The following is a 60,948-nucleotide window of genomic DNA, read 5'->3' on the forward strand; positions in this document are numbered from 1 at the left end:
TTATTGTTAACTTTTATTTGGTCATTGGGCAAGACGTGTTGTAATAACTAGTAATGTACTACTCATTTTGTTGTTGACTTGTTGGCTTGTGTAGCTTGTTGCTTTGGCTACTTGCTTACTGTCAAGTGTCAAGTGTGAAAGTGGTATTTATGAATTGTCTTTCATGTGTGGATATGTGAGGATAAAACCATGAGATGGTTTGCTATTATGTAAGGATGCTGATAAAATCATGTTTTGTACTTCTGTATGTTTGTTGTTTAGTTGTTTCTAGGTTCTATACTTTTGTACATGTGTGAATGCATGGTTCATGGTTGATTTCATTATTTGGTGCATCTGCTACTTTATATACATCATTTTCATGGTTAGGTAACTAGTTCATGCTTCTGTACTTCAAAATGTACATGTTCTGTGACTACTGCATGTTCGGGTCCTCGCGGGTGCCCACGGGTCCCCGTCGGGTTTCGGATCCCCACGGGTCCCCGTCGGATTTCGGGTCCCCACGGGGTTCGGGGTCGGGTTCAATTTTGCACCCGCAATGTGGTTCGGGTTCGGGTCGGGTTTTTAAATTCGGGTTTCGGGTCGGGTTCGTTCTGGCTGAACCGGCCCCGACCCGACCCGTTGCCAGGCCTATATCTGGGTCACGTGACCCGATGGAATTTCGTGAATCCTATAAAAATATGTTGTTCCCCGTTGGTCATATGTGTAGTTGATCCTATCGTGCAAAGATGATGATTTTCTGGCTAGCTTCGCCCCTGGATACCAAGCATAGACCATTATTTGCACGACTACAATGAAAAAAAAAAAGCTTTATTTCCAAACTGAATTTTGATAGAAGGGCCAATAAGTTTTTGAAAGCTCTTGCCTTGTGGGCCTGTTCAAGCTTGTCAAATAGTTTAAATGCCTGCTCATCTGACGAACAAGGTAACGTAACAATGGATCAGCAAGACAAAAGAAAAACGTAACGATCAAGTTCAGCCATAGTACTTTTCTTGGGCACATCCTCCTCGAGGTAGTAGCAAGAGTCCATCCAGAACTCCTCAAATTTCACGCTGGACCTTGGCAGGCAGAGAAACTTTCACAATGCCATGTGGATTTAAAGCTTATCAAGATTGTTTATTTATATTGAAAGAATAGGTAAAAAATTATAAAATAAATGATATAATTAACGGATAGATAAATAATACTGTAAATAATAGACACGGTGCCGACCTAAGAGGAGGGGACGAGCGGGGTGGCTGTCCCGTTCCCCCAAAACCTGGGGGGCCCAAAACCAAGCCACTAGCGTGCGGATCAGCCACAGGATGCAGTTTCTTGGCGGCTCAGTGGATCATCGTCTCATGCGGTCGTGCGGATCTTCTCTTCTCATCTCGTGCGGATCATCGTCTGGCCTGGCAGTGGCGGCTCAACGGCTATCGTGTGCCGTAATCCACTCGCCCATCTGCGACTGCCGTCTGGCGGCAGTAGGCCAGCGCGCAGGCACAACAGCTGCAGAAGAAATTGGACAATTGGTAGCCATATACTCGCAATTTAATATTTCTCGCAATTCTCAAATCGGTGACCGTTGTGGCACCGTGCCGTTTGATTTCCTCTGCAAATTGCGATGCCATTGTTCAAACGGACACATCAATATCCCAAGCCCATGCCGAGATTGAGATTGAGAAGATGATGGTTGCCTGGGATATGATCCGCGCTCTAGTACGCATGTCAGTCGCTCTTATATATTGATCGTTCAAAGTATGGCACATTGAAGTGACTAGAGTTCCCAATTGCATCGCCACTTACTAAACGAATCTAGTAGTTTTTTTACAGCAAGGAAAGTTGCATCTGCTCACTACCATGCCTGATAAAGTGACTGCAGTTTTGTTTGGGCGATTTTGATATAGTTAGGATTTAGCTTCCCCCCCCCCCCCCCACCTGACTTGCATTGGCACTGTAAGCACTAAATCTGTGTAAGGTGCTATTTAAAGAGAGCTACATAATAAGGGTGATGATACGGAGTATATTTCAGTTGGTTGAAAACAAGACTTTTTCGGTTGATCAATCATAGCCATTGGATCAAATCAAACGTCTCCCCTTCTTTCTTCGTTCTCTGGTTGCCCGACGATTTCTTCTCCTATGTGCCTGCTGGCTGAATCCCTCCCCTGCCTCACTCATTTCCACCTATCTCCGGTGGCTCTTCTATAGCCGGATCCACCTCACCTTTCACCATCTCACTAAACAATCTATTTTTGTGCTCTCACTGTCAGCACCCGTGATTAGGAATTTTTGCGCTCCCTGTTGTCCTCCACCACCCGTGATCGATGGCATCCCCGCCACCTCACCACCCCATCCGTCTCCACGAGGCTTGCCTTCCTTCCGCAACCATCTCTTTAAGCCTTGCAACGGTGAAATCTCCCCTCGGCCCCTAAGAAAACTGCCACCACTAACCAATTCTGGTGAAGAAGAAGATTGTGGACTAAAAACTTCACCATTTTCACTCGACTAAAGTCTAGGAATTGTGACATAATAATGTATTGGGTGGTCATTGAGTATTTGTTGCGCAAAACTTGATGTAAGGGGTTCAACAAGTTATAACAAATTGGACGTGAACATAGTTCAAATTGTACATAGATATGCTCGATTTTCATATAACTGCACCATCGTAGAATAGTTATGCTCAAACAGCCTTTCAACAATGCGCGGGTGGAACACCTAGTTGTCTGTAAACAAGTCGGCGAGCAAATGCACCACGTGAAGCGGATTGTCGATTAAATGCACCAAGTGTATGCCAATCTTGAGACTAGCCTTGAGAACGCGGAAGGCCCCCCGGCTCCGGTGTGCACCCCTCGGCGGCTGCGGCTGGGGCTGGGGCTGGGGCTGCTGCCGCTGGGGCTGTGCAACCAGCGTCGTGCACCGCGGGTGCACGTCGAAGTTGCACGGCTCGCAGAGGTACATGTAGCGCCCTGCGAGAGAGGTCTCCTCGCAGAGGTCGCACCAGCGGTTGGCGCCCAGGCGGATGAGAGTGAGCGCGTGCCCCGGGTGCCCGTCGAAGTTGACGCGCTGCGGGAGGCTCAAGCACGCCTCGTGGATGTTGAAGTCGCACTCGCCGCAGCGGTAGCCGGTGCCCGTGACGACGCGCTCGCACGCGGCGCAGGGGTGGGTCGACGCCTCGCTGTAGTGGTAGGCCGCTAGCATGTGCTGTGGGTGGAAGAATGTGCTCCGGATAGTAGCATTAGCAGCTGCCATCTCTAGCTCCCTCCCACCTGGCCTGAATCTGCTTGTGGGCTGGCTGGCGGCCGCTACTCGTTGTTGACTTGTTTCTGCAGTTCTCGGCTAGCTCCTCCACAGTCGACATGTATATATAGGAAAAAAATTGCAGGACCCTGCTTTGACTATCACAGAGGCTCAGAGAGGTGAGGGCGGAATCATGTTTGACAGTAGATTCTGTAGTAATACTGCTGTCCTTTTCTCGTAACGTGCGCGGCCCAAACCAAGAGTCGTTTGGTCGTTGCTGACTTTTTCCTCCACAGTCGACTTGGTCGTTGCTGACTTGCTCCTCCACAGTCCTTTTCTCGTAACACGTGCGGCCCAAACTAATCATGTCTGATAGTTGATTTGGTCCCTCCACAGTCGACATGTATATATAGGAAAAAAATCACAGGACCTGCTTTGACTATCAAAAGACATAGGTCCGTCTGTTTGAATTTCTGTTTTTAGATTTTTTAAAAGTCGTTTTTTTATTTGTCTGAAAATCTGTTTTTTAAAATAGGCTAGTGACTTCTACAATAAAATTTTGGTTTCTCAGTACAAAGTTTCTCAGAAAAACGTATCTCAGCGAGCTTCTCAACTTTAATTTATTTTCCTTATAAGCAAGTTTCTGTTTTCTCTAGAAGCCACATCTCCAAAACCCTATTTGTTTTGACTTCTGTCTTCTAGCTTCTACCAGTAGTAGAAGCAGAACCAGAAACAGAAAACAAACAGGACCTCAGAGAAGTGAGGGTGGAATCATGTATGTATTGTGATTAGAATTTAATTTAATTTTTAAATAGATGTCCTTTTCTCGTAATCAGGTGGTGATGCCAGAGGCCGTGCGCAGAGAGCGGTGCCCTGCATGACCGTCACCGAGGGCGTTGCGCCGCGTGCCACCTCGGCACGGGATGACGAGGAGTCGGGAGAGGAGCGCGGCGGAGGCGGTGAGCGCGAGTCCTAGGTGGAGCTGCGCTCAGCAGGGGACCCACGGGACAATTACCTTTTGATCACCCTCCGAAATGGCACACTTTAAAACACCACCCTATCTTTGTTCTCCCCCATTTACCACTCGCGCACACATGAATACACGGATGATGTTATAAATAGTACTTGAGAGTTAAAAAATAGTAAAAAATGTGTCAATTTTTTACGTGCTCTATAATTTATACGCAACTCATTTTAACTAGATTCACTAAAAAATTCACAGGACCTGCTTTAACTATCACAAAGACTCAGAGAGGTGAGGGTGGAATCATGTCTGTACTGTGATTAGAATTTATTTATTTTTTAAATAGATGTCGTTTTAAATTTTTAAAGTGATATTTTACTAGGGTGTCTATATTAAAAGCTATTGAAAAAGTAAATTTTCAATTCAATAAGTGTGGTGGATTAGTGACTTATATACCACTCACTAAATATTAAAGAAATCGAGAGAAGTAAACATGTCATACATGAAAAAATTTATTGCAAATTTATTCTGTGTATTAAAGATTAAAATAATATCTAAAAGAGAAAGAAGTTAGTAGTTGATTCTGTAATAATAATACAATCTTTTCTCGTAACACGCGTGGCTCAAAATAAGACTGTTAGACATATTAATTAGCTTCAACTCTTTTAGCGTATATCACGCCTTATACAGTTCCCATCCCACCCGTCATATCTATCTATTACTCTATCTGATTACAAATATAGATCGTTTTAACCTCCTCAACTATTCTCTAAATATAAATCATTATCAAACTTCTATGCACTTTTTTCTCTTTCGTTCATTTCTTCAATAAATACTACCACTCTCACAAATAAATAAGTTATCTTTTCCAATACAGAATAAATAAAGGATAACAAGGTCATTTAATCTACTTTTTTAATCCTTATGCACAAGTCCAAAACGACCTATATTTGCAATCGGAGGGAGTATATTATTACTTTTATCTTAAAAGAAGTCATCATATTCGCTCTCAATGCTGCAAAATTTACGGAATTAAAATTTATGAAAAATTAGCAGTTTGATTTTCATATGGTTTGGAAAGCAAAATATTTAAATAAAGAGTAAAAATAAAATAAAATAAATAATAATTGAAATTGGGGATAGAATAGAAAAAGATCCATATCAAATATAGTCTTAGAAAAAAAATTAAATTATTATAAAATTCAAATACCTAAATAAAAGGGTCCATGTATAATACAATTAATTAATAGCTAAAATTCATAATAAAAAATAATAATTGTTTTTGATAAATTTACTAAGATAATAGATTAAGAAGTGCAGTGTAGTTCAAGTTTGTCGCATCAAACAGACCGCAGGTAAGACAAACATATTTTGATATTGATTAAATTGCCTACGCTTGACGTACGATTTTGACAGTTGATCAAAACGTGTACGATTTTGACAGTTGATCAAAACGTATATGAATTGAACCAATATATGAATATGATTTGGGTACATGTTTAAAACATAAATAATTTTCTCTTTCACTAACATAATTTCATCTCTTCTTTTAATTTTATATGTTTTGTAACTAAATGATACTAACCTTAAAAAAATACTAAAGAGGGTAATTTTTAATTAAATATTATCATAATAAAATATTATAACGATGTTAGTCACACTATTAGTATAAATCATGTTGCTAGTTTCTATAAACCGTGTTGGTTAATATAGTCAATACGTTGCATGATTATTCCGCTATCAAAGACTACAATTCTAAGTGGGAGGTCACGTCTGGATCTACGACGAAGCCACGTCCACCTCAGGAAAGAGACTGGTAAACCTCGTATGAACATGATGGAACTACAAATTCCTCTTGCTCTCCCGGTACCGACATCGATGGCTGAAACGTCCACCGACATCGATGGCTGAAATGTCCACCGACATCGGCCGTGTAATCCGCGGCGTCCGTGTAATCCGCGGCGTGTTCTTACCGACACCCGCCGTTCCGAACGGGGCGAATAGAGACGACCACGAGCGTTGATGTCTTGATGCATGAGTCGTTGCCGGCATGCCAGCCGTAAGTCCTGCCGGTAAGTCGCCGCAGTTGCTATTCTTCTCGATGCGCGGCCTTCCACGGCAATGGAGTTGGAGCCCAATGGTTACGGGCCTGAGTTCTCTGTTTGACGGCCGGCCGCAAGGGTCCGTGACCGTGAGGCGAACTAGCTAGAATGGAGTAGCAAGACATATCAAGAGAGGATGACGCGATATCGACCACAATCAGAAGCAGAGGGCATGTGGGTGGTGATGCCTGGGGCCGTGCGCAGAGAGCGGCGCCCTGCACGGCCGTCGCCGAGGGGCGCTGCGCCGCGTGCCACCTCGGCACGGGACGACGAGGAGTCCGGAGAGGAGCGCGGCGGAGGCGGCGAGCGCGAGTCAGCCCAGGTGGAGCTGCGCTCAGCAGGTGACCCACGGGACAATTACTTTTTAACCACCCTCCCAAATAGCACACTCTAAAACACCACCCTATCTATCTATGTTCTCCCCCATTTAACACTCGCGCTCGTATAAATACACAGTTAATGTTATAAATAGTACTTAAGAGTTAAAAAATATAAAAAAATATGTCGATTTTTGTACATGCCCTATAATTTATAAGCAACTCATTTTAACTAAAATCACCTAAAAAATCTTATGTAGAATTCAAACTAAAATTACTCAAATGGTGTTACTTTTGTAACTTCTAGCAATTTGTAGGGCTAACAAAAATTCCCAAAAAATATGAAAAAATTCACTAATATTCCTATAATGTGATGTACTAATTTATAAAATTATTTACCACCCTAGTTTATAAAGTAAAAAAATAAGTTCCTCTATAATGCCCATTTATCAAAAACTCCCGAGCTGAGCATATCCACAAATGAACCCATGAAAACAGCGGCACATGATAGCTTGATTAACGAAGGACTGAAACATCTATGCAGGCCAAAACTGAAACAAGAAATCTGCACAATTTAGGATGTCGAAATCACAAGGTCTGATAGCCATTGTTTACGGCCAAGATCATCGGTGGCGTCAATCCCATGGGTGCATAGATGGGCTCCATGGCTCAGATGCTGCAAGCCGGCCGCCACAACGAGCATAAGACACAGGTTGCCCCTTCCACCATAGCACCCTGACGCCGCTGACATCTCCCACCCGCTAAAGATGGCCAAATGGGCCGTGCTTACTGGGCCGGCCCGAGGCACGGAACTGTAGGTACGGCCCAGGCACGGCCCGGTCCGAGCCGAGATGGGCCGGGCCGGCACGGCACGAGGCCACGGGCCGTGCCTGGGCCGAGCGCGCGGCACGGCGGGCCGGCACGGCACGGCCCGGTCGAGTCGGGTCGGCACAGGCACGGCCCGGCCCACGGGCGGCACGGGCACGGCACGGCCCGGCTCAGGCACGGTTGGCCCAGGAGGCACGACCGGGCCGGGCCGGCACGGCACGCGGCGGCCCATCACGGCACGGCCCACCGTGCCGGCTCGGCACGCGGCGGCCCACGGCACGGCCGGGCCGGCACGGCACGGCACGGCCCACCGCGGGGGGCACGGCCCGGCCGGCACGTGGGGCACGATGGGCCGGCGGGGGCACGCGGAACGGCCCGTTTAACCCGATATTTTTGAATTTTATAGCCGTTTTGTGACCGTTTGAGCTCCAAAAAATTCGAAAAAAATTACAAAAATCACCATTTTTCACCTATAAATAGAGGAGCACCTTGCCCTTCCATTCCACACCAGCAACACTATTTTCTCTCTTGTTTCCTCCTCTCATTCTTGTCTCAAAGTTCGTGAGAATTAGCGATAATTTGGCAAAATTAGTTTGAATTGTTGCAAAAAAATCCGAGCAATTCCAAAATCATCATCCTGCTGATTTGCTATCTTGAAGTTGAAGAAATCTTGGTGATTATTTTGCATCGTTGTTGAGTCTTATTTTATTATTTGATTATTTTTAACTCTGAATATTTACAATTTTTGTAGTGTCATTCGACATTGATCATGGATGCCGGTGATCATGATACATCCATAGATCATGATTTTTTTCTCCAAGGACTCACAGGGGACTACGGCCCCTTTGATACTAGTGCTGCAGGTGATGATGGACCCGACGGTGAACCTTCGGTTGGTTCACATCCAGATCCAGGTGATGCAGCAGGAGTGCCATCGTCAGGCTCTACAAGTGCGCACACATTAGCAAGCAGCGGGTCTAAAAGATCAAGAGCCGGTACTTCCGAAGTTTGGCAAGACTTTGAAAGGATCTACAAAGAGGAAGATGGGGTAAGTGTCAGGTATGCTAAGTGTTATATTTGTAAAAATGAATTATCTGCAAAGCCCTCGGGTGGAACGGGGCACTTGAAGAGGCACGCCATAAGTTGCAAGCGAAAGAGTGGAGCAGCCATGAAGCAGACGGTGTTGCAGTACAACCCCGACGGCTCTGTTCATCATTGGGAGTACGACTCTGCCAATGCTCGAAAAGAGCTATGTCGCTTCATTGCAAGAGCGGATCTACCACTCAATATCGGTGAGTCTGCTGCATTTGAAGATTACATTAAGCAAGCTCATAATCCTAGGTTCACGTATGTTTCTAGACAAACAACTAGTAGGGATATGGTAAAATACTACAATACGTGTCGTAGCAAACTTAAAGAAATGTTGCAAACATGTACATTTTCAGTTGCTTTGACCTCGGACATATGGGCAGGTAGGGCTAGAGAGGATTATCTTAGTGTGGTTGCTCATTTTGTTAATAATGATTGGGAATTAGAAAAGAGAATAATAGGTTTTCGCTTGATTGACAACGCGCATACCGGTGAAAATATTGCTGAAAAAATATCTCAAGTAGTTGCAGACTTTGGCCTCACGAATAAAATATTTTCTATCACTTTAGATAATGCCGGTGCAAATTTTAGAGCAATGGATATTCTTACTCCGTTGTTTAGTACTTATGCTGAATCTTTCTTGTTACATCAACGTTGTGCTTGTCATATTATCAATCTTATAGTAAAATCCGGTTTGAAGAGGTTATCGCGATACTTAGAAGATTTTCGTACTGCAATATCTTTTGTGAACTCCTCTAACCAACGAATTGCAGCATATAAACAGTATTGTGTTGCAATGGGTGTGCGTCCACGTAAGTTTGCTCTGGACATGCCGGTGAGATGGAACTCTACTTTCTTGATGCTTAAAAATATTATACCATATAAGAGCACATTTGGTGTGTTTATTCATACACATTACCATCAGCATGGGGGTTAAACTTTACTCACGGAAGCGCATTGGTATGTTGCTGAAAGGATACTGGAGTTTCTTGAATTTTTTTATGATTCAACTGTGAGTTTATCAGGAGTTTATTATCCAACATCTTGTTTAGTAGTGCATAATATTGTTGAAATTGCTACTCATTTAAACAACTATGAAAATGACAATCTTTTAAGAGATTGTGTAGTTCCTATGAAATCTAAATTCTTAAAGTATTGGAAAGAAATTCCTTTGTTATACGCTTTTGTCTTTATTTTAGATCCTAGAGCTAAAATTGCAGCTTTCTGTAGAGTTCTCGCAATTCTAGGTGATGCTCTTGGCCATGATTATTCTAATTATTATACTAATGTTCGTTCTAAGTTATTCGAAGTTTATAGTAAATATGAAACAAAGTATGGCGGAGTTCGCCTGCAACGACCTCTACTAGCACCCACAACAAGTAAGAAGACGACAACGTGGGGGAAAATATTTGGTGCAGGTTCTTCATCAAGAAGTTCAGACTCTTCGTCACGATCGTCTACGGGCACCGGAATTCCAACATCCGGAGGGGAGCTAACTACCTTCATCGACAGTGACGTTATCAGCCACGAACAAGAAAACTTCAACATACTGCAATGGTGGCATGAGCACAAGACGAATTATCCAGTCCTTTCACTGTTAGCGCGAGATTTGTTAACGGTTCCTGTATCTACAGTTTCTTCTGAGGCTGCCTTCAGTCTTATAGGAAGGATAATCGAAGAGAGAAGAACAAATCTGTCAAGTGAGATGGTTGAAATACTCACCACAGTAAAGGATTGGGAACAAGCTGAAGCACGAATGCAACACACTGCAGAAAATACTGAGCTTGAAGAATCATTCCAAAATTTGTATCTAGATGCTGATGAGAACGTGTAATTTTAAATTTTCTGAGCTATGTTGTATTCTTTTTTCCTTTGCTAGAAAGGTTTTTAATGAGGCAACCTATCAATAAAGCTCATTTTTAGAATTAATCATGTGCCCCTATTATTTCTAAGTTTTTTTATTCATGTTTTTTTGTTTATTTTTTTAAAATACCCCCCGCGGCCCCACCCCCACCTACCTCTCCTCTCATCCCTATAAATACCATCTACTCCATCTCAAACTCCACCCTGCCCATCCATCTCTCTTTTCCTATTTGCTAGCCAAGTAGCCAGTATTCACTTCACATCAAGAAACTAATTCCATATTTCAATTCATAGATCAAGGCGTCGAGAACTCAGGTGCATGGTCCCAAGTGTGGCAACATTTTGAAAAGGTCTTCAAAGAAATTAACGGGGAACAGGTAAGATTTGCTAAGTGTAATATATGCAGTATAGAAATAGGTGCCAGATCTTCACATGGAACGGGACACTTGAGGAAGCATATGAAAAATTGCAAGCAAAATTCTGAGGTTTCTAATGAAACCATGTAATTTTCGGAGCATAATCATTGGTTGTACTCTTTTTTCCTTCTAGTAGAAAGGTTTTTAATGAGGCAACCAATCAATAAAGATGTTATGTATTTATTTTCCATATTTTTTATTGTTTTTTGGATTTTTTTAGCTATTATTTTTTATTTTTTCCTATTTTTTGAGTGCTGACGGGCCCAACGTGCCTCCACCGTGCCGGCCGGGCCCGTCGTGCCTTCCCGTGCCGGCCGGACCCGTCGTGCCTCCACCGTGCCGATCGGGCCCGTCGTGCCAAACGGGCCTATCGTGCCTCCATCGTGCCGAACGGGCCCATCGTGCCTACCGTGCCGTGGGCCGGCCCGGCACGGCACGGTGACAGTTGGGCCGTGCCGTGGGCCGACGGCTCGGCACGCGGGCCGGCACGGCACGGCCCGTAACAGTAAATGGGCCAATCAGGCCGTGCCGATTTCGGGCCGTGCCGAGATGGGCCCGTGCCGGGCCGGCCCGATTGGCCCATTTGGCCATCTTTACCACCCGCCATCTACTTCCTCAGAATGACTTCACTAACTCCACTGCCTCATCCTTGAACACCGCCTCATCGAACCCGTTCGACACCATGACTCCCTCCTCTCGCTGCCGCTTCCTCCGTGATGGATGTGCTAGCCTAGGCCTCTAATAGCCACCTCTCCTCCCCGTTCCTCCCCTTGAACACCGCAGATGTTGACTCCAGGAACCGACCAGCAACTCCAGCCTCGCCGTGAACTCGCCTGCCAAAGTGTCATCGTCCCTGGCCAGATTAGAGGCAGCGTAGTGGGGTGCTTCAAGGGCAACTGACAAGTCAGAGCAGGGAAACCGAACAGAGCAGACAAGGGGCGCTGGAAGGGTTAGAGCAGGATCGGTGTGGACCCATAGCAGGGGCGCGATGCGGTGGTGAGGCGAGGGAAGCTCTGTTTGAGGGTATCAGAGTGAATGGGTTCTAGGAAGCCTTTTTTTTTTCTTTGACCACAAGGGCAAATGGGATATTTCACATATTCATCCACCGTTAAATGGAGAGGAAAACGTCGAGTAGCCGAATGGAAGGTAACGTAATGCTAGATTTCAGAATGGTTCATTCTTTCGGTGGTATTTTATGGAGCCCTGATCTTTTAATGGTATTTTCTGAAAATGGCATTCTTTCAGTGCTGCGGAACAAAAAAATTTCCCTTTTCTTTAAAGCGTCCGCTAGTAAACAAACGATCATCATCTCATGTTGTGCTTCCCTGGCCTAATCCAGAAAGTCATGTTGTTGTCGCTGCAGAGCAGATGCCACACGATTAAACGCAGAGTCCTGTTGCATGTCAACCAAAAATGATCCTGCCGGATGCTAATACAGCCATCATGCACGGCTGAAAAAAAAAAAACTCCTGTTCTTTTTTTTTTTTCAAACAAAGGCAACAACAAACATTCGATTCTTTTCATATAAAAGGAAAGAAAAAACATGAGTGTACGGATACATTTTAGCCAGCACGTACGGCTGGGGCAATCAAGCAATCGTAACGTATACGATAGTAATAACTTGATGGTACGTACGTAGTGCATGTTCCGTTCAAAAGGGGGGGAAATACTTGACGGTAGTGCAGTAGTGATTGGATGTCGCGCCCATGCATGCCCATGGCTAACGGCTGTTCTACAAATTATCAACCGCCGCTTCAGCGGCGTCGATTGCCGACGACAGCAGAGGGACCCTTCCTGTCGCCAAATCCACCAATCTGATGCCAAAAAGGCCGACCTTGAGAGCGCTCACGGCCCAGCTCCGTCTCACAGTCGGCGGGTGCACGTCGAAGTTGCACGGCACGCAGCGGTACAGGTAGGCCCCCGCGTGGGAGGTCACCCTGCAGACGTCGCACCAGCGGCTGGCGCCCAGGCGAGTGAGAGTGAGCTCGTGGTCACTGTGCTCGGGGAAGGAGATGGACCACGGCAGGCTGAAGCACGCCTCGTGGATGTCGAAGTCACACTCGTCGCAGCTGTAGCCGGGGAGTCGGCCGTGTTGGCGTATCGCAAGTTTGGTTACAGTAGTCGTGTGGACCTTCGTATACACGTGGCTGGAAAATCGGTCAATTGTGCTGTGATTTTAGTGGTCTTTTTCTCGCAACTTACCTCTCTATTATTTCTATGTTCATTTCTCATAGATTACGTGCTATTGATGAAGAAAAAAAAAATCTTCTATGAACAAGTATGATAAGAGCCTCTTCTAAAAAGGAGAGACTAAAGTTTAGAGAAGTAGAGAGGAAGAAAAATCTATATATTTTTTATATTTATAAGAAAGATCTATTTTGGTTTGATGGCCTAGGGTTTATATTTATAGTGTCGTTAGGATGAAAATATACAAGTTTGCACTTACAGATATAGCGATACTAGTTATAGCTATACCATATAAACTTAAGGCTAGTTGAATCACACAGTCTGAATCTAGACAACTTACTGTTAAACCTACCTAGAAGATATTATTCACTATGGTAAATATAATTGTGTAAGTGATCTTAAGGACAATGTATTTAGACTGGCCGTCTATTACGATACCATACTATCTGAGAGTGTCAGGCCAACTACTGATGTCGTGATGTCCTCTACTTATATGGGTATTAAATACTAGTAAATTTTTTATAGACGAAGAACGTCTAACAGATTCTCTCTAGCTGATCTTTTACCAAAGCTTGATAGCTCACCCTCCAAACTCTTCAGAGAGCCCACCCAGATTTCAGAGGACAGAGGCCTAGAGAGCCCCAGAGCTGAGGGGCTTTCAAAAATCTATGATTCGAAGGCCATAGGCTGGCGAGGTCTGCTTAACGACAACTCGAGACCAAATCCACCGCACTGAAGCCAGACGAGAAAGATGCTAGCACCGTTCGCAATAGCGCGCAAGGTCCCACGGCGACGTCTTCTTTCACCCCGCGGCTGCTGGGGCTGATGAACAACCAGCGTCGTGGGTGCACGTCGTAGTTGCACGGCACGCAGCGGTACAGGTACCGCCCCGCGTGGGAGGTCTCCTTGCAAGCGCACCACCGGCTAGCGCCCAGGCGGGTGAGAGTGAGCGTGTGCCTGCGGCGCTCGCGGAAAGAGACGGACAGCGGGAGGCTCAGGCACTCCTCGTGGATGTCGAAGTCGCACTCGTCGCATCGGTAGGCGGTGCCGGTGAGTACGAGCTCGCACGCGGCGCAAGCGTAGATCGAACCCCCGGCCGGCGAACTGTTACCTTGCTAGCAAGTGTTGCGGGTGGCAGAAGCTGCTCCTTATCATAGTAGCATTATCAGCTGCCATCGTTTCTCAGGGCTAGCTCTGCGTGGGCACTGCCTGCAGCTAGGTAGCTCCTTCATGGGCCTGAATATATAGAGGATGTTTCAAGCCATGCCAATGTTTTTTTTACACAAATCCACAACAAAATCAGATGTTGAATAGCTAGCGGCGGCCGTTCCATGACACGCCACAGGAATACAGGATACGTTCCACACGCGGTATAGGATTGCAGGAGTTGCCCTCAGCGCCTCAGCGGTCAGCATTGCTACCTGTGTGCTGCACTACTACGCTCAAGCCTCAACACACACGCACATTTCTGATCGATTACATCTAAGATCCAATATATTGGATATTGTACATCAGATGATATCTTCTCATTTCAATTTGCACAATATATTTAATTTCAAAATATGTTAATATATGTTTAACCTTATCAATACGTAGGCTCGTACCGTAGTACCGAGTCTGCATAGGTCATCCATCTAAAATTGATACCTCATATGACATGTCATTGTTCGATAGTTCGACACACACCATATTATATACATTCAATAATGCATTCGTTGCACAAAACTTCGTGGTTTAGATAAACCTCAGAATATAGACTTGGTTAGCCCAAAGATTTGTAGCGTTTAGGATACAAGCTGAACAGTTGTGAGGGGGCATCAACCGTTCCACCGCGTTGACTGGATGTCGACATGGCACAAGAAACGACACCCAACAACAATCACAAGTAACAAAAAGTGCATTACTCCCAACAATCACAACTCACAAAGGTGCACTACTGCTCTCATTTGAGCAACAGAGCTAGCTCGCCGGCACTGGAGCCCCCGCGGGAGGGACAGCGATCCTCTGCAGTGGAGAAGCAAATGCATTTTGCTGCAGCAGATGGAACAGTAAAAGGTGAGTGCGTGAACAGTGACTTGCAGTTGTACTGTAGACAAAATACTGTAGCACCAGTAGTCCGTTATACTGTAGCGGTGGTTTCTACTGTTTATTGGTTACTGTAGCACCTGATCTGATCCGTTGATTTTGATCTGATGGCTGATAAGAGATCCTAATGTAATTTACTGTAGCCCTCTGCAGTTGCTAGTAGAAACTACAGAGGATCCCGATCGCCGTAGGAGGCTCACGGCTACATATCCATAACTCATACCCCGATAAAGCTGACAGGAAAACCAAAACACGAAGATACTACAGACGGTGCGAGACGCGCGAACACAGTTGGCTACAAACTGTCGATCAAACCACAGTATGTGCGCTTATTGAGGACAAGTACACGCTGGAAGAAGAAATTTACACAAGGCAAAGGACATGGCTGATACATACCGATCATCGAGACATCGACAGGACGCTCATACACACCGTGTAGCTCGGCAGCTGGCTGAGCATGGGTCGCAGGACGGTCGGATACCGGCTATGACGTGGTAATCAATTCATGGCCAATGCGAGGACTTGGAGCACCGGCGATGCCAAGCCGCCGGTTGCTACGTCGATCGCGAGATGGAAGCATGTCTTGAGAAGAAACTTGGCGACGCGATTACTGCGGCTCGGTCTCACGACAATGCTCTCGCCACTGCTGGTAATTTGGCCTGCAGCACTGATGCTCTGCGCGGCGCCAGTGGTGGTGCTACTTTGGCCGCTGATACTATTATTTTGGGCGCCAATGGTGGTGCTACTTTGGCCGCTGCTACTATTACTTTGGGCGCCACCGCTGGGCGTGCCGGAGACACACGCGATGTGTAGATTGAACAAACAAAAGCCACAACGGTAGTGCCACATGGGTAAAACTTCGTGACAGGCCTTGCAGGACCCATTTGACGGGACCATGTGGAGGTCGTGCTCTGGGTGGAGAGGGCTACGAATCGTCTGCGGCAGCATCGTGCAGAGAGGATGCACTTCGAAGCCACACTGGATGCAGCGGTACACCAAGCTTCCAGGGGGGCATCCCTCCGTGCAGAGGTCGCACGTCCATCCAACGCAGTCAACGGGCATGCGACTTAGCGTGAGGGTGTGCCACGGATGCGCGAAGAAGGAGATGGTCTCCTTGAAGTAATCGGCGCACGCCTCGTGGACACCGAAGTCGCAGGCGTTGCAGCGGTAGCCGATGAGGCCGGCGAGTTTCGATCGGCAGATGTCGCATATGTGGGTGGGTGTGTTGTTGTATGGCGTCTCCAAAAGCATATGTGGGTCGGCGAAGTGTCTTCGGTGATTAGACGACATGTCTTCGGTGAAACAAAGTTGTGTTCTGTATTGGAGAAACAAAGGGGGATTTCGAAGTTGAGTCTGGCTCTGGGACACTCCGGAGGAGCTAATTATATATACTACTAGGAACAAGGGACACCTTCTGACTTTCACCTTCCGCGCGGTATAGAACTGCACAGTTGGTCCTCAGCATTGCCACCTACCTACCCGTATGTGTGTTGTGCTACTCTTGTGGTCAAGCTTCCGAATACTCCATATATCTGTCATAAATACTTGCTGTTTTTGATTTTTTTTATGGTCTTCTACGTGCAACTTTCATCATTATTTTTTATTAAAAAATAATTAAAATGTTTAATAAAAAATATATTATTATGAAAGTATTTTTTAAGATAAATCTACGTGTGTAATTTTTATGTTTTTAAACTAAATGTTTTGAGACCATTAGCGGTAAAAGTTTTAAAAGTTTGATCCGATCTTAATTAAAACGATAAGTATTTATGATTGGAGGGAGTAGTTTATAACGTTTGATCTCTAATGTTGCAATCATTATTAGCGTATACCGTGTCTGTACAAGTCATTCATCTGTAGTTTATTCCCCATAGGGCAAATGATTTGTTGGTTGATGTATTGGGACATAGACTTGGTCGAGCCCTAAAGATTTTTAGCACTTTTTATTGTGCGAAAAAGCATTCAGAATACTGGCTACACAATTGTGAGTGGTAGCGGATGATTCCTAATCATAATTTCATATCTCGTTTATGCTATCTTAAAAATAGGATGTAAGTGCTCATAAGAAATGTAATGTATTCCTAATACATGTTTAATTACGGATAGAAAGATATATATATATATATATATATATATATATATATATATATATATTATGCCTCGTATATCTAAAGAATACATTAATATCCAAAAAATCATTTCAAATAGAAAAAAAACCAAAGTAGTTTCAAAACATGAAACTGCTGAGTTCAAGCTATAGTATTTTGATTTAAATTAAACTGCCATTTTTTGGGCAGTATGCTGGCTTGTGTACTCTCAAATTTCATACTTAGTACTGAACATGCATTTTCTAGTTTGAAGTCCATTGATACAACGTTGCATATAAAAAAGGAACATGTTTTTCTTGAGAATAGCTTCCTAATGTATCCATGGTTTACTTGTATTTAGGAAAAGTTCTTCCCCTTTTGAGCACTTTACTCTATTAGGTTGCTGTGATCAATATCTAATAGTTCCAAAATTATATATCCTACAGTGACTTTTCCATTAACTTTGCACCCGTATAATTTTTGACAAAAATCCGTGGAAAATTGGCCCAGTCCTTGACTTGAATCCAGGCCGGATTTTGCTGAAACCTCATGGGTTCTGTGGCTATTGCATGCAACAGTGCTCGAGCCGAGGCATCAATCGATGAATCCGGGACAGGTCATCGTGATAGGGTGCCAATACCTACCTGAGAGGGGCTAGAAGTGAAGTGAACGCTCTTCCCCTTGGCCTCTCCCGGAATCGTATCCTGGTCATATGGCACGCCTACGAATGTCAAGGTATGCGTACAATGCGGCCGTCTTCATCAAACCAACAAGAGATGATATTTCCGCTGTCACTCAAATCCTGCAGCCATTCAAGAATGTAACGGAGCTCATGACCAACCTCCAAAAGACCTTGGTAGTGCCCATCAGATGCTCGTAGGTCGATCTGGATGAGGTTCTTATGGACCTGCCGGCTAACTGCACGGGCTTCCCAATGAAGTACACGGGCCTTCCCCTTGCGCTAAAAAGATTGCATCGAGTAGACTTTCAACCTCTCACAAATAAGCAGGCTGGCTGCGTCACAACTTGGCAGGGGAAGAACATCCCGCAAGCTAGGCATGGGGCTTGTCAAGTCGGTGCTCTCCTCCTAACCAATATACTTCCTAATATCTCTCAAAGTTCCAAAAGATGTGTTTGAGAACCTAGACGAGATCAGAAAACACTTCCTCTGGATTGGACATGAGAACCTCACAGGGGAAAGTGCAAGGTCAACTGGCAGCGAGTTTGCTGCCTAGCGAACCTTGGTGGATTGGGAAGGCTTTGGCATGAGTGGAAATCTCCTGACAAAACATGGATCGGATAAAAAAAACCTTGTGATGAAACAGACTGAATCCTCTTTGCAGCTTGCACAACAATCACGATCAGTGATGGAACCAAGATGGTTTTCTAGCACGTCGCCGGGCTACATGGGCGAAGGCCACGAGTTATCGGACCAAATGTATTCCACATTTCGAGAGTCAAGAAAAGTTCTGTTAGTGAGGCCTTACATGTACAACAGGACATGGATACAATACCTCAACCTCTCAACCAACCTAACCAATCTCCTAGGGGAGTTTGTGTACCTCTCGAATGCGGTGCAACAAACACAATTGCAGCCCGGCGTACCAGATAACATCACCTAGAAACAAACCACTACTACAAAACTAGTCATAAGTGCTAGCTCATTAGTGTCGGTTCAGCGAAAACCGACACTGATAAGGTATCAGTACCGGTTCGTACCAAAATCAGACATCCGCGCGTTCATTCAGATAAAAATTGACACTGATAAGTAGCATCAGTGCAGGTTAGTATTAAAAACCAGCACTGGCATTGATGCCATGTTCGGGCCCGAAAACTTATTTCAATCGAGTTGTGGTTCATGTCTGGTTCACGTCCATCCTTATCTCTTCGCGTTAGACATCCGACTCTCTTCCCATTCTCTCTCTCGCACCGCCCACCGCCGACCTCCTCCCCTCCCCATCTCCTTCTCCCTCCCACCGCGCTATTGGAGGAGGCCGATGAGGTGCGTGGGTCGTACTACTACGCGGTGGATGGGCCGCTCGAGCTATTGTGCAACGCCGGCGCGTTCGCGCGCGTCGTGGAGGCTATCGAGCAAGAGATGGCCGAGGCAGCGCCGCCCAAGGTGGGTCACCCGCGTTTGGTTCCTTGTTCTTGGTTTGGATGCCGAGGGGTGAGGTGGTGATGTAGTTCTTGGTGCGTAATCTTGCAGGAATTGGGTGGGAGGGGTGCTTCCAGCGGCGGGGCTGCTGCGGAGGGGAGCGCGTCGCAGCCGAAGATAGGCCAGGCTTCGTGTGTACCAGGTGGGTTCTGTGGCGGCGGCTTTCGTGCCACCGCATTGGTGTATGTGTGTGTGCCACGGTTGCATCTGTGTATGTGTGTGTGCCGCCGCCCGGTGGCAACGGCGATCGGAGCGGCGGCGGGAGCAGCATCTGAGCCGGCTCGAATTCGAGCCAGCTCAGATGCCGCTCTCGCTGTCTCCAATTTTCTCTTTTTTTTATTCATTGAAAATAGCATCAATGTCGGGTGGGCAACCGGTACTGATACTGGGCAACTATCAGTACCGAGCAAATAGTGTCGGTTTTCAACCGGCACTCTTACGTCTTTTTGCACTAGTGAACCCAACATGAAGAATACACGGTTGCTTCTGCTTACCGGCCTAATTCTTTGGGTCCACAAAAACCATCTACCAAACCCTAATCCGGAAGGCCTGGGGGCACCTAAATGCAAGTTCTTCACCTGGCTTCAGATCGACTCATGGTGCGTGGGTGGCCGCATTGTCCGCTCGAACATTTATAGGACTTGGCAATCCAATCGTGTAGCAGCTGACGTTGTACTGATTTGAGCAGCTGACCTGTATTGATGATTACGTTCAATTGACCCTCATTTCCCCGAGTTCAAAGTTCAAACCATGTTCCCCAATCAAGAGCGAAGAAGTACTGACAGCAAACTAATACATTTTCTGACCAAATCGACAGCCAACTAGATCTGAAGGCTGACATAAACCACTTCCGTGGTTGTTGACATTTGAAGGGCTTGGTTGCAATGCTAAAGACAGAGAAACCCTAACCAAAAGGCTTTACGAAAAGGCCCAGTGGGTTAGATGTTTCTCGTTTACTTTAGAGAGGAGAGAATTGGTGCAGATGAAACACTTCTAAATTTCTCTTATCAGCATCTCCCTTATAAAGAAGTTTCACCAATCTTGGATCTCCAAAATAGGATCGCATGCACCATAATGCACTCCTCACACCCAAATCACAGGTTAGGGAAGATTCAGCTCAAAACTCCATTGACCTGAAGTAATATATGGCTGTCAGGCACTGTCACTTGCTACTGTTGCAAGCACTGAACTTCAGCGTCAATGCGACTTGTGCAGGAGTATCAGGAGGAGATCAAAGATTTACTCAGAGGACACATTGTAGAGGCCCGGAGCCCCAGAATCTGGAAGTCCAAGTGAGGCTCGGACTTTTGTTCTCAACTATTCCGATTCCAGCAAACGGAGGCCATTAGGTCAAAGCCGTTCCAAAAACTATCAAATCCTGATGCGACAACTGCGGGACGAGGGCTCTGCTCACTCTGCTTCACCGAAATCCTGAAATGTAACTCGACTAACCCAACTGTTCTTTGAAAAAAAAAATCTCATCTTTCCTCCGTATTTTATCGTTCAGATCTTTCTATCAAAAAGGCCGATGCTAAGAATCGTCTTCTGGTTGATGATTTCTATAAAGGAAAGCCCAGCATTGGAATTGTACGAGCTCCTGGTGGCCCAGCAGCACCAGAATTGGCAGGAGAGAAAAGGAGGCCCAAAAGTTCAAGGATGAGGAGGCGCAAATATCGGATTTTTTATTATTTATTTTTAAATAAAAATTATAAATATATGTGTCTATTTTAAAAATATTGTGTTTCAATATACTCAAAATTCAAAACATTATTAAAATTATCATGAACTCTTAAAAATCAAACAAAAATTGTCCTTTTTTTTTATTGCACAAGTAATTGTTTGAGTTAAAAAAAATTAGGGATGATAGTTAGATCCGTGAGTTTCGTTTTCCATGGATTCTACACCTGGTGGGTGCGGTGCGGTGCGGATTCTAAATCCCACCTACGGATCTGGCAGGTCAAGTACCGACATATAGCGGGTGCGAATTTAAATGACTCGTGGGCACCCGAATAGATATTCTCTAATAGTTAACGGACTGAACGACCAAGCCCAACATCCCAACTTGCGCCAGTCTTGACTCAAGGGCTCTGAGACATTGGGTGTCAGATGCAAGACCCAACGGTCCCTGCCGGGTTTAGGTGCGGGGAGGAGATATTTCAACCCGATTAGTAATTCAGGTGCGGTTCGGGTTTTGATTTTCGGGTTTCGTGGTGGGTGGGTTTTAGCTGAATCCGTACCCAACTCGATCTGTTGTCATCCCTAAAAAAATTTGGAGAGCTAGATGATAGTATTCTCTACACCACATAATTTTTTTAGAATTTTTATGACTATTTCGATAATGTTCTGAATTTTAAGAGCATTAAAATGTAATCTTTTTTATTTTTAAATCTGTAGGACCTGTTGTCTGTCATTTTAGCGACACGAGTCTAGATCTATAATTTTTCAAAATGGATGTAGATATTTGTATTTTTAAATTTAAAAATAATAAATAAATAATCAGCAAATATATGGAAACCTGGAACTGAGCATTTCAGTAGTAATTAGGCTCTAGTAAAAAGCTGGATTGTAATCAAAATTCAAAAGCTAAAATAAATAGTTGGATTATAAAAGTTGAATTATGATCATAATCCAAAAGCTGAAACAAACAATTGGTTAGAAAAAGCTAGATTGTTACAATCTAACACCCAGATTGTAACAATCCAACAATCCACCTTCTATCAGATTGTAATAATCCACAATCCAACTTTTACAATCCAGTTTTTTACAATCCACAATCTATAAACTACTTTTTACGATCTTTAATTGAAACAAACAGACTTTAGTGGTGCACGGTGCTTGGAGCAGGGGTAATTCCAATTAAGCGATGCAGGAATACTAAGCCACATGGCAGATGTGGCTACAGACCTGCAGTTGAAGTGGCACAGGGATTAGTAAGCAAGACTGCAAGAGTATCAGCGCTGGGAAAGGAAAGCCAGCAAACGTTGCTGATCTTCTTCATTAGCACGACTGTGAGGGAGAGTCGTTGTCGAGAGTGGCCATCATCATCGCGGCGGCTTGTGCCTTGGTCTTTGAAGGACTCGCTATCTGATGAATTTAGGTTCCGTTTGTTTGGATTTCTATTAGAAAAGCATATCTAGATTTGTTTCTGATTTCTCATATTTCTATAGTAGTAAAGATTAGTTTTGCTTCTAAGAAGCTACAACCAGAGCTAACAAAAGCATATTATTAGCTTCAGTTTCTAACTAGCAAAAGTCAACAGAAGCTCAAATAAACAAAGCATTACAGGCCATTACATGCAACGGATGTGTTTCTCTGGGCTTGGCTGCCTATTGATCTGGACAAGTATCTGATCACCTGGATTGGCAGGCAGGGGGCCCAGTATATGAACATAGGTTTATATATGTAGACCTAATATTTTTTGCAAAAAAACTATAAGTAGTAGGTATAATACATATATATATATATATATTTGTAACTAGACCAAATTATATATATTTGAGCACAAACTCACTAAATAGCTCAGCTCAGGTCATCCAATCAGGTCATACTCTACTCTCCACCCTTCCCTTGTTGGGTCGACCTGCTCTCTCTTGTGGTTGTTGGCCCAAGTGCACGACTCCGCACGTATGGAGCCATGACGTCGAAACATTCAACGCTCCAAGCCAAGCGAACAGAAACATCAAAGTGTTCTCATCTTATCTATATATTGCATGCACATATGTTTTAATAAAACTTAACCATATTTATAGAAGATAACATCACAGTCTATAAGCATTAAAAAGATATTGTTGGGGCCTACCAGGACCTGAGGCTAGCCATACAAAGGACTTGGGGGTAGCAATCAACAATGTCTCGAAGAGTCCCAAAGATCCGCATCAAGAAGGCTCCGAAGCCTTACGCCTTAGTGTCGAGGAGCCACCCCTGACATCTCGTCTTTGAATATCCTTGGAGGTCTGGACCTTGCAAGTCTCAAGAACTCACTTCTCGCAAAGCCCTCGAGACTTGAACCTTAAGAAGTCGAAGGTGTGCCCAGTGGACCCAGTACTATATAAGCAAATGTTCATGATATTTGTAACGGTTAGACCATCTTTTTTCAGATCCGGATGCTACAGTGATTTGCGGGGGGGTACTGTTCGCGTACTGTAGCAACTCCAGCAGAAGCAGTATCCGGTGCTACAGTACTACGGAGAGGGAAAACGAGTCTACAAATCTGCGGGTCTACTGTAGCACCTAACATTGTGGTAACATTGCTTACAGAGACTGACAGTGGACCCGGAGGCAGAAAAACGCGTCGGGTTACTGTAGTAGTACTGTAGCACCGCTGTTCATAGAGGCTGACAGCGGGTCCGGAGAGAGAAAAAGAGGAGTAAAAGGTAGGAAATAGGATAGCTGCTGGAGATGAAAAAAATAAGGGATACTGTAATAGTATTTTTGAGGATGAAAATTTAAGGTAGCTGCTGGAGATGGTCTTATACCGGACCATCTTTTTATTGGCCAACACCACTGACCTGAGAGGGCATGATCGTCATTTGTATAAGGCCATGCCGATGGCCTATAAATATACCCATGTACTACAGTATAACAAGGGCAATCCCTTGAGAGCACTTCAATATTAGAGACTCAGTAGGTTTGCCGACTGGATGTATGACGCATTACAGCTCCGAATCAGTATAAATCTCATATTTTACTTTGACTCTGGAACGAGAGACCCGTCAAATGGTCAACCGGCCCCCGCTTGTGTCTGCAACTTTGTGACATGTCTCACTCCTAGTCCTAGTCGTGTGGACGCTCCCACTCACCCATGCTTATTCACGACAACACATATCAACTTAGGTTGAGGTGGAACATTAGGATTTCGTTAACAAGTGTAAATGGCCAAATCACCGTCCACCACACTTGTTAAAAAAAACTAGGAAGCGATCGAGCCAAATCTCTGACTCGAGCTCACTTCTCACACTAGTAGCTGCATTATTACATTCTTTTGGGTACAAACAAATCCTATAAGAACTCAAAGAAAATGGTAGTCAGCTTTTAAACTCTCCAAAGATTGCATCCACTAGGGTTAAATCGTGACTCGAACTTGTCAACGTTTGTTGGAGGACTTGTGAGTCAGTCTTGAAGATTACTTCAATCATGCATTAGTTTCCTGTATTATGTGCAAAACAAATATCAATTTTGAAACATCTAAATTAATCTCGTCAAATCCAAACATATAGCCTTAGCTAAACTAAACAAACATATTGTACTTCAGAAAAAGCCAAACTCTGATAAAACCCACTATAAATTCTCTAATTCACACAATAGTGAAATAAAAAGCCAGTAGTGATCTCTTTCATAATTTTTAGGAAAAAAACTGCAATGCATGAAGTTATGTAAATGTTCATATTTTTAGGTGATGTTTATAGATAAAAGATATCTAAGCGAAAAAGAAATTGAAATCATAATATATGGCAATGATGCAATGATAGATATAGGTTATAAGTTTTGGATATGTCATTACGGGGTCCTAGCTAGTTGAGATGTTGGTCTAGCAGGAATGACTTTATAGTTTTTGTATGTCATGAATTTTTAGAAAAATAAAAGTTTGGAGCTAAAAAGATAGAATGTTTTATACACCCAACCTTATAATGTTGTGTCCACCATTGTTGGCAGGAGTACAAATCTAAAGAAGAGGATTTGTGGTGCATATTCCATGACCTTCATCAAAGAAGTAGTGTTATCAACATGGACAACACCGAGAAACCTCTCAACTACTCTTCCCTTTTTGTCAACATAGCGCAAACAAAGAGCCAACTGCTATTTTTGGTACACATAACTAGATTCATCGACAAGTATTGCAAAATGGTCAGTACTAAGGTCTTCCATGATAAGTTTAGTAGTTTCTTTGGCACAACTATTGATGATATCTCTTTGTATTTAAGGGGTAGTTAGTTTATAGTCTTTAGAGCATTCTTCAAAACTACCTTCAAAATTTCTGCTAGCCAATGTAGTAGTTCAAGGAAACGCCCTCTATTAAGTGAATTTTCACTTTCGTCATGTCCACGACAAACCAAACCTTGATGCAAAAGAAACTTCAAATATTTAAGTGAATAGATCAAATATGACATATATAGAACCTTCTCTTGTTTGGTGGTGGAAGCAAAGTTCTCAACAATTGTTGTTTTAGGTGTAAGGAAGGAATTATATTTCTCTTGAACTACATTGTGATAACTAGTCATATTACCACAATGTTTTGCAACCCTCTTTTTCTCATGTGCCAATTTCTAAATCCTCCTTTTACAAAAGCATCTCCACCACAGAAATTAGTTTTATGTTTGAACAAATAGCAATCAAAACATAATGCAACATCTAGTTCCACACTATATTCAAGCCACCTGAAGTCATCAAACCAAGTAGCAATGAAGCGTCGTGGTTTACCACTAATTTTCCTTACAGAAAAATCATGGTCTCGTGGTTGACATGGCCCCAATGCAATATATCCCCTTATCACTGAGTTTTGTTCATTCACAACATGGCCTTTGATGGAAATCCTCTTTCTAGGATCATAAGAAAGTCAAGATCATAAATAGCTTCATCACTTGATTCATACTCTAATTCATCACCATCTCTGATAGGGTACAAAGGGGAAGGTTGTGAAGGATCTGTCACTTCTGTGCTTGCTATCTTAGGTTCATTGCTAGCTATCTCGGGTTCAATTGGTTCGGGCACTTCTCTTGCTATCTTTGGTTGAACGGAAGGGATACTTTGATCTAGAGTTTGACTCTCAATAGCAATTGGCTGTTACATTGATGTGGAATCTACCTTCCGTATCTTTGCAGCTCCTTCCCACAAAGATTTCAAATCAGTTGATTTCTTCTTCATTTTTCAATTCAAAACTCTATTACGATCTACATGAAAATTGAAAACAAACACACCTCAAAACTAAATAATAGTACTATTTGTGCAAAAAAAAAATTAGGAACTAAGGGAAGGGGAATTGGGGATTCTCTCATTCTCAAATTCTCACCTGCTGTAGTGCCGCTCCTAACTGTTTTGCTGGAATGGTGGGCCTGGGTGCTGGGCACGTTGCGCACTCACGCTGGCCGCTAGCTCACCTACCGCCACCCTTGCTCCTGCACCCCTTGCCAGTTGCCCAGCTGTAGACCTCACTAGCTGCCACGCTGGTCTAGTGCCGGTGTGCCGCTCGCCACTAGTGCCCTGTGTGGTTGTGCCTAGGGTTTGGGTGATTTGGCCATTGGAGGAGATCGGAGACGAGAAAACGAGAATGCAAGGTAGGTAGGCAGAGGCAGCGAGTGCCGAATTGGCCAATTGGGGACTCAAATAGAGGAATGGGGACTAGGCTTCCGGCCTACTGGTTGGTTTGTTGGGAGACAGGGCAGGTAGAGTTGTTGGGCATTTAGGCTAAGGACTTAAGAAACGAAGGATATGACCCAACTAAAACTATACACATATATATACCTATTGTATACTCGTTTTTTTCCAAAAGAGTTGGGTATTCCTGAGAATACCCAGCCATCATACTGGATCCGCCAGTGACACTGGCGATGCCAAGCCATCTGTTGCTGCATGGATCACGGTGCGAAAGCTTGTCTTGAGAAGAAACAGGAGATGGCAGTACTGGAGCTATGGCTCGGACTGACGGCAGTGTTTTGATTGCTGCTGGTTAGTTTGGCGAGCAGCACAACCCTGCGCGGCGCCAGCGCTACTTTGGCCACCACCGGACGCGCTAGAGATACACGCGATGTGTAATCTCACATAACTGGGGCACACGTAGTGCCACACGGATGAAGGGAGCATTGTGCAGAGAGGGTGCACATCGAAGAGGCACCGAGTGCAGCTGTACATGAAGCTCCCGGGGGGCATCCCTCCGTGCAGAGGTCGCACGTCCATCCAATGTAGTCAACGGACATAAGACTTAGCGTGAGGGTGTGCCACAGATGTGCGAAGGAGATGGTTTGCTTGAAGTAGTCGGCGCACACCTCGTGGAAGTCCATGTCGTAGGCGTTGCAGCGGTAGCCCACTAGGCCGGCGAGCCTGGATTGGCATATGTCGCATGTGTGGGTGGAGTCATGGCCGTATAGAGTCCTGAGAAGTAGGTGCGGTGGGTCGGCGAAGTGTCTCCGTTGATCAGAGGCTATTCATGGATGTATATTTTAAACCCTATCTTTCGAATGAATGTGTGCTGGTTTCAGGCTTTGGTTGTGGCTTGCTTTGTGCTTTGGCGAAAAACGTGGACTTTGGAGTTGAGTCTGGCATTGCTCCGGGGGTCAAAGGAGCTAACCATATTGAGTGCCAACTTTACATAGGGCGGCTGGGCATGATTCTGTGGTGGTTTGTTTCGTATTGGGTTGTGCATCTGTTGGTTGCTTATCGATCCTCCTCGCCCCTTCCGTTCTCCCTTGCCTCTTCCGCCTCCTCACCATTATTGCTCATCCCATGTCATAGCCCGAGCCCTAGATCCTCCTTAATCGTGCCTCGACCCTTCATCTTGCGGTGTCCCAACTGGGCGGGGGAGTGCTCAACGTAGAAACGGGTATGGAGTATCAATGGATATTTATAGATCCACGCTGGTATAATCTAATTAACTAATTAGCTATTTTAATCTAATCAAAATAACTAGTTAGTTAATTAAATTAATCTAAAATAAATCCCCGGATCGCTGCACCACCTGCCTCCCTACGATCGCTGCACTGCCCCTCCCATTCTCCAGCGCTTGGAGTAGGGGTACTTTTTTTAAGCCAGTAGGGGTACTTTTTTTGAAGTCACAAGGAAAATGTAAGCTGAGCAGGACTACAGCATCGCTGCTGGGAAAAGGAAAGCCAGCAGCAGAAGGATCGACAGGGACAGAGGAAACAGATTGGGCCAGGAGGATGAAGACTGAACAGTAAGGACATGGCGAAAGAACGTGTAAAAGGAGACGGGCTAGAAGAACAGGATGATGACAAGGACGAGGATGAGGCAGAGGAGAAGGATGAAGTTGAAGAAAACGATAATAATGATGGGAGGATGAAGAGGAAGAACAACAGATGGAGCAAAAGAGCATGAAGTAGGAGCTGGCGTTGAAAAATGAAGAAGAAAAGGAAGGAGAAGGAGATGGCAATAACAATGAGATAGAAGGTGCATGACTGGAAAAGGATGACAGTGCGATATTAGTTTGTTGTGTCCTGAGTTGGATGTTGAGGATTTGTTTGGTTTCCTTCTTTTCGATAAATTTCATGTAAACTGGAAACACCGGTTCTTCTGTAATATTTTGATGGCTATATAAAGATGCTTGATGCCTGTTGTTCATAAATGACGATGGTGGCTCTTCCAAATAATATCCGTCGTGGACAAGTGAGTTACCCTCTCTTATCTGTACAAACATCCTTTTACCTTTATCTGTACAGCAAAATGGTTACCCTCTCTTACCACAGAGACAAAACAGAATTACATGTTACCATTTGATATGCAAAGTTTTAAATCACAAAACTGGTATCGGAAGTTTTTTATAGTGCTTCGATCATGATTTTTTACCTCACCTTTTTTTTTTTGCTATGCTTATATACAATAAGGCGGTTGATTTCCACTTTCTATCTGTGCACTGCAGATATCATATCTGACTACAAAAACCATGAAGTATTGTAAAGTTGGCAATAATAAGCGCGATTATCATCATTAAATATCTACATCCACTCCTGGATAACAAGATTGGTAGCATTAGTTTCTTTAATTTCTATTGGTAACTTTAGGTCAATTCATTATGTGCACAACACAATGGGTTTCTCTCCAAAAAGAATAACAAAATTGTGATATTATTCGTATTCTCCCATTATCCATTGTTCCAGGAAAGAACTGGCAAGTTCAATTGTAACAAACTTTAATGTTTCCAAATGGTGATTTACTTTTCATGAAACCATACATAGTGGACACTCGAATGAATGACATGGCAGAACATCATTTATAATCGAATGGGCAGAGTGTAATTATATCAGTAAGTACTACTTCACAAGAAAGAGGGATGAATATGCAATGTATATCACTGATTTCCTATTTCCTAGTGTCATGCAGTACTAAACACTGGAGCATGGGCATAGCAAAATTGGAAGCACATAGGCAGTAACCTGACAAGAATGCCATACTTTGATCCTTGCTTAAGGGAGCCCACCGTCATTCCCAATTTAACAAGTTGACAACCCACAATTGTGATGTGATCATGCCACTATCCATTATTCCTGGAGTACTACAGGACTGGGCAACAGGCAACTGTGACAGTAATGTAGCTTCAAGTTTTCAAATGGTGATTTACTTTTCAAGAAACCATGTATAGTAGATACTCAAATGAAATCACATGGTAGAACGTCATTTATAACTGGATGAGCAGAGTGTACTTGTACTAGTAAGCGGTAGTCCACAATAAAGGGGGATAAATGGGCACAGCAATGTATTTCAATGATTTCTTAGATCATTGTAGTAATCACCGGACGCATGGACACAGCAAAATTTGAAGCGCATAGGCAGTATCCTGGCAAGAGCTTGTTAGTTTGATCCTTAATTAAGGGAAGCAATCCTTATTCATCCCAATGTCATTCCCAATTTCACAAGTTGACAACCACAAGGAGTCCATTATTCCCAAATCAACAACACGCTCGACAGTCGAAACTGAGATGAAACCTGAAACTTTCAGAGGCTCGCCGCCGCCTGAGCCTCTCCAGCAGGCTCCACGACGAAGTCGAGCACCACCACCTCGTCCAGAAGCGGCCTAACCGCGGCCTTGGCCTCCTCGACCTTCCCGTCCCCCTCCACGGCGTCCAGCTCCTCCACGCTGTCGAACACCGCCACCATCCCGAACTGGTACCCCTTCGCCCGCGCGGGGGAGAAGTTCTCCCCGAAGCTCACCTTGGCGCCTTTCGCCTCCCCGGCCGCCTTCGTCGCCGCAGCCACCGTCTCCACGAGCTGCGCGACCTCCACCCCCTCCTTGACCTTGGCGAGCGTGAGCCGCACGGCGGCGCCGGGGCTCACGGGGGACGGGAGCGGCACGGCGTTGACCCAGTCGACGGCGGTGGTGTCGAGCGCGTTGGGGAGCACGTGCCCCTGCACGGCGGCGACGTGGGCCGGGTGCACCGCGTAGGACGCCAGGTCCTGCTTGGTGGCGTAGCGGGAGTGGAGGAGGTGGGTGGGGCCCAGCGCCTCCGCGGCGGGGGAGCGGAGCCGCAGCACGGGGCCCGCGTGGATGTAGGCCAGGCCCGGGACGAGCGTGGAGAGCGCCTGCAGCGAGGAGACCATCGCCGCGGCGGCGCCCGAGGCCGCGGCCTCCGGGCGGGCCTTGATGAGCACGATGTGCTCGACAGGGGCCGCGACGGCGGTGGAGGAGGAGGACATAGCGGCGGCGACGCGGTGGGCGGAGGCGGGGTTGAGGCGGCGGAGGGTTGGTAGGTGGACAGGGGATGAGAGGGCTTTGAGACAAATCATGGTTAGATTAGTCTGAGGCAGGGGAGGTTAAAAATTGAGTGCGCCAGTGAGACAGTGATCTGAAGATGCCCGCGGCAACTTGGATTTATAATGGTGAGCTCGAGCGGCACGGGGCGGCTGCGGTTACTGGTTTGGTGACCGCAGTGTGCTTTGTGCGCGAACCTGCATCATCCATTACGTTACGTTTAGAGGAGACCGAGCGATATAGCTCGGGTTGTTTGACGCCAGGTGGGCGTCAAAGCCCGCCCATGCGGTTTTTTCCAGTAGTGGTAGCACCTGGATTAGGCTAGGGTACTGCACGTTCAGTGGTACTAGAGGCTTCTTATTTATTTACTTCACAAAAGGCAAAATTTGGACAACGAGATATAGTAGTGACTTTGTAAATTTTTAAACTTTGTATCTTTAATATTCAGGAGATATTGTATGAATGTATATGTATGATGGTATAAGTATGTATATGTGTTTAGAAGTTGTACTGGTGTTTTAAAAAAAATTAAGAAAATTTATGCCTAGCACCATGGATTTCTGGCACCATTGGCGATATTTGATAAGCACCATTGGCCAAAATACAGTCAAACTGCATGAATTTTTACGAGGATAAAAAAAGAACAAGCCGAGAAGCACTAAGCTGGAGAACCAAAGTACAGTCACAAAAAAAAGAACTAAGCAGCCTGCATCTCACCAGCTTCCTGCAACACAAAGAAACCACTTTGAAAACGATATTTTAAATTTGTAGTGGTGGTGAATTTTCTACAATACCTCAGAGCATCAACCATTCCATTTCCTGGAACTCCCAGCAAAATGAATTGGCAACCGATCTTCCGGAAGCTACAGCCAGCAAATTGGCAACAGTTTACTGGTTTTGAATAAGCAAAGCAAGCCGATGTGATTTCCAACATAGCCAGACGCTGAGTGCAACTGGAGCGGGCATGAGAACGGATGAAACTCACTGGAGCGATAGCCAATGTCTCAATGTGCTAGCTAACCACGCCCTCCAAACATGGGCGTGAAAACAGATCAGCAAAAAAAAGATATAAACTGATCCAGGTGCAACGGAAATTGAAATACCAGATTTCTAAATTAGCAATATGATTCGTTCATTCCTTCATTTTTTTCTACTCTACAAAATTCACATTGGTGTACAAAACTTACATATATAAGGTAATATGTTCGCAGTACAAATAAATAATTTCTACTCAGTTTGGAGTCTGGTCTCTAGCGCTCTTTGACAATTCAGCTCTATAGCATAATGCCATAGCAGCTTTGTCTGATCTTCAACCTCTTGAAGTGCTCTATGTACTCTTCTTTCTCTTTCAGTATACTAAACCATTTCAGCATACAGATTTTTTACCGAACTATGGTCTAGAATCATCATGTCTATGCCAGCGGAGAATACTATGATCCCTTGCTACTGTGAGAAATGATGTGCTAGAAATATGAATGATATATACAAATCAAACTCGAATGAGTAATAGGAGTTCTGCATAGGGGGCACTCAGGCTTCTCATTGCACCACTCCATTATGCAATTCCTGCATGGTATGTGATGAGTTATCAAACCATTCAGGAGAGGGAGCAAGGATGAAGATTAGTTTGTATCTTTCAAAACATGATAATCAAAAAAACACATTTTACCAGCAGAAGACATGTCCACAGGTTGTGGCAGTAGGATTTTGCCGGGTACCGAGACAGAGGGTGCATTTGCTCTTACCACTGGAAGCCTGAACAATAGACATACGGTACAATGTAAGCATTACCCAAATCCATGTATAACTGCAGTAAATAACACATGAATAATTGAAGAATGGTGGTTGAAAGCATATGTAACTCAATCCATAATCTTTAAATGTAACATCCGTGCATTCAACTGCTTGTTTTCTGAAATAAATTGGCCTGCCACGTGTACGTAACCTGTTGACGTCCGTACAAATCTGGTTTAGTAAATGGAGTATAATATGATTTTCTAAAGGTCCTGTACTACACTAAAATAATCATTCAAACTCGATATTTATCTGACGAAGTAAATACCTCTGAATGAGAAGCCATATCTGCAGCTTTACCACTGTGGATGTCACTGATGATATCTCCATCTTCGTTTAGAACAGGGATGCCTCGACCTGGTTCACCATTGACAAAAACAGAGACAAAAACAGAAATCAACACTTAAATATTTGTATCATTGTAAGCAAGTAAACTCTAAGATTCAACATAAGACCCAAGAAAATGGTTTGGTAAATTCAGGACAAGAGAGTGCACCTGTAGATGATGGATAACTTCCGGATGGTATTTGGTTAATGGAACTAGCTATTGACGATAGATTACTTCTTCGGAGTCTCTCAGCGCCAAGAATACACAACTGAATCAACAGAAAAATACCCAAGATCTGGTACCTGCAAAATGTTTTGTGTTAATTTTTATCTGCCAGAGAATTTGAAGCTTTCAAAGGGAAGTAGTTTATGTGAAGATAATAAAAAATAATTGAGATCTGCATTCTCAAATTCATTTGATAACAAATTGAGATCTGTCTGATTTGTTTGTAGTGTATGCAAGTCCGTGTTGTATTAGATAAAGTAGATGAGCAAAGAGGTAAAAAAATATCTAGGCCTCTGATTCATTGGCTTGCCAATGAATACATAACGAATACCAGCTGCTCGCTTTGGCAAATGATAATATAATCCTACAGCAAAGGGAGCATACAAAGTAAAGATATGATCAGTTATTAATGAATCAGTGTCACCACACTTGTTAAGCCTTAAGGTACACTATTACCAAGATGTTGTAGTCAACTGTTGATGCATTGAATGAATGACTTTTGAGTACCACAGAAACTATTTTCTAGGACACTATGAAGTGTTCTAAACTTCTGATATGCAGCAGATCTTGACAGTGCATTGCACAATTCTTTTGACATGTTATGTTAGATAGCTTATGACAAACCAGATTAGTTGATTTTATTGTTAAGGCCCAGTCTGGGCATTTTTATTTTCCTACTAGTTCACATATAGTTCAGCTTTCATGAGTTTAAGGTGATCAAGCAGGATGCCAAAAAGAGAACTCCTCAGTTGTTACCCTAACCCATCACAAATTCACAATCCTGGCATTAAATTCTATCTACAAATGAAAAGAAAATTTTACATAGTCTAATGCACATGACATACCTTCAAAATAGAAGAGCATTAGGTTTGTCCGGATAGCTAACTGTATAAAATCCTGAGCAAACGGCAGCATCTAAGAACAGATAGTAGACAGCAAAGAGGTATTAGGCAAGAAAAAACATCTTTGTAGTGCTAATACAAACACAAGCTTTGAATAAAATTTCTCAAAGAGTGAATCTGGAGAGGTTTTCCACTGATAAAATACAGATGGAAAACAGCAACTAGAACAATTTCGTACCGACGGCCATTTCTGAAGAACCCATTGCGACAAGGCATGAACTTGGCCTCTTAACCTTGACAAAGCAGAACCACTCAAGCTTCTCGTAGGAATATCAATATTTGTGGCGGATTGTGCAATGCCACTACTAGAATTATCACTTCAGGATGATCATCAAACTGTGATTCATTGAGGGCAATGCCACGGGCAACAATTCTGGAGCTGTAAAAATCGTGGAAGAAAAAAAAAATCCAATCAGCCATTTTTTGCCAGAGAATAATGGTTGAAGGACCGTGACAAACTATAACTTCAAAACCTTATCCGTTCAGCAAGATAGGGCACAATTGTTTGGTACAAAATGAAAAGGATCCACCAAGAAGATGTAGGTGGAAGGCCATGCAAGGTTGCAACCTGAACAGTTCAATTACAACATGGCCAACGTCAGCATAATAGCATTGCATTATTGAGAATAACTCTTTTATGGGCCTTAAATTTCTACAACATAAAACAAATAAATTTGATCATTTCACTAGCCATTACATTTAGTCTTCCCTTATTTTTTGCTTGGTGGGATCTTTCAGTGTTTTGCTTAACTCAGGTGCAAAGTAAACTCTCCATAGAAAGTCATGTTTACTTCATCAATCTATTTTTGGGAACAAGTTCATCCGGTGGACAGAGCTGGGTACTCGGGCACCTTTTTTTGCCGGTGGAGGGTGGATGTGTGCTAAGAGAGAGAAAATTTGGCCATGCCTGTCCACGGTGGCATTTCTGCCCCCAAAACCATACTATGGGGATATGCGCTCTGGTATTTGAAGTTTAGGGGGTACAATAACTTGTTTTAGTTCAAGGTCTTAGTGGACTTCTACACAAGTTTAGGAGGTTCAAATGGCCTTGTCCCATGATTTTTGTTACTGCTATGCAAAACAAAACTATAGCACGTGTCCAATGGATATGTACATGAAATCTATAGTATTAGAGGCAAATTTGATGAAGCATGATAAGATTCAAAAACTTAAATCAACAGAGCAGCAGCAACAATAAAAGCATACTGCTGAATCAAATAGCGCACAGCAGAAAAGTTTCGTCCTTTCTGACAGAAAAAATAATAATGCTGAAGAAGAAAAGGCACTATGACCTGAGATATATCACAATATTCTTCTCCGAGGGTTTGCTGGCCTGAACCAATTGTCAGAAAGTAATAAAGGGACTGACCAAGCAATTTTATCTGTGAAAGATCAAAATTAATGTAAGTTACTGCCACATTTTATAACTTATAAGAACAATATACTAACCACTGACAAAAGTAGCAAATACTAGGGCAGGAAAATTGATGCTCAAATTCATACTTTATAAGGCAACTATATGGAATAATTTCATGTGGTTCAAATAAACAGAAAGGGCCTTTCAGCTGTTTTATCAAATGCAACAACCACCCTACTCTACTGAGATGACATATACTTCAAGTGCCATTTTCACATTATTTGATCAACAATCAGTTTGCAGCATTAATCGTGAAGTATTAAATACAACACCATAAGCATCAGCTGACTACCTCACGAACATTAACAGTTTGCAATGAAAAGCAGAGTAGCTATATCCGCTAAACACCTCTTTTCCAAAACAAAGTTCAAGGACTCCAGACATTTATAGGTTGACAGTTTTTAAGTACCCACTATAACAATGGTTACCCAATTGCAAGTGTTGAAAGCATGTCATTTGACTAAGATTTTTTCTCCAAGCAAACAAGTTAACTAGGTGTTCAACAAACTTCACAGTTCCAACAACTAGACCAAGTTTCTAAATCTAAAAACATCCAATACCACAGACAACCCAATAGCTGAACGGTTTTCAAATACCAGCACCCAAACAATCCCAAACACTGATAGGCTCATGCCTCCATATGAAAGCATGTATCCCATACAGACGCTATAAACCATTCGGGCATTCACAAACTTCCATTGCAACCAATGCCCAAAACGTGTTTACCGGACCATAATCGGTCCACGTGAATCCTTTCAAGTATCAATTGCCATTGATTACGTACTTAAGTAGTAGAAGAACATGCCAAAAGAGCCAAGTAGCTCTCACCTCGTTCTGGTAAGCAACGACAACCCTGGTACCTGCACCATCATCATTGGCACCACAAAGCACAAGCCAAACCACCTCAAATCACCATCAATTGCAAAACATAAAGCGATGTTCAATACAAATTAGAGATTCTCCCAGCACCGAAGAGGTGGCGGAAGGCGTCGTGGTAGGCCTCGGTGACGTGGGCGGCGTAGCTGTCGTCCTTCTCCGCCGCCCGCATAATCTCCGGCTGCGCCGCCCCGGGGAACCTTCGTGGCCGCGGGAGCTGGGGCCCACATAGCCGGCGGAGGCCCCTGCTCGCATCTCTTCTCGCCCTGTGGACTCCGCAGTCCGCACGCGATCGAATTCAGAGCTCAGAGGAGCTCGTAGTTCGCACGCGTGCGCCGTGGTGGGCCGGGCCGGGCCGGGCCGATCCGGTGAAGGAGTTTTGCAGAAAGACCCCTGCCGTTAGTATTATTTCGATTATATCTCGTACTCTGGTCTGGAAGCCGGTCCCGCATGTCAGTGTCGTCTTAATCGAGATGCGGCCTATCCCAGCTCCCGGGCATTATTAGGGTGCTGGGTTCGGCGGCGGCGGCGGCGGCTACATCGTCTTATGAAGGCTTAGGGTTTGGCTGGACGGAGAAGCTTCTAGGTCCTTCGTTCGGGAGTCGCCATGAGCCGATCGGGGCAGCCTCCGGATCTGAAGAAGTAATTGCGCCGCTCCTATCATCTCGAGCTCGATCTATTTTGCCGATGTTCCTGTGGTTTTGGTGGGATTTTAATCCGATTTTTTTTTGTTTCGGTCAATCGCAGGTACATGGACAAGAAGCTCCAGAGTAAGTCCGCTTACTTCGATCCTGCGATTTTTAGTCCTCGTGTTAATTATGCACTGCTAAGTCGCGAGCTGTTTAGTTTCCGAGGTTATGTAAGCGCCCGTATTACATGGTCTTCATAGCGTGCTGTTAAAAAGAAAGAAAGTTGAAGTTTGGGTGATGTGCTAGGTTGTAAGCATACTAGGTTTATGTTGGTCGGGCATCGTATGTCGTTGGCAACTGGTATATTTTGGATTTTATAGGGTCAATCAGAGAAATATAGGGGTTGTTGATTTGTAATGCCCTGTACTGTGTCCTACTTATCAGGAGTTTCTGTGTTGGCGCAATTGACCATTATCAGTGATTTCCTTCCAAAATTTATTATCTGAAGAAATACACTTTTCATTAGCTTACCATGAATATGCATATGTCAGTAGTACGCAAATGTGTGTTCTATTGTTCAGCTTTGCAGCGTTTGGCATTGTGCTGTAAATGCCCTAAATGATGATATCTTAGCAAAGCTATGGATTCATTGTCCAAATGATGCTTCTTTGTCATAGTTACTCTAATAGGGCGTTTACTGTTTTGTTCTGTTTCCTAGACATATGTATTACATCTGCCAGGTTACTCATTCAGATATTTGTGCACATTGTGTCATGTGCAGTCTTTTTTTTTTCTTTGGAGCTTGTTGTCGTGTTCTGGGTCTTTTTTTAGTGTATAGTTGCCATTGTTTTGTTGCTCTGTATAAGTATGCTCTGTCTTTGTCATGCATCTCTCATTTTTCATTCCTCAATATTGATGGACTGCTCTAAATTATGAACTTATTTGAAAAGCTATGGATTTAATTCCAACTGAAGCTTTTTATCATAGTTACTCTGATAGGGCAGCTCGATGATTGGATTGGCATGCTTGGGTGGAAAACAGCTGTATTCACCCCAAGTCAAAGGCCAATTAGGAGTGTAGGACTATGCTAACTGTTTTGGGCAGAGATCATAGATGAAGTGATTGTGTTTACTTTCTGAATGTTATCTTATCTATGGCTTGGGCGCTTGGCCTGCATTCCATACAAGAAACAACATATTGTACTTGAGAAAATGATAAAGTACTTTTGCCCCCTTGAAATTTTACTTTTCTGATATGCGCATGCAGCAAGCATTAAGATCCATATCTGTACTTGACTACTGATGCCCTTTTTTAATTCGTTAATTGAATCTTTTGCTGCTAATTGAACTCTTTGGTCTTACTATTGCATTGTAGTGGTACCATGGTTGAAATCGGTGTGACAACTAAACATAGTTGTGTGTCTATGAAAGTGCTAAATTTTGATTACTAATGGTATTGTCACACTGTAATCTTTTATGAATTAATGGGCGTGGTGCTTGATAAAGCTATTGATGGTATTATTATCTCATATGGGCATGGTGTTTAGAGTAAGGTACCTAAATACATTGATGATGCCTATCAAAAAATAAATAAATACATTGACGATGACACAGTCTTTCCATACTATGTACTTATCTTAAACGGACCTTCAATTCCTCCTTGTAAAACTGAGTGAGCTTCAATCAGATTTTGTCTGGTTACTTCTTAATGGTTTTGTGCATAATAATCTTCTTAAATGATGTTGCAATGCCGATAGTCTGTATTTTTTTTCAATGCTTCAATGAGTTATTTACTCACTGGCTCTCTCAATTTTGCCAGTCAAGCTGAATGCAAACCGTGTTGTCATTGGCACACTTCGGGGATTTGATCAGTTTATGAATTTGGTCGTGGACAACACAGTGGAGGTCAATGGAAATGAAAAGAATGACATAGGGATGGTGGTGAGTAATTGTCTTTTTTGGCCTCCTTGTTTTCAATCGATGAGGCTTGCCTCCTGATAATTAGGCAAACTTTCTCTATCAGAATTTTCTCCGTCACAGTACCTTTGGAATGAAAATACTTGTGTCAAATTGTTCTGATGACATAATATAGTACTGATAAGTAACATCTTCTGCAGGTTATCAGGGGAAACAGTGTTGTCATGATTGAAGCCCTCGAACCGGTTGCCAAGGCTCAGTGAGCTTTCAGCTTATATTGTACTGGTTTAGTAGTTGAGCTGAAGTGTTGATTCAAAACTGGTGTATGTGCCATTGGGCATGCTGTATTAATGTGCAAACTTGAGCACCTTTGTATAGTTTAGCCTGCCTTTCGATTTGCACTGTTTGCCTAGTGTTATTTTGCTGGGATTCGTGCTATCATGGTGGAGAATGGTTTGATGTTCGTGTTATGAACAGGGTTAATCAGTTCAGTTTGTCATCTGACAGGAAAAGAAATGTACTTCAGTGCCTCTGTATATTTGTTTTGCAGAAAGTACCCTTTTGTCGGTATCTCTGCGACCTTTGAGATACAGTTCTAGGTATTTGTTTTGAGGAATCGGATCTCCACAGACTATCCGATATTAACTCTGAACCTATCCCATTTATTTGTTTTGAGGAATGAAAAAGATTGTTTTTTTCTCCACCTTAATCCTCATATACACGTGAGGAGCAATGTCATTTCACAAAAATAGTTGTTTGATCCAATAGTGGATCATCATCCCAAGATAAGTTGGTTTAGGGTTTTTTTTCTACTCACCTAAACCACCCACTTGCCCCCTATATTATAATGCCCTCTAGAAATCCCCATTTTCATCCCGTCTTTGCTCTTCTATCAAAATAGTATGTTCTCATTATACATTCATACCAAAATCTTCCATTGCAAACAGCATTTTCTTTATCTGTCTCTTTTGAGAAATTATTTATTATTTTGTTCGAGCACTGTTCGTCAAATTGGTTTTCTATGACTTGACAGTTCACACTGTTTGGATCCCTGTAAACAAAAATTCGAAGGAAGTCAGGGGCTGATCTGAAAAAAATCCGAAGCAAACCCTTACCGTCCGATCCTGCTCCCATATATATAATAGCATTCCTTCCGCTCATTTCACAACCAAATCTAGGGTTTAAAATAATCCTCCTCCGCCGCCGCAGCTCCTCTCGCCGCTGCGCCGGCGGCTTCTCCCCCATCCTTCCTCCAATGGCGACTCACGCGATCAGCAAGAAGCGGAAGCCTCGGCTTGCCTGACTAATGGATTTGATGTCTGATGTGTCGTTTGCTCGTTCGCGCGCTCGCAGTTCGTGGCGGATGGCGTGTTCTTCGCGGAGCTGAACGAGATGCTGACCCACGAGCTCGCGGAGGACGGCTACTCCGGCGTCGAGGTCCGCGTCACCCCCATGCGCACCGAGATCATCATCCCCGCCACCCGCACCCAGAACGTCCTCGGTACGCACGTCTCTGCATCCCCCATTCCTATCAGAACAGGTAAAAAGTTTGATTGGTTTCTAAGTTCTTTGGATGCTGAATCTGAGGTTCCGATGTCACTTAGGCGAGAAGGGCAGGAGGATCCGGGAGCTGACGTCTGTGGTGCAGAAGCGCTTCAACTTTCCGGAGGGCGGCATAGAGAGCTCTATGCTGAGAAAGTGAACAACCGCGGCCTCTGCGCCATTGCCCAGGCCGAGTCGCTCCGCTACAAGCTCCTCGGTGGCCTAGCCGTTCGAAGGTCGTGCTCTATCCTTGACGTTGTAGTGTTACGTTGTTTTGTTATGCATTGCAGTACCGCTACATGGTCGCAGTCACTTTCACAGCAGGCTTGGCTCATTGCTGTGCCAGACCTGTGTTTGATGGTGACGAAATTGACCACCGCCCTCTATTGCATTTTTTAAACTTTGGATGGATTTATTACTATTCCATTAATTAAGCGCTGGAGGGACATGAACATGTATAATTATGAACTAATGCATTCGTGTAGGTCATGTCATCTATAAAGCAAATAGGTCACTCTGTGCCAACTTTGTGTCGGAAGATGACTATATCACCTGTGCCAACTAGAATTTTTCTTCTTAAAGCTCTGTTGGCAGGCTTCTGATGTATTTCTGGTTGGCCACATTATTTTTATTGGCACTTAGAATCTTCGGTTTGTTTGTTCTGTTTCGATTGGCAATACTTAGCTAGCTTTTTGGTTGGTCTCTGAACTAAAATTTTCATGTTGCTAGGATGCTCCCTTTATGCACCTTTTATTTCCATTATGCATATAGTCTTTTCATGTGACTAAATCAATTTGTTCGTTTGCCAGGGCATGCTATGGTGTTCTCAGGTTGTCATGGAGAGCGGTGCTAAGGGCTGAGGTATGGGTCCTGCTGCAAACCCAAATCTGTGCAGTTCTTATCAGACCTCAAATTCTCTGCATCCATGTATTGATAAGCCTTTTATATTTCCAGGTTATTGTAAGTGGCAAGCTCAGGGCCCAACGTGCTAAATCCATGAAGTTCAAGGATGGTTATATGATTTCTTCTGGTCATCCTGTCGACCTTTTTTATTGACTCAGCTCTGAGGCATGTTCTTCTAAGACAGGTTTGATGCTTGTTACTTGATGCTATTCTGTGGTTGAATCATAAGCTGATGTCGTTGTATCTCTAGCTTGTTTTTGGCACTATTGTTCCAGTTTAACTTGCCTCCAGGGTGTGCTGGGTATCAAGGTTAAGATTATGCTTGACTGGGATCCAAAGGGCAAGCAAGGGCGAACCATACCGTTACCTGATCTTGTTACAATTCACACCCCCTAAGGATGAGGATGAGCTCTTGAGGCCTCTTGCAGCAGAAATCCCAGTTGCTTGGAGTGATCAAGTTTAGGTGAGATGCTTATATGGTCCAGTTTTGCGTCTGTGTAATGTTTATTATTAACATTGTCGCAAGTAAAAAGAGCTTTACTTTTTGAAGTTGCAAACAGTGGCAACCAATATATTCTTTATGTTTTTTCCTCGCTATGGTATTGGATTTGTTTCTTCTAATTGATGTATGGTGATTCACTTGGCATGTCTTCTAGGCAAGTCATCTCATTTCTTTAGGTGATGAACAAATCATAATATACTTGTTACAATTGTTCTTTATATTTCCCAATGGATCAATTACATTATGATTAATAGCCCATATGTAGGATTGTGGTCAACATGAAATTTTCTCTTTCCAAGTTATATGATGTCTTCATTTTAGTCGTATTGTCCTGCAGGATAGTGTGTATCGGCTTTACGCAATTTTTATGCGTCTTTTGCCGAAAGTGTTTCCTGCTATATCAATCTGAGGAAAGTGGGCAGTTGGGTTAAGCTTATCTTCTTTCTCCAACAATCATTTTCCTCTCATGTCCCTGAAACATTTCTGTATTTGTGCACCACCATTACCTGTTTCCATGATATTGAGAAATAGTTTTCTTCAGTCTTCTGTGTGCTATCCATTAGCTTGCATGCTTCTATGTTTACACTACTGCAGTTTATAGCTGTCGGAACGGCTTTTACATGCAATTTTTTTATCTGTATTTCACATTTTGAACCACTTGTTGACCTGCAGGATGATGTACGCTAGAATTGGCTCCAATTGCTACTTTCTGGAGCGTTACTTTCGGGACATTTATCAGCTCCTCCGAGAAGTTGGTCATCATTTGCTGGGGTAAGGTGATGCTTGTATGCATGGGTAATTTGAGCATGAAAATAATGTTTTAGGTGCCTAATCTACAATTTCGCTGGGGGCCGAAGAGTGATGGAACAGAATACTACAATTTCGCTGGGGACCGAAGCATGAAGATATGTAACCTTACGAAGGAAAACACATTGACATTTTATGCTTCACGTGTCTACTATCTGAGGAATCTACAAATATTGTTGGTTGTGTTATTTGCTCGTTTGCCTACATCACCATCTTGAGCTGTTCCCTTGGTTACAACGTGTGTTGCAACATGGGTAATTGTTTCTGTTCATAACAAAAATGGACTGCTTTTTAATGTAAATTCTTTCGCATGCTTGTGACCAAATGTTGGTGTTGACGCGAAAGTTGCCACGCTAATATTGAGCACTCCGTGTGCATTCCATAGTATCACGTGCAGAGGGTTTAGCAACGACGATAACTATTATATTTTTATGGTGATAAACAATCGATTTACGAGCAAACAGTTAAAAGATAACTAATCTGACGAGCGGCACTTAGCCTGTCACTACGACGACGGACCTTTATTAGCAAATCGTATTTGAAAGAGATCTTGGGCCTTTATTAGCAAATCGTATTTGGAAGAGATCCTGTTAGGGCATCCTCGTTGGGATATAAAAACAAGTAGCAGCAGGATGAGTAAGGAGGAAGACTACATGACTTTTTTAATCGATCATGACTTTTTTATATTTAAAAGGTGACATGTTTTAACCATATAAAATTAGAATTTCTAACGCAAACTGAATAGGACTTACAGATATGATTTGGTTTGCCTTCTAATCTCTAAATTTTTTATAACTAATATATCTTCTCTAGTTAAGCACATATACTCCTATATGTGCTATCTCGAATATTCTTTATTATAGTTCGACTTTCATATTCACCGGTCACAGGTACTGTTCATTGGTCGTAAACACTGTTTCAGTCCGTAGTACTGTTCACTGATCAGAGCACTATTCATCCGATCAGAGGTAGCGTACTTCACTGATCGGAGTACTATTCATCTGGCTGAGAGTTGCTATTTTTCATTGGTTAGAGTTATTGTTTATTTGGTCCGAGTTTCTATTCATTTGGTCAGAAGTATTATCCTCCGCTAGTTGAGTACTGTTCACTGATTGAGTTGTTGTTCCTGGTCGGAAGTGCTGTACCTGGACGCTCTCATCAACCTTCAAATTCATGGTGCCGATCTGTACATATATTTGCTTCTTGTCTTTCTTCTCCACATATATCCCTTGACGTGATATATTTCTACTCGGCCATGAAGTTCCTAAATATTCTTAATAATTCGTTTCACAACCAGCCGAGTATGCACTCTATATTCCCTAGGATATAATCTATCTTTTACTCACAGGTTCATTTAACAACTAAATTAGCTAATCATCAAGCCCAATTAATCATCAGCCAAATCACTAATAAACTAGACAATTTTATTCGGCTAATTGTTAATAACAACCGAATTGAAACAAATAAAGCCCAATGATTTGGCCATTAAAATATTTGATAATCTAATTAAACTCTAGACTATGACATGTCAATTTTGGTCGCCAACCGTTGGAATAGGCTAGACAAATCATTTCTCTTGCTCTGTAAAGTTCGTCTGCTTGCTGAACTTGGCTCTGTAAAGGCCTTTTCTTGCTCTGAGATGCTCAAGGACACCATCAAATTGGAAAAACATGATCATATCATCAAATGACTAAACTCGCGCAAAGCAAGCAGTACGTGGTTGCATCTGAACCTTGCGAGCAAGTGGCCTCTGCACAGGTCAAATGATCAAATGAAGAGAGCAAATGCCAAATGAATTCCTGATGAAATCCAGCTAAACAGTAAATCTACTTAAAGCCAAGTTACATTGCCCAGCCAAATGGCACAACTAAAACAAGTTTACACATAAGTCACAGCCATTGCAACTACGGCAACAGCTCTGCTAACCAACTAGCTCGTCCGCCACCCTAGGACTGCCACCCTAGGACGGGCGGGTTCGCTTGCTGTTGCTGTTGCCGCCAACGCCGCCGCTGCAGGACGGGCACTTGTAGTGCTTGATGTGCTCCGCCTTGGCGGCAGTGATCTTGACACACTTGCCGTGGAACCACTTCTCGCAGATGTCGCAGCAGATCCAGAACTCGTCGGGGCCGTAGCTCTCCCCGCAAGCGCCACAGAGGGTCTCCCCGTGCTCACCCTCGCTGCCACCGCCGACGCCGTCTTCCTCCTCGGCTGGGCCTTCCTCCGTGGGGGCGGGGTCTTCTTCCTTCACCTGGGGCGGCGGCGGCTTTGGCTGCTTCACCTTAGGCTCTGATGATTTCTGCATTTTCAGAGCGGGGGGTGATGCAATGTGAGCCAATCATACCTATGTACTTTTGGGCAAGATACAGAATTTCGACTGCTAATATGAGCAATACCTAGATTTGGACAAGGTGCAGAATTTCAGACTGCTAAAATGAGCAAACATATAGACTGAGTGAAAGTAACAGTAATAGATTCATCAAAAAAAAATTACTTTCATAGCTTTACCAATCAATGCGCTGTAAGCCATGCCATGTCGGAAAATGGCATACATTTACACATAACTAAATGTTATATAAGTGGCAACAAACAGTTCAATTTTTGGTTCAGTACTGTTCAAGAGATACACAAGTTCAAACAGATAACAAATGGATTCATTAGATGCAAGAGATAATGAACAAATGAATTGAACAGATCAAAGAAGAAGCAAGTGTCACACTGCTGAACTGTGTGGATGGATTTCACGATTAGTTGCACTTAAGGCGGAGTCATGTTAGGCATATCTAGAGAATAAGCAGTACCGTTTTGTTGTTGGACTTGGATTTGTTATTGCTATGGTTATTATTGCTTGGTGCCTTGGTTTTACTCTTCCCGCTAACAACTTCAAAAATCGTGGGGAGCTCATTAATCATACCAAACAGGCGCTTCCTGCATAATAGCAACAGGTGAGTGTCAGTGACACATCACGCCAAGTAGTGGTAAGAACTACAAATAATGCCAGACTTAAACAGTTCTCGTCAAGATATGCCAATAACATAAACCATAAAATTATGTTCTGCATCTCCTCAATACCAGAACAACTACCCCAAGAACATTACCATCACAAGTGGTACTGAAAGTTTACCAACCAAAAAACATTCTCTTTAAAATAATTTAGAGTCAATAAGTACAAAGCTGATCAGTTGTCTCCCTTGATAACCCTAGCCCTAGCAAAACATGACCTAACATTGAAAAACGATAGGAATTGTTTCACAATACCACTGTGCAAGTTCAACATTTTTCAAGCCAATTTTCAAATTGCTTCACAGAAACTCCAGTCCAGGTTTGATTAACTTTTATTCCATGCAATTTAACCATGTCATTCTTTTAGTAAGCCAAATAATTCCCAGCAGATGGCATACTATCCTGGTTTTTTTATTCACCACGTTTAGGTAGTAATTATCATTTCAATGATGTTTTCCAGATCCATCAGCTGCCAAAATTGGGTCCAAAAGTTTACAGATTAATCATTACATGTCTGTAGGAAAGCTACATATAAAGTGGGAACTTCACAGATAGAAGAGAAAGGCAAGTAGTAAAAGAAGATGAAGAAACTGCAGTCTCAATTCCAAAAGATAGAATGGAAAGTAACCTGTCATTTTTATCGAAACCAAATCGAGCACCAAAGTAAAATGCAACAGAAAGTAACCATGCATCACTGTGTACAGCAACCATGGACAACCAATCTTTTTCCTGCATTCCGTCTCGTGCAAAGTTGATGCCCAATGCAGGTTCTGGGAGCTCAGGTGGCACCTCTTCTGCAGGCAAATTTACTTCCCAATTCTCATTGGGAAACCCATAGAGGCATAAGTTTTCCTTTTCTGCAGAGGAGAACACATGGTCATGCTAGGCTGGACAAATATATCTGCTGCAATTACTTATAACATGATCAGTAGACGTTTCATTGAAAAAAATATATGGATCAAAATGATCAGAACATATAAGGGGGTAGGAGGAACTGAGCCTAGCTCAGTTGGTTAAGGGTGTGGATGTACGCCTAGACTACCCAAGTGCGAATCCTCTTCGACGCGAATTTGGGTGCCTATTTCTTCTTATTTACAATTACACCTAGTTCCTCCTAGGTTGGTCGAGTCTTTTTTTTAATATAAGGGGGTAGGGAGTAGAATGCCCCCTAGCCTCACCTGGAGGCCATGGGACCAGGGACAAGCCAAGGTCTATCCAGGCGCTCGAACCCTGGCATGGTCAGCCTCTTCTCTACTTGAGGACTGACCGAACGAGCCGACACCCAGCCCCACCCGAAGGTGAGCACCCGCACCAACTCCAAGAGTCGAACGCAAGCGGGCTCGGACGCACCCCGGCACCGATGCCACCCGAGCTATGGCTCGTTCCCAAAAATGATCAGAACATGAACATGAACTAACTCAGTTATGTAAAATATGATCACTTCACATCTATTTTAAACGGAAATGGTATACATACTTAATATTTTTTTACTAATCATGTACTAACGGTTTGTCATCAACGTGTAAGTAGGAATTGCATTAATTGCTGGTTGATTAGTTGCAAACGACATTACGATGCTGGGTTCCTCATGATTGTTTAGCAAACGGTTCGTGAAAAAAATCTTCGTACGTGTACCACTGCTCTATTTTAAAATAAGAGAAAACCCACAGGTAACCTTCCAAACACATTCCAAAAAACATCAAAGCAGACTATCAAATCTTAAATCATTTTTCTAACATGTACTAAAGAATCATTTTTGTTTGAAATTGTCAATGAGTTTCCCTCCATCCATACCTTCCTCTAAATGGAGAAAGACACTTGTTCACAAGTCGTAGTGCCAACCAAAAGGTACAATGTTCACTAAACACTATGCTTCCACTGGGACACTCAGGGACATTAGTCATCAGTGGAACAGCTTGTGATTTAATCTAAGCATCTTAAACACCAAACAAAGATCTAATCCAGACAAAGACAGCTTGAGAATTGATGAATGATGGAGGATCTCCATGAGAATCGACAAACATTAAGGATCTTCATGACAATGCTCTCCCTGCTTTCCCCCGCATTCAAGTGTGACAATAAAGTGTTCATAACATTTGTGAGGCTTGCGGGCATCAAAGTGAAGCAATGGAATGCAGTACACTGAGCAGAGGGAAGTAATGTCATGAAATAAGTGGAAAAGGGAATGTTAGCTAGTTCCCCACCACTAAGTCATCATATAGTTAAGCTGCACCATCATGGCATCGTCTAGTTCATCCCAACAGCACTGATTTTTGCTTTATGGCCTATGCAACAGTAGAACTGTACCCATGGGTAGAAAAGTTCAGTAACCACCACGGGGTCAGCTCCTATTATCGCAGGCATGTAGCAGACCCTTCCAAGTCAAAAGAACTACATGAATCATTGTTAGGCCAGAAGAATCACACCCCACCTACCAACAAGGACCCACTGATGTTGAACCACAACAACCCAAACTCAAAAATACGCCCCTACATATGTGGCGCCTTCCAGCCCAGTAAAATATTTCTGCTCGGCCAGCTTTGAAGGGCACTCATATAAGCATACACCACAGTACCACATGGTACGTAAAAGTGGGAGCAACAGATTATAGGTCCTAATGAAAGGAGCTTAAGAAGGTCTTAACAGTCATCCAATTTGAGCAACCAGGGAAGCTTGGATTAATCTGAACCGTCCATTGCTGGCCATGCTGCAGCTAAGACCTTCCACAGCTCCACCCTCCCCTCAGAGTCAGTAGGACACTTCTTATTAAATCCAACAATTAAGTCCCTCTGTCCATGTACTTCAAATTCTGAGGGCATCATGTAGCACTGAATACTCTATTGCTGCTCCTAGTCTCCTACATGGGTTCACACTGCAGAGTTCTGGTCCTTTAATCTTTGGATTCAAAGTATAGTAGATAAGCCTAGTATTTCTAGGGTGCATACAGTAACACTCAGTTAAGCGTATACCCAGATGCGAAACTGAAAAACTGACTCGATTGTGAGAAACACTCGTCCCTAACTGAAAAAAACGCATTGCATGCATAGTTCTAAAGCGCGGACCAACTAAACCTGGAAAAGACAAAGCAACCGGACACTACACCGGAGTTGTTAGCGAGAATCCACTCACCCGGGTCGCATTGCTGGAAGAAATCCTCCACATCTGCAGCAACAACCAGTAAAAACAAGTCACCAGACCACCCAAGAACCCAACAAATCCCGCCACAGATAGCAGGGATTTCAAAACTCCTCATCTCTGGCCAGGAAATTCGATTTTTGAACGAATCAATCGCCTACCAGCGGTGAGCGCGCGGATTATGCCGGCGCGGCGGCCCTTGAAGTCCCGGAACACCTCCTCCACCGTCCGCGGGTTGTACCCTGGGTCCATTCGGAGCGGCGGATTCGAGCGCCGCGGAAGAAGATTTGCTGCCGCTTTATTCTGCCATGTTTTTGGGGTGCTCTCTTCGAGCGGAGGAGCGTTTAAAGCAGGAGAGAGAGAGAGAGAGAGAGAGGGAGGAGGGGAGCGGACGCGAGGCGTGGGAACGCGAGTTAAGTGGATTGGAGAGGCTGGAACGTGTCCGTGTTGTGGGCCCCACGGCCCAGAAATGCCCATCTATGAGCAAGGATTTCAATTTTATTTCACAATTTTTTTATTTCGAAATTCGCAAAATTTCAGTCAATTTTTTATTCTATGCTCTGTAGATCCCATATGTCAATAAAATAAAATCTCAAGATAGATATTTCGATCTACTCCGAAATTTTAATCCCTGTCTAGAAGTATATTCCCCTTACATGAGTTCTATCATCGCTTTACCTTGCAAATTCATATTCCTTTTGGGCCTGTTGGTTTCAGATGGGCTGAATTTTGTAATTCGGAATTGAACGCAGAAATTCAGCAGAAAATTTGAAGCAGTTTGCAAACAGACTCACCTCCCACCGCACACATTAAAAACAAGCAAATTCCATTAAAAAAAATTAGCAATTGACATTGAGCACACAAAGAAGGGCTGCTCACTTTTTTTTCGAAAATAAGGGCTACTCATCGTTTCCATAAATTAAGTTCACGTTGCACGTTTAAACAACGCATCCGCAACTCAGTTTCTTAATATAGAATCAGCTTGGTATACAAGGCAAAAGGAAAGAAAAAAGAAACCACGTTGGTAGCAACAGTCAAAATCACAAGAACAAATGGTTGAGGCATGTTCTGATACTAGTTCTAGTGAAGGAAAATGGCAATTCATACATTCAATCAATAGGATATATTCAGTTCAAGGACAAATCCACTGAGAAATCTTTCAGGTTCTAGGGACAAATGTAGCAGTATCCTCAGAAAATATTCACAGCTTCGGCTTCTTCGGGTGGAATGAAGCAGAACAATTGCCTGAATTAATTGTTTGCAGTGAGCTTTGAAGTTCATAGGTGATTGAAATTGCATCAACACCAGAAAAAACTGGAGCTTCGAAAAACAAGTCTGCTCCAGATGTGTCAGTCATTCAGCAGCTTCATCTAGAGAGAGATATTCATCAGAAACAAGCCATCATAACATCAACATTTGCAGTCAGCAGCATAAACAGTATGTGGTTCCAAAATTTAGCAGAAGATGAAACAAATAATTGCCAGTACTCAACCCTGACATCAATTTTACTAAACTTGCACGAGATACTTGCAGAAATGAGAACACAAAGACAACAGAAAATCATGTCCTGATATCTATAGCAATTAGCAATTACCAATCATTACTGAATCTATCCAGGAAGGTTCACTACTGTAAGCACTATACCAAACTTCAAAAATAAACTAATGCCCATATCAAAAGCAAAGAGAATATGAGAACAGAATGATCTGTGACAAAAGTTAATAGACAAGATAGCCAATTACCATCCTCAGCGATCTCACTTTTGCAGCTGCCATCACAACTCTGTACTTCTGGAGCATATTGATCCAAAAACAATTGGATTGTCCTCCAGTAACGGTCCCCTCCAGAAATCCAGGTATCCATATGCATACCTCTAGGAAAATCAACAAATCTACAATTTCTGTTATGTTCAAAAGCTTTGTCATATAGCATCCTCATGTGTGATGGGGGGACCAGTTCATCTTGCAATCCAGAAAGGAAGAGAATGGGTTGTTTGACCTGCGAAGAAAATAGTCAAGCAAGCATGAGACTGTCCCATATGAACTCAAGCAACAAATAGCACGCACCAACAGATGTTTGAATTAAAGAGCAAAAAAAAGTGGAGACGAGCATATGCAAAGATTTGAGAACATGTAGATTTAGTAGCCTGTGAGTGTTTGTGGAGCTCAGATGTAGAGTACTGAAACTGTGTAACCAAAGAATCTAGGCTGGAACATAGTATAAATTTCTAATACACAGGACAAAGGAGCAAAAATAAACTATTCAAAGTGCATCAATACATGGCATTCAACATTATGTAAAAAATCTAAACCCTGATTTTCCAAAAGCAAATCAAAATAATAAGAAAGTGGTCATCAAAGCATGAAGTATAGATCAGGAAGTAGATTTAAACCGCCCCAAGCTCACCTCTGCAACAATATCGAGTGTACTCCATGGAGAACGAACAACACAGTTCAGAAGTTTTGGACCTTTAGAAGAGCTGCCACCTATGAACCATCTTAAGAAGGGAAGCATGATACCAGCCATATCCAATATAGATGTAAATGTATTTTCAAGTATTAGAGCAGCCACCTGAAACATTGATCAATTCATATGATGCTTTTACTTAATTTCAAAAGCATAATTGCAATTGATAGATGTTACTATAATATGGCTTAGATCATGATGAAGTAAATCATATGACTGAGTTCAGACATATACTCTTAAGCGATTGGTGAAAGACGAACCTTAGAGTTTGTATTGTGGTACCTAGTAACATGGTACTAGACTAGCTGGATGGAAGGGAGATAAAAAAATCTAGGCCCGATTTGTTTTTCCAACAGTGAGACCTCTGTCCACCGTGCTATCTTACAAAATGCTGCTATTAACCATGGTAATGTACCTTCATTCATTTTCAGCATTGTAATCAAGATTGTGTTGCTGTCAGCCACCACTCCAACAAAAAGGCCATTTTTCACATTACCTTATGTTTATAGCTACAACAAGAATGAAGAAGTTGGAAGCAGTTCAAGTTCATCGCCTGTGGGACTTCACAATAAATAGCAACGAAAACCTAGTCTTCTATGTTAGGGTCCCATGCAGTGGCCGCTGAGGTCAGTTTCCATCACATACATCAGCACATCTTCTATCCAATTCTTACTACTCACACCAAACCTCGTGTTACGATTCGATTTCAAATATGGCATGATTTCACAAAAAAATGGATCTCTTTTGTGCAGCTGTCTCGAGAAGACTCTTCATCTTTACAGAAATATTCTCAAAAGGCTTATTTCAAACAGGCTTGGATACCCCGCCAGTGCACTCAACATTTTCAGGTGGAGTAATAACCATGATCAACCCTGTTCTTAATTTTCACACCCTTTTTCCTCCAGAATTTCTCAAAATTGATCTTAGCATAAGATGGGCATAAGGGGGATGTTACTCAGGGAGAAAATCTTAGGGGTGTGTTTGTTGTTGGGGGTGGAGGGTGGGGATCAGTAGGTTTGAACTCCATTAATCACCGAACTTAAGTGATGCTTGTCTATCTTTCAATTTGACCTCTGGTAGGATGATCTTGTCAAGGATCCTCTACATCATGATTGAAAGGAACATGCCAGTCCAATCTATGGACATGTCCGTGTTGCTTCACAATTACTTAGACAGACATTAAATAAAGTGCAGTGGAATACTAAATCCATCCATCCAACAGCATAGAGAACAGAGGAGCCTATTTCTCACTTTCCTGCAGTGATATGAGTAACATATTGACATATAAGGACTACCTTGTCAGGATTATTTTTTGCAAGAACTGCTCCAACAGCACCTCCTAAAGATCTTCCAAAGACAACTATCCTGGATGTGTCAATGTCCTTCCTCTGAACTAGATGATCAAGTGCAGCCTAGTAAACAAGATATCTGTAAGAAATGGAAACACACGGAACCAGAGAAGAAAACACATGAAGGAACCAGCAAACCTGTGCATCATATGTGATCCCTTTCTGAGAAGGATAACCGTCACTCTCACCATACCTGCAAACATACTCACGCTTAGATGCATGAAGAAAATGAGAATGTTTGAATCCACAAAGTGTTGAGAGCTTTGAGTGTTAAGGATGATACGAATATAACAGAAGCATTTCATATTGTGGACTGTGGAATGACATACCCTCTATAAGAAAGCATAAAAACATTGCACTGTAGCTTCTGCATCATTAGTCGAACAAATTCCAAACGATGAGCTATGTCTATAAATAGTAAAGGATTTTAACAGAATATAATTCCAACAAAATTTGAACCATCATATGAGGTATATTTTCTATGTCCATAAAGAAGAAATTCAGGATACTGCCAGCATTTTCTTGGAAGAACAGAATGGTTGGACCTGCATCAGAAAAACACACCATGAAAGAATCAACAAAGTGGGCACAAAAGGATGTGAAGTTGTGAAAATTGAGCACATAGTGCATAAGCATATGGTGGTCATTCAAAAAATGGAGGAGGATACAAGCACAGAACACTAGAACAGGCCATCATCAAATCCTCTCCTAAAACCATTCCTCACTGATATAATTAAGCATCAAGTACCTAATTACAAACACAATCAAAATCGTAAATCCTTCTGCAAAGTCATGCTAGCCTAGAGTAGCATCTAAAAAGACCAGCACTTGATGCATTCAATCAAAAAAAATAGAGAAAACATGAGTCGTGCAACTCATTTAATGCATAGACCATAGTTGTTAAGGCGTCGGTATATCATCGCTACCGTGGTGGAAAATCTGCAGTCGCCACGCCGACGCCACGGCTTCGGCGAGTATGGCGTCTGCCGTAGCCGTCGGATCTCCTCCGCCTCACCTGGATCTCGCCGTGACGCTGTCCGCCCCCGCTACTGATCCACCTGCTCGCTGCTCCGGCCAGCCGCTCCACCCGCCTCTCTGGCCCGCTGCTACTCTGTGTCCATGGGCAACGCTTGTGTGGAGCTGTCGTGCGGGAGTCTCGTGGCTTGGGATGGACCGATGATGGGTAGGTTGGCTTGCTGGTTGAGCAGGTTGTGGGCTTTGGGATTTGCTGCTTCGGCCTTGTTCAGTTGGACTAGTCAACTAATGCAGCTCTAAGTGGGCTACTGAGAAGTGTGTATACCCGCAGCCAAGCTCAAGCCCCTTCGTTGCCCCTGTGCTGCCCACAATCAAGCTTAAGCTCAGCAGCTCCAGCTCAAGGTCTGTAACTCTATTCTAGTGTTATGTTCTATATAGCACACAGCCACACACACACAGAGCACACTATAGTGTAGATAGCACATAGCAGTAGCACAAGCACACTAGATAGCAGTAGCACATTGCCATTTTGATTTACTAAAATCCTAGACTATCACTTTTGAGCTACATTTACATTGTCATTTGCCAATATAATTTCCTACTATCCTATACTATGATGTATGTATTCGCCACGCCAATGTGTGTATGGTGTCGCCACGCCACGCGCCATAAGCGTTGTAAAGGTGTGAAGGAGGTGGGTCGCCGCGCCTTGCCACATCGCCGTAACAACTATGGCATAGACAAAATCAGTTAGTTCATGGTGGACACGTCGTAGCAGATAAGACTAGCAAGACGACAATCAAGCAACTAAATAGCTAGATTCTACGTTACTTGCATGCGTATTGCATTGACCGATCTTGCTTGAAACATTGTATATTGTATATCATTCATACATGCATGTAAACTTTAACTTGCAGCTAGCTGGCCCGACTGTCCGTTTGCTGGTATGGGGCTAATGAACAGCTGAGTTGATCAGGAGAAGCTATGTTCAGTGGTGGGCAGCTTTTAATGGGAATAAGAGCCAAGCATGATGACCAGTTGGTGTGTTTTGGAAGTAAACATGGCCGTTGCCATTTTTTCCATCCAGAAAGCACTAGTGCAACACAAATATATCCCCGTCCAGAAAGCACTAGTGCAACATAAATATATCCCGCCGATGCTAGCTTTCAACCAGATCTCCATTCAGGTGAAATCTTTCAGTAATCATGTGTTTCATCACATGTCATTGAAAAGCCAACTAATTATACTTTCTATAGCTTTACATCTTTCAAAACCATACAGGGGAAACCTAAACCAGCAACCAGAAAACTTATGATACAAATATACAATGTAGTTTGCTGACTACCATAGAGAGACAAGAAAAAACATATCACAACCAAATCTAAGCTCGAAAGGTACAAATATGGAAGTTTAAGGTTTAACACTATTTCAGTAATATGGAAGTTTACATGGCATACAACTAATAGCACATGAAAGAAATACTAAGCATCACACTGATGCACCACATACGCAGCCAAGTAACAGCTAGAAAATCGCCCTAAAGCTGGAACCAGCTAGCTGAATTCCCACTCAAACGTGGCATCAGCTCAGATGAACAGTTCATACTAATATTGGACTACATAGAACAGTGCACCATAAACAAAAACCTTATAAATCGATTAACAACAAATCTACACAGAGCGTGAATGTAGCTACAAAATTTGAACGAATCGAACCTGTCCTGCGTGAATACTTCGAACCCTACAAGGATACACCATCGCAAATCCCAATCAAGGAATCTAAGAGCTGAAGCTACTGCGACATCACTACATCTAGCCAGGCACTTCGGATCAAAATGGACGCTTCCAACCCAGCAACGATGAGAGCCACCAGCCGACGCCCCCAAAAAAACAAACACCCCCCACCAAACCTGAGGAACAGCCGCCACGGGGGGACGGAAGGAGAGGACTTGACAGGCAAAAGGAGGTAGGGTTGGGGATTGGAGACGAGGGGGCTTGCCTCGGCAGGTGGGGGAGTGGCGGATGAACCAGGAGTGGAGTCGCACGCCGTCGGTGGCGCGGAGCCAGACGTCCTCGAAGGCGAGGAGGAGGCGGGCCGGGGTGATGGGGTACGCGCGCGCCAGGCCCGGGAGCGCGGGCACGTAGACGAGGCGCTCCTGCAGCACCACCAGCGCCGCCAGCCCCGCCACCGCCACGCCCCCTGCGCCGTACGCCAGCACCTTCAGCCACCCCACCATCTCTCCTCCCTGCGCCGCCGTCGCTCGCCCGCGGGGGTGGGGGGAGGCGCCTCCTCTCTGATTGGGGTGAGCGAGCGTGACGGCGCGGCGAGACAAGAGGCGCGGCTTCTGACTCGTGGCTGCCTCCGGGCTCGGGCTTGGGTCTGGTCAGAATGGTAATGGCCGATGGGTCATCCGTCTGGTTCGAGCCGGAGTTGGCTTGTGTCAGTGGGGTCCACCGTTATTGACCGGCCGGTCTCATATATGTTTGGTAAAGCTCTTCGTCTAAATTTTCTACGAAAATTAATTCTTTAATAAAAATAATTATGTAGTTGAAAGTAATTATTTAATAATTTTAATAAATTCTATGAAGAAAATAATTTTATGAGAGAATTGATTAAAGAAAGTTGATTTTTTAACTCTAATATCTAATTTATTCTAAAAAATTACTCTCATAAAATCACTCTATGAGTTAAAAACCATAAACTATTATTTAGAAGAATTCCTAATAATTCTACTTAAAAACTGATCTGGGAGCTCCGTTAAATAGAGCCTCGTTAAGCAACAATGGTTAATGAGCATAGTTTTTTTTAAGAAACACAAATATAATATTTATAGTCATGCGCATTCACACCGCTAAAAGTATGTACTCATACAGTGTCTACTGAATGGAGATGTAAAATTTGAAGATTGATGAAGTTATTATAGATGTCTCATTATTAATAAATATATTACTTATCATAAAAAATCCTATTTTTATGAGACATAATAGAAGGAAAACATGATAATTGATTCCTAGTATGGAAGGAGTGCAACCTTTTCTCAACGAGCATAGTTACTTGCGTGCAAGAGAAAATACATACGCTAGAACGTACATGGCAACAAGAGGGAGTGACTCATCCTTGCCGCCTCGACATCTGGCATCCCAGCACATCAAGGTGATGGCAGCATGATTTAAACCAAAACCTCATGGCCGTCTAATCAACTAAAAATATAATTCCAAAGTCTACTCTCCTAGTACCTAGTGAGAGAGACCATGAATTCCTAGCCCCACACGACATCGTACATGAAAGAGGACAAAGCCACAAATATTTACGAACTTTTACTTTTTGAGATGGTTCTCTTCTCCTTTAGTAGAAACTATTTCATATATAACAACGTCTGATGTCCAAAGAAAATTTCTCACCTCCACACTCAATCATGAACTCCTTTAACAGTCTATCGCTTGGCTCTTACTATCTTTGTTACTAGAAGATGGCTATCTTCTCTTTTAGGTAGAAACTATTTCACATATAATAACCTGTGATGTCAAAAAAAACATCTCGCCTCCACACTCTATTATGAACTCCTTTGACAGTATATCGCTTGGCTCCCCTACTGGCCTCTTACTATCTTTGTTACTAGGTTGTTGCCAATCCTCAAGTGCGAGATGCAACCTTTATAATATTTTAAAAAACTCATCAATGCTATTTAAATACTCTTTGTCGGTGTAAAGAATAATAGTATTTTCTGATAAGGGACCTACGATGATTAAATATTAATATTTTCTACATATTATGATTAGGCAGGAGTATGGTCCTCTGGCTCGTCCAGCCAGTGACCACACGACCAGTTTCTCCGGTCAGTCTCCAGGTCTCAGAGGGAAACCCCGTTACCAATTTTCTCATGTCGCGAGGCAGGTATGTGTATAATCAGTTTAATTTTATTACATACTTTTTCACTCAAGTGTTATCATTTACCCAGATTATCCTTCCGGGCGGACATAGGCGTAGCCGGCACAGGTTTGCTGTGTCCCGTCCTGTAGCATTAAACACTACGTGACGGCCTGATAATGCATGACAGTAGGTTTTACAGGAGCGCAGACGACGCGTGAGGATGAGACCTGGCAGACCAGACGATAAGGATGGCGCGGGCGTAGGACCAATGGCACAGACCCTGTAGACCGACAGGGCAAATGGAATATGGCCACTCGCTGTAATGATAGGCATAGGTTAGAAGGATTAGCTAGACCTAGATCTAGCTTGGGTCACTATGTAAGTCCTCTCTCCCTCGGATATATAAAGGGAAATGAGACACGGAGAATAAGGTAAGTATATCAAGTTCATTCAGACTCATATAAAAAAATACATATGATGTAGGGTTGTTATCCTCAGAAAGGTCTGAACCTGGATAACCCTAAGTGCTCTTGAGTTCATCACATGCACGTAGCTAGGACATATGGCCCCAGGTTGTGGATCACACTCTCGTCGTCAGGTTTACCCTGATATTATTATCAGGGGTAACCCTCGACATTTGGTGCGTCAGGTAGGGACACGTTTTTTGCATCTTGATAAATTTCTGTAGTGTGTTTGGGCTACCTATGGTTGGATCCACCGCAACCGATGAGCCTGGCTCCAAGGACTCGAGTTGTCGTGGGGTGTTCACCATGAAGCAAGATTCAGATGAGCTCGAGGGTTGCAGAGACCTTCACGCTGCTGGGTCATGACGATAGACTCCAGGTTGTGTGCCTTGGGGGAAAACCGCCCCGACAACTACAGGGCCATCCGAAAAGTCCCCCTCCATGCCGGGATGGTTCCCCAACTATCCCGTGTGTTCCCCTCTTTTTTACAGAATGATCCAGAGCCACCGGCAAGGTAAGATTCCTAATCAGGTAAAAGAGTACCCTGAAGCTAACCATATGTCACACCCGATTTTCAAGGAAACAAACCAGATGTGTTCCACATGTATGCCAGAATCAAGTTTACATATATGTAGTGACTTCATCAGTGATAACATAAACTATGTCATTAATAACGAAAACATTCCTTACAAAAGAACATGCATGTCTAAAAGAAAAGACTAAAAGATCTTCAAGCGGCAGCATGACTCCCATCCATCCACAGACGTTATCTGGAGGAACACCAGCCTATGACATAGTCTTCAGAACGACGCCTTCCTCCACCTAGAATTCAGCACCATCGTCCGAAAAGTCTTCGAAAGCTTCACCTTCTGAGCAGCATCCGGAAGTTAGGAGAAGGTAGGTATGAGTACACAGAGTACTCAGCAAGTGAGGGAAAAACATGACATGTAGGCTTATGACAAGGAAAAGCTTGACTCGGGATAACTGCGTCTATGCCCAACTAAACTAGGACTCAAAAGACTTAGCAACCTAATTACTAGGTTATAACTCCAATAATAAAGGAACATAACTCATCGGATTTCATCCAAATACCAGACTCACCAGATATCCCATATTCAGCTATCGACTCATCGGGAGTTCTACCACTCGACTACCCAAACCAACCCCTCAGAATCCCCACTAATTATGAAGAAGTCCAAGCCCGCTCTTAACCGTGGGCACAGCTGATCGATTAATTTTATTACTCTGCAGAGTTTGCACACTTTACCCACGAGTCGTGATTCCCATTTTACTTTACACTTCCGGGGTGTAGAGCCAGGGTCTCACTACAAGGCCGTTACAAAGCGCCTCCAAATCTATATGCACCCACTAAGGTTTCACTGCTAATAGGGATTCCATCCACTGCAGAGGGCCCCTCTTGTGCCACTTAACCGTCCACTGGTGCGTACAGAATATGAAGGGCAACTAATTACTTGGCCAGGCCGTACCCATATATGCTTCATGGTTGTGTTGTTATGCGGGGTAACAGGCTTCACAAACCGGTCTTTAGGATCCCACACAGGAACATACACAACGCTGCTGTGCAGCTCCACCTCATACAAGCCATCCAGTTGGGATCCCTATTCCAAGTTACTACAAGATTACCATACCCAAATTCTTGTTACATAAACATTAGTCAAGATTAATATTTACTCCAACCCTGACAGCACTAGCATAGCTACCCATTTTATATCCCATGACCTTTCAAAGGCTACAAGGAATTGTCACTCAAATTCTAGTAAAACCCTAAGCATGGGATTCCATATTAAATAAGCATGCATCTAGGGAAAATAAAACTACAATATCCTACAATGGTGTCAAAGTGGTCAAGAACACTTGCCTTCAAATGCAGGTTGCTCAAAGTCTTCGAATGTCTGGTCTTGTAAGCTCACACACTGCTCATCTCCTAAAGCAATTGCGCACACCGGAAAACAAATAAATATAACAGCTAAGTACAACACACAAAACAGAGGCAAATAACTCTAAAAAGGCTACTAAATGACAATACACGCTGCTACGATCTCGTGAGCGCAAAAATCACCTAAATCGGAGCTCGTATGAAAAGGTTAAGATAGTTTTACTCTACATGGGATTTTCTGAAAGATTATAGGGACTAAATTGTAAAAATAGAATTCTCTAGGGACCTATATGTAAAATTTAGGGACCTATTTGCACTTATCCAAAAGTTTAGGGGCCTAAAAGCATAAAACAGAACTAAACAAGGGCATTTTTATGAAAACAGAAAAGTTTGGGGGCCTAAATGTAAAATTACCTATTTTCTGGGAATTAAGGAATTATTTTTGTACTGGAAAATCTATTTATTGTGTCAGCATGCTAGCTGGGCTCGGTGGGCTGACGTGGCGGCTTGCGTAGATGCTGACTGGGTTAAAACGGCTGACGTGACGCATACGGGGCTGCTGACCGGGTTTGTGGACCGACGCCATGGACTAGGTCCACTAGTCCATGGTGGACCGGTTACACACCCGAAGGGGTATGCGATCTCGACCGCAGATCTGAGATCCAACGGCCCAGGGCGATTGGGGGAAGTCGGCGACCGGCGACGATAGAGAAATGGCGGTGCCACCACGGACATGGTCGGAGCATCACCGGCGACACGCGAAATCGAGCTACGGCCCACCAAATACTACGGGAAAAAGCGCAATCGCACGAGAAGGGGATAGGGATTCTCACCGAGGGCTTATCGACGGTCGGGGAGGTTTTGGCGGCGGTCGGCGATGGAGAGGAGTGGCGGTGAAGGTCGGAGCTCGATGGGTTCGTGTCTACGGCGACAAAGAGACTAATTTGACGGCCAGGAAAGTATCCTGGGGAGCACGCGGTGCCGAACAGATGGTCAATTGGCCACAGGAGGCTTCGGATAAAGCTATCGACGGTGAGGTGGCGGCGGTTCTTACCGGCGTTCGGCGAAACAGCAGCTCCCGGGGCGGGGAGATGGTGGCGAGTGGTGAAACGGATTCCACGGGCTTCGGCGAAGCTGGCGATGGGCTCAAACGCGGTGGGGGGAGCTCGGGTGCGGCGAATTAGGCTTGGCGAGCTCGGCGGCGGCAGCTATGGTGCTCGAACTTTCGG

The 60,948-nt window shown here is 43.5% G+C and overlaps 7 protein-coding genes, 1 non-coding gene and 3 pseudogenes across 9 annotated transcripts; 4 read left to right on the plus strand and 7 right to left on the minus strand.

Moving 5' to 3' along the window:
- Positions 1-2,487: 2,487 nt before the first annotated feature.
- Positions 2,488-3,225, minus strand: LOC133893220 (protein VACUOLELESS GAMETOPHYTES-like). The gene has a single exon (XM_062334195.1). The coding sequence runs from the start codon at positions 3,223-3,225 to the stop codon at positions 2,692-2,694; it is 534 nt and encodes a 177-aa protein (XP_062190179.1). The 3' UTR covers positions 2,488-2,691.
- A 4,945-nt stretch (positions 3,226-8,170) lies between these two features.
- On the plus strand, positions 8,171-10,357 carry LOC133893218 (uncharacterized). 2 transcript variants are annotated; one of them, XM_062334192.1, is made up of 2 exons: positions 8,171-8,716; positions 9,932-10,357. In XM_062334192.1, the coding sequence occupies exons 1-2, from the start codon at positions 8,194-8,196 to the stop codon at positions 10,345-10,347; spliced, it is 939 nt and encodes a 312-aa protein (XP_062190176.1). In that variant the 5' UTR covers positions 8,171-8,193; the 3' UTR covers positions 10,348-10,357. The 2 variants fall into 2 exon arrangements, with proteins under 2 accessions (XP_062190176.1, XP_062190177.1); XM_062334193.1 differs by lacking the exon at positions 9,932-10,357 and adding an exon at positions 9,287-9,894.
- Positions 10,358-15,349: 4,992 nt separating this feature from the next.
- LOC133893219 (protein VACUOLELESS GAMETOPHYTES-like) lies at positions 15,350-16,405 on the minus strand. The gene has a single exon (XM_062334194.1). The coding sequence runs from the start codon at positions 16,352-16,354 to the stop codon at positions 15,563-15,565; it is 792 nt and encodes a 263-aa protein (XP_062190178.1). The 5' UTR covers positions 16,355-16,405; the 3' UTR covers positions 15,350-15,562.
- Positions 16,406-26,824: 10,419 nt separating this feature from the next.
- On the minus strand, positions 26,825-27,732 carry LOC133893014 (uncharacterized; annotated as a pseudogene).
- Positions 27,733-29,808: 2,076 nt separating this feature from the next.
- Positions 29,809-30,835, minus strand: LOC133893225 (stress-response A/B barrel domain-containing protein UP3-like). Its single transcript, XM_062334198.1, has one exon. It carries the CDS (start codon positions 30,755-30,757, stop codon positions 29,969-29,971), a length of 789 nt encoding a protein of 262 aa, XP_062190182.1. The 5' UTR covers positions 30,758-30,835; the 3' UTR covers positions 29,809-29,968.
- A 1,060-nt stretch (positions 30,836-31,895) lies between these two features.
- LOC133893221 (peroxisome biogenesis factor 10-like) lies at positions 31,896-36,609 on the minus strand (annotated as a pseudogene).
- A 109-nt stretch (positions 36,610-36,718) lies between these two features.
- On the plus strand, positions 36,719-39,345 carry LOC133893226 (probable small nuclear ribonucleoprotein G). The gene is made up of 4 exons (XM_062334199.1): positions 36,719-36,906; positions 37,012-37,034; positions 38,712-38,833; positions 39,010-39,345. The coding sequence occupies exons 1-4, from the start codon at positions 36,872-36,874 to the stop codon at positions 39,070-39,072; spliced, it is 243 nt and encodes an 80-aa protein (XP_062190183.1). The 5' UTR covers positions 36,719-36,871; the 3' UTR covers positions 39,073-39,345.
- Positions 39,346-40,132: 787 nt separating this feature from the next.
- Positions 40,133-42,874, plus strand: LOC133893148 (small ribosomal subunit protein uS3y-like; annotated as a pseudogene).
- LOC133894232 (small nucleolar RNA snoR135) lies at positions 42,087-42,226 on the plus strand. The gene has a single exon (XR_009905040.1). It is a non-coding gene; the product is annotated as a small nucleolar RNA snoR135 (small nucleolar RNA).
- A 1,453-nt stretch (positions 42,875-44,327) lies between the features above and the next one.
- Positions 44,328-49,090, minus strand: LOC133893222 (PHD finger protein ALFIN-LIKE 9-like). Its single transcript, XM_062334196.1, has 5 exons — positions 48,860-49,090; positions 48,693-48,725; positions 46,192-46,420; positions 45,362-45,488; positions 44,328-44,859 (listed from the first exon to the last, which is right to left on the minus strand). Exons 1-5 carry the CDS (start codon positions 48,948-48,950, stop codon positions 44,524-44,526), a joined length of 816 nt encoding a protein of 271 aa, XP_062190180.1. The 5' UTR covers positions 48,951-49,090; the 3' UTR covers positions 44,328-44,523.
- Positions 49,091-49,699: 609 nt separating this feature from the next.
- On the minus strand, positions 49,700-55,873 carry LOC133893223 (alpha/beta hydrolase domain-containing protein WAV2-like). Its single transcript, XM_062334197.1, has 8 exons — positions 55,487-55,873; positions 53,023-53,058; positions 52,843-52,921; positions 52,652-52,706; positions 52,460-52,576; positions 51,105-51,269; positions 50,441-50,696; positions 49,700-50,068 (listed from the first exon to the last, which is right to left on the minus strand). Exons 1-8 carry the CDS (start codon positions 55,722-55,724, stop codon positions 50,052-50,054), a joined length of 963 nt encoding a protein of 320 aa, XP_062190181.1. The 5' UTR covers positions 55,725-55,873; the 3' UTR covers positions 49,700-50,051.
- Between the last annotated feature and the right edge of the window lie 5,075 nt (positions 55,874-60,948).

The sequence above is a fragment of the Phragmites australis genome, chromosome 15 (assembly GCF_958298935.1).
Source record: "Phragmites australis chromosome 15, lpPhrAust1.1, whole genome shotgun sequence".
Classification (NCBI taxonomy): Eukaryota; Viridiplantae; Streptophyta; class Magnoliopsida; order Poales; family Poaceae; genus Phragmites; species Phragmites australis.

What these genes read in the sequence shown, in the direction of transcription:
- LOC133893218 (XM_062334192.1), top strand. Translation starts at nt 8,194, where the DNA reads ATGGATGCCGGTGATCATGATACATCCATAGATCATGATTTTTTTCTC. An exon ending in GGATCTACCACTCAATATCG is followed by an intron (nt 8,717 to 9,931) that starts GTGAGTCTGCTG and finishes TATTTGGTGCAG; the next exon opens with GTTCTTCATCAAGAAGTTCA.
- LOC133893219 (XM_062334194.1), bottom strand. Translation starts at nt 16,354, where the DNA reads ATGTCGTCTAATCACCGAAGACACTTCGCCGACCCACATATGCTTTTG.
- LOC133893225 (XM_062334198.1), bottom strand. Translation starts at nt 30,757, where the DNA reads ATGATTTGTCTCAAAGCCCTCTCATCCCCTGTCCACCTACCAACCCTC.
- LOC133893223 (XM_062334197.1), bottom strand. Translation starts at nt 55,724, where the DNA reads ATGGTGGGGTGGCTGAAGGTGCTGGCGTACGGCGCAGGGGGCGTGGCG. An exon ending in CCACTCCCCCACCTGCCGAG is followed by an intron (nt 53,059 to 55,486) that starts GCAAGCCCCCTC and finishes TTTCTGATGCAG; the next exon opens with GTCCAACCATTCTGTTCTTC. An exon ending in CACTCGATATTGTTGCAGAG is followed by an intron (nt 50,697 to 51,104) that starts GTGAGCTTGGGG and finishes TTTTCTTCGCAG; the next exon opens with GTCAAACAACCCATTCTCTT.
- LOC133893226 (XM_062334199.1), top strand. Translation starts at nt 36,872, where the DNA reads ATGAGCCGATCGGGGCAGCCTCCGGATCTGAAGAA. An exon ending in CATGGACAAGAAGCTCCAGA is followed by an intron (nt 37,035 to 38,711) that starts GTAAGTCCGCTT and finishes CAATTTTGCCAG; the next exon opens with TCAAGCTGAATGCAAACCGT. An exon ending in AGAATGACATAGGGATGGTG is followed by an intron (nt 38,834 to 39,009) that starts GTGAGTAATTGT and finishes CATCTTCTGCAG; the next exon opens with GTTATCAGGGGAAACAGTGT.
- LOC133893220 (XM_062334195.1), bottom strand. Translation starts at nt 3,225, where the DNA reads ATGGCAGCTGCTAATGCTACTATCCGGAGCACATTCTTCCACCCACAG.
- LOC133893222 (XM_062334196.1), bottom strand. Translation starts at nt 48,950, where the DNA reads ATGGACCCAGGGTACAACCCGCGGACGGTGGAGGAGGTGTTCCGGGAC. An exon ending in AATCCGCGCGCTCACCGCTG is followed by an intron (nt 48,726 to 48,859) that starts GTAGGCGATTGA and finishes TTGTTGCTGCAG; the next exon opens with ATGTGGAGGATTTCTTCCAG. An exon ending in CCAAGTCCAACAACAAAACG is followed by an intron (nt 44,860 to 45,361) that starts GTACTGCTTATT and finishes CTGAAAATGCAG; the next exon opens with AAATCATCAGAGCCTAAGGT.